The sequence below is a fragment of the Lissotriton helveticus genome, chromosome 8, assembly GCF_964261635.1.
Source record: "Lissotriton helveticus chromosome 8, aLisHel1.1, whole genome shotgun sequence".
NCBI lineage: Eukaryota > Metazoa > Chordata > Amphibia > Caudata > Salamandridae > Lissotriton > Lissotriton helveticus.
In genome coordinates, this window is record NC_136069.1 from 137,927,425 (window position 1) to 137,999,513 (window position 72,089).

Consider the following 72,089-nt stretch of genomic DNA (forward strand, 5'->3'; position numbering starts at 1 on the left):
TTTAGGGATAGTTGAAAAAGGGTTTGAATTGGTCCTTACTAGAGAAGTAGGTAACAATTAGTTACTATATGGTATTGCACAGACACAAGTTCTAGCCTCACCGCTGATCACCCATGTTAGAAATTGGGTTACTGGTTGGCAGAGGTAGGCAGCCTGTCCAATCAGAAACCACAATCCTAGTCAGAGTAAGTCAGATACACACTAAAAGATAACCTGTGCTCACCCTCTGATAGCTGGGCACAGGCAAGTCAGGCTTATTTAATGAGGCAATGTGTAAACTATTTGTGCAATACAACACAAATGTACACAATGAAATCACTGCAATAAGGATCCACACTGGCTTAGAAAAATAAACAATAATGTTATAAATAAATCAAGACCAAAATGACAAAAATCCAATAAACAGAAGTTTTGATTTGAGAATTTAAAGAACAAAAAGAGTTCTTGCTCTTGAAAGCAATAAGCGCTAACAGGGTTATCTGGTCACGCAGGACCACTGCAAAGGTAAAAGTTCAGGCCGACCGCAATAGAGCGCAGGTCTTGGACAAGAGTCACACAGGCCCAGTGAACAGAGTACCTTGATCCTGGTCGCAACAGCGAGATGCGGGGTAAAACTGAGCGATTTCTTAATGTTAAGCCTGCAGCTGAATAGATGTGTCAATTTTCTCCACACAACATGGTGGTAATGCGTAGGTTCTAAAGTGTGCTGTGCAGTGTTTCTCCACACAGTCAAGGGGATGTATTGATCTCTCCACACTCCTGCTGCACTGGTGCGCAGTTACGATACATCGGGCTTTAAAGGTGATGTGTTGGTTCCAAGAGGGATGCACCAATTCGACTCCTGCAACAGGGTTGATGTATGGGTTCTACTACACACAGACTGGAGATGCATCGATTTCACTTCCAGAGAACCAGGCACAGGAGCAGGTGTAGAGACTTTGAGAGCTCTGAATCTCAAGCAACAGGAGGCCAGCCAGCAAGTTCTTGGAGATCACTTCAGTCGCAAGGCAGAGTTCATCCCATTGATGCAGCACAGCAGTTCTTCTGACAGAGTTTAGTTGCAGGTCCAGAAGTTTCTGATTTGGAGGGGTCAGAGCCCTGGTACTTATCCCCAGTTGTGCCTTTGAAGTGCGGGTGACTTCAAAGAAGGGTATTTGAAGTGCATATAAGTCCTTTCTTCCCTGTCCTTGCTCCAGACTAGCTGTAGGGGGTAATCAGCCCTTTGTGTGGGGACAGAACACTGTCTATTCAGATTTGCGTGCTCCTCCTTCTTTTGCTGCACAGGAAGAGCCATCAGAATGCAGATGAGTGCTCAGACACACGTAACCTTTCAGGGTTTATGGCTGTCTTAGGGAATGTACAAAGTGTAGCTGTCACCAACCCCAGATGTGAACTGGGGACAGGCTGCAAGCGCACAGAGCTGTAAGAGCAGAGAAATGTACACTTTCTAAAAGTGGCACTTCTAAAATAGTAATGTTAAACCCAACTTAACCAGTAGATAGGATTTATCATTACCGTTCTAAAGATATACGACACAGCTACTCTACTTTCTAATCAGGAATTACATCTTAAAAGTGTATTAGGATTCCCCAGTGTTAACCTATGAGAGGAGTAGGTCTCACAGAAGTGAAAAGCAAATGTTGGTGTTTTTGACTACCAGCACATGCCTGCCTGCTACTTATACAGCACCCTGTCTCATGGGCTACCTAGGGCCTACCTAAGAGGTGCCGTATGTGTATAAAAGGGGAGTTTAAGGCTTGGCAAAGGGTTTTAAAAGTCAAGTCGAAATCGCAGTAAAACTGCACACACAGGCTCTGCAGTGGCAGACCTGAGATATTTACAGCTCTACTTGTATGGTTGGCACAATTAGTGCTGCAGTCCCACTAGTGGTACAAAAGGGGGTGGTGATGGATGGAGCATCTGAACCAATCAAACACTCACACCCAGTCAACAGATCTGGGCTTAATCCATCACCGTTCTTTAGCCCACTCAGCCACCCCAGTTCAGACATGGCCATATGCAAATCAGTCTGACCCTGTACCTCATGGGAACAGTCCAGCCCGAACTGCCAAGCCATGCCTTGCCTGGACCGGAAACAAGCTTCCGAGGACCGGTTTCTGGCATTACAGCCGTCTTCAGCCTAGTAGCATTTAATTTATAGGCCCTGGGTTTTTGGTATACCACTTTACAATGAACTTACAAGTAAATTACATATGCCAAACAGGTGTAAACCAACTATACTAATTATACCATGTTTAGAGAACAGAACACATGCACTTAAGCACTGGTCAGCAGTGGTAAAGTGCTCAGAGTCCTAAAGGCCACAAAAAGAATTCAGCAAAAAGAGGAGGTGGAATGCAAAAAGTCTGGGGTGACCATTCAGAGAGGGCCATTTTCCAACACATTGAACTCATCATTGTATGTCTAATGTTTACAGAAAGGTACAGGTAACCACTGAATTCCATCTGTGATCGAGATTGGGGATTCCAAATGATTTCTAATGAACTAGAAAATTACCGGTAACTGCAGGTTATAAGCTACCATTGATTACGTGTCTCTGCCCTTTATGCACACCATCAGTCACTACTGCTGGTTTAGTGAAAGGTCTGTAGATCAGCCCAGTGGGTTGGCAATGGCTTTGGCAGACTGCAGAGATGATGATTAAACTTGATTAGAGAAGTAAAAGTCATAACTAGTTTTCAGTAGGTGAACCTGCTAAAGGTCATTAATGCGGAGCAGTCTCAGGGACGGACTGAGCCAGTCCTTGGCTGCCTCCTAGATGGAATACAGTCACAGGGTCTGGCCTGCCCTCATCCTCATCTGCTGGCCAGTGTATTAGTCCAACGCTGCAGGGTGCTTGAGCAAAGACTGTGCACAAAGTGGACTTTTCCATTGGAGGATCCGACCGATATCTGAGGGCAGGAGGACTTGTGGCCTAGCTAGGGGTCTCCTCTGGGCACTACAGGGGTGAACTAGACAGAGTGGTCTGCCTGCAGAAACTTGTGGTGGGAACACCAACCTCAGTAGCAACAAGGGAGAGAGGAATAGACAATGGAGCTTTCCTTTTCCCCAAAAGTATATGTTAGAACAACGAGGACAAGACCTCAAGCAGGTACAGGTCAGGGATATTACCCTGGTGCCTGGTCAATTGGTAGTAATAACAAATTCTTGTTGTTAAGAAACCCCTCACCCACCTACCTGGTAGGTGGCATGCTTCATCATCGGGGCCCAGCTGGATCACCGAGTCTGATCCAGCTGTGCTGCAACGCCTGTCTACAGCGGAGCGGGATTTCGTGTGCAAGTGAAAAGTGCTATGTGTAGTGAGTTATGTGCTAAAAATGTCTATAGGAAATGCCCTTTTAAAAGTTTTAATGGAAGGGTCCTATGGCATGGGTAAAAACATAGATGGGATATAATTGAGGTAGAAATGTCCCTCTATATCGCAGTCAAAAAGGTGTAGGTCTACTAGTTTCAGCCTTCTACAATAGTCGTGAGGCTTTCTTCAGGACCAATGGTGTGCGGGGCCAGAAAACTTACGTGGCCACAGCACACAACACCAACCACCAGACCTGGTCCAGTGAGGCGCCCAATGGGAAAGAAAGCCCTCCTGAGATGGTACCCACACTCACCCACATGTTCTCAGGGAAATGAAGCGCTTTTAGGCTAGATCTGAGACGGTCATATTTTTGTAGATTTAAGCATTTTGTGCCCACCTACGTCCTTAGCCTTCGCAGAGTTTGAAGCGAGTGCGTGAGGCTTTCTGGCAGGCCATTCCAATTGACATGGCGTTAGTCCAGCCAGTCCATGCCCGGAGTTCTCATTAGTTCCACAGAATGTTCGGTCTGTAGTGATGCAGCTGTTGGTCATTTGCATTTCGAAGTGATTTTGGAATGTCAATAGGGTACATTTAGGAAGTGCGCCGAATTTTGTTCAATTAAATTTGTCAGTGGGCGCACACAGGAATGAAATGGAGGACAACGGTGGCTTCCAGAATGACACCCTAAGGAGGGCTGATTCAAACGACACAATCGCCACTTGTTACCTTTGGTTTGGGAGAAAGAGCTCGACATATCCTACCGCTAACGGCTCTGCCAAATCTTTTGGCCGTCATCATAATGCGACAACGTGCACAATGCCATCCCCTGCTGGTGCATTGTTAAGGTTTTATAGGATTACTTTGTTATCTGAGCTCGGGGAGGGAAAAAGGGGCGACTTTGTAATATTCCACTCGAAGACAGACAGCTTAGCCGGGCCCACATGGATCCAGTTTGTAAGGCACCTAAAGTCCACCTCCGTCAGAGTGATCTGCAATGTCCATGGCTCCTAATTGGTTAACGAAGCAGTAACGTTTCAGTGATTCCACTCACAGAGGCCAGTCTTGGAACTAAACTGCACGCATGTTGTTCTATTATTTCTCGTCTAAGTTTTGGGCGCTTGCGGGTGCTTACAAACATGGGTCTGTGGTAACCACTGCATCAACTACACAACTTTCAAATCTGCTCAGTAAACAGAAAATAATCTATAAACACGCAGATGGTCCCACGAGAATAGGAATATCACTGAACAGTAAAGAAGCGTTGATTTTTTATCTTTTTATATCCAGCATTGTTTACTGTCCATTTCTACAAATTAAGTGTACACAAATAGAATTTGAAAAAAAGTACGCAGCTAAGCAGCGAAATAATCAGAATTGATCATGCAGTTAGTATCAGAAGGCTCGATTTTTACAGACGAGCTGCCTTCTGCACTGTGGCCACTAGATGTCAACGTGTCAGTGTTTAACCCCGTTAATGTTAGCACACAGCACAGGAAGAGAGAATCAGAGGGCGGAATAGGGGTAGCCAGCTGCATCAGCTGCTAAACCTGGCTTGCCCTTTGGCATCATTGGCACTGCCCTTAGTTTCACCCTTGGTCTCAAATAGGGATGACAAATGTGTTTTAATAGTTGTGAACCTTTATGCTCTACCCCAGTGTTTCCCAGCTTTGGAACCACAGCACACATGTTAAGTTACAAACTTTCACAACCCGCCTGGCTGCAAGGGCGATAAGGCGAGCGAAACTTAGCTTATAAAGCAACCCGTAACACACACTGGTTTAAGAAGTGCTCATTTTCTGCTCAAATATCCAGACACATGCACAGGCAGATTTATAGATAAAGCTATTGTGAACAACTTAGTAGTGTCAAATCTGGTTCCAATTAATGTTTGTCTATTGTGCATCTGCCAGTATATACAGTAGGCGAAAATTAGCTTAGCTGAAGCGACCTGTAACACACATTGGTTTACGGAATGCACATTTTCTGAGTGACCAGACCTTTGCACAGTCAGATATAATGATATGATGGCGAACACCTAATAGTGTCAAGTCTGGTTCCAGTGAATGTTTGCCTGTTGTGCATCTGCCAGTAAGTACCTTGATTTGATTTGGCTGGGTTAAAATGTGTGCTTTCGTCACACTTCAGGATTGTAGCAATGAGGTTGATCTTTGGCTTTCTTCACTGCTGAGTGTGCCCAGCCCATTCACTGATACACCTACGTGCTAACCAGCTGTGACCCTTGTTGCTTAATCCAGCAAATAGACCTAGTTCACTTGGTTTATCCCCAGAATTGATTGCCCTCCACCAAAATCAATGACCTGCAGTGTTTCAGCTCACCTTCTAGTATCTTTGTAATTCATGTTTAAACATTTTTACCCAGCATAGCCAGAGAGTTGTGCATGTCCTCTCTGCCCTTTCGACATCGCCATCTATCCTTCTTGCGCTAGTGGCCATTTGGCTAAAGCTTGGTGGGTACACCCATAGGTATGGTGGCACTGGATAACAGATGTTTATTGATACCCTACTGAATGATACTCATTTAAATGACCTCAGAAGGATGGAAGGCTGGGAGAGCCCAGCAGGTATAGATCCTATGACCGTGAGGTCGAACCCAGGCCCCCGCAGTGGATGCTTTATTCCACTGAGACACCAGACCCCGCACATACATGGGAAATGATCAGCTGCCCGGAAAATCTGTGTAGGTTAACTGTTCAGGGCAAAGTCTGCTATTCAGCATTTTATACTCTACAGAAGCTCCACTGAGATTAGAATCATGGGGCCTTAGCAATGGAAGTCTGTGTTTAATTGCAATATGACCCTTATTCCACCTTAGTGTGGATAGGCTGTCCACGTTGCCTGGCTGTGGTGCAATACCTTTGCCCAAGCTACTCTCGACAAGATGCGTCAGTGATGGTAGAAGTAAGATGTATTTCCAGCCAGCCTTACTTCCCCCTCTTCCAGATATCTGTGTACAGTGCTTGTTGGTGCATCACATTACAATTGTGTATTTGTGAAGCGCATGTGCTCACGTAGGCCTGATGGTGCTGTATAAAATTAAATTTAAACTCTATAGAATTAGACTATTACAAAATGAATGTGTTTAACCTGGCGGTTCAGACCGTACTTTGCTATCTCAGTGCTCTGCTGGCAGATGCTACCCTCTGAATGGGTTTCCTGTCCTTACTGCAGAAGGAGGAAAGTGGGCCAATTGTGATTGACATTGCTATGCCAAACATAACGTGTATTCATACGCACCTTCAGCCCGAGAGTAATCCTGACACTGATTAACAGGTGTTTATTGATACCCAACTTAACGGTACTCATTTTATCGACCTCAGGAGGTTGAAAGGCTGAGTGGGCCTGCTGGGATCTGAACCTGTGACCATGAGGTCAAACACCGACCCCTACCGAGGGTGGCCTCGTACGGTAGCCACTGGACTAGTGTCTGCATTCTATACAGAGAACTAATGCTTTTGTATCCATAAAGCAGGGAATGGACACGCGTGCAGCGTCCCATCACTACCGAATAATAATTATCTGCTCTGGCAAGTTGAGAAGCAAGTAAAAGTGGGTATTGCCTGTTGTGCTGAGCTGTGTGAGGCTAATCTCGGGATGTCATGGAGTGCTCAATTCTTTGCTTTTTGCCTACACACCCCTGTGTGCCCCCAGGCAGTGCACCTCAAGCACAGTGCAGGAGGGGCTGTCTATGCAGCAGGGACCTGTGTTGCAATCTGCAGGTTCAAGCTCACATTCTCCTGATAGCTCCCACGGTCAACATGCCTGCTGCACAGCGCAGCCCCTTGCTGCTGGGTCATCCTACCCTATGAAAGCGCCCTTTGAAAGACTAGGGAAAATTCCATCACACTTTTATGTATATTTTGTAGTTTGCACATGACTCCTGATGACAAACAATAGCTTGTTGTTCTATGTTAGGCTTATAGGGCCAGATGTATCAACATTGGATTTTGCGAGTCTATAATAGCAAATTTTACCGATTCCCTATTATAGGCTCGCAAAATGCAATGTATGTAGGTTTCGCATTAAAAATTGCAATTCCTACATATTCCTTAATAGCGAATCGCAAATTGCAATTAAGGAAAATTGCTATTAAGATTCAGATTCAGATTCAGAAATCTTTATTTCGGCTACTTAGCCATAAAAGATACATACGTAAAAACGCAAAGCCGTATGGTTTTACACATACAAGTCTAAAAACAGTTAAAAACTTATCCATAGGTTACAGAATTCATTGTAAGCATCCTCAAAAATAATACATACATAAATGCATTAGAAACACAAAGCTTCATCACAGTTAACATCTAAGGACTGAAGATGTACCATAATTGGAGGGGAAATCATACACCATCATCATATAAAGCAACTATAACATTAAAAAGCCAGCAAAAGTTTAACGGCTCAAAGTAATTGACCAGTCTTCCTGCGAGCAATATACACAGAATAAAGAAATCTACTAATGCTGAAAACAATAGATTGGGAAGTGTTTGTTTTATTAATTCTATATGCCATAATACAAGATCTTATTCCTAGAAGGTTACACAAGGGTTTGATCCACCTTTTTCTTGCTTTAGTATATGCTTGGCAAAAGAACAGTATATGGACCTCATCCTCCATGTAAAAACCTGAGCACATTATACACTTCCCCTGTGTAGCGTTGGGCCCATCTGATTTTCTCTTGGACCAACGTTCCAGGTTAGAGTTTATCATAAGATTCCCATACCTGAACTTCAAAAATAAGGACTTCGCAAGGGGAGGCTCTATTTCATCTAGAAATACCTCAAAAAAGGGTTCATCTTTGAAGCCAAAAATTTTTTGGGTTAGAGACCCAATTCTATTTCCACTTACTAACTGATTAGTTATGAAGGACCAGAAGGCTCGTTTCACCATAGATTTCGCATAATGCGGTTGCCTTTCCGGACTCTCCCATAGCTGAGGCAGGCCCAGGATTGAGAACCCTTTTTTAATGTGTTTGAGCCATAAAATAGAATGTAGAGAATCTAGACCCAATATCTCCTGAAGACCTTTCCTATAATCAATCAGTTCTGGAATAGACCATATTCTTATCCAGAACATTAATGGTCTAATGATTGTATGGTTATCAGTTCTTTTGAGGTTCAAATCGAATTGGAGAGGTGTCAGAGGTGTACTAGTGGGAACCCTTACAACGGATCTCATAAATTTATTATCCAGACCATGAAAGCTATCCCTTGCCCAAGGCCCCCATATCTCAGCCCCATAAAGGGCAGCAGATTGAATTTTAAATTTAAAAAGCTCAAGCACAGGAGTCACACATTTGCTTGTACTGGTATTAAGTTTGCTAATAATTGGCTTAACATTTTGGGCATAAGACACCTTACTTTTCTCGATTTGGGCCTTCCATGTTAGGTTTGAGTCTAGCACCACCCCCAAATAGGAAAAATTATCAACTGTTTCTAGCACTTGGCCGTCCAGACTTAAGGTCCCCCTGTCCGGCCTACAGGGATTCAATGCCATACACTTAGTTTTGTTAATATTTATCTCTAATCCTTTCTTCACACAGTACATACTAAAGGAGTTCAAGAGTGCCTGGAGACCTTTCTTAGTTTGGGATATCAAGATGGTATCATCAGCGAAAAGTAACGCAGGCACCCTTTCCCCATTAAGTTGTGGTGAATCGCTTGTACAACCGTTCAAATGATCAGGGATATCATTAACAAATAATGAAAATAAGGTAGGGGCCAAAACGCATCCTTGACGGACGCCACGCTCTATGGGGATGTTACGCGTCAATTCCCCATTTGGACCCCACCTAATGTTGGCATAATTCCTAGCGTGCAGCTCGACTATTTGAGCCAGGAGGCACCCTGGCAATCCAACTTCACTTAGGGACCTCCAAAGCAAGTTGCGTGGAACGAGGTCAAATGCCGCTCTCAAATCTACAAAGGCGACATACAAGTGCCCCTTCCTAATGAGTACATATTTCCAATATATAGAACAAAATCTGAAGACCTGGTCTATGGTGCTGACCTTACCCCTGAACCCGGCTTGAAGTTTGGTGAGTATTGCTTTTTCCTCTAGCCAGTCATTTATCCGAAATAGTAAGTGCTTGGCGTAGAGTTTTTGCAAGATGTCCATCAAACTAATCGGTCTATAGTTTGATGGAACGAACCTGCTACCCTTTTTAAATATTAAAACAACTTCTGCAGCACGCCAACTATCTGGAAACTGACAATTGCTAGACAGAGCATTAAACAAGTGGTTTATATATGGAGCCCAGACTTCAATCTCATGCTTGTACAGGTCACCCGGTATCTTATCAGGACCAGGAGCTTTACTACTTTTCAGTTCAGCGATTGCCCTTTTGGTTTCACCAATTGAGAAATCAAGGCACTCAATCGGGGGTGGCGACCATGGAGTCTCGTCAAATCCACTATCGTATTGTTTATAAAGAGTTGTGAAGTGCGTCACCCAGGTCAGTTCGTCTAAAAAGACGTCCTTCACAGCTCTACCTGCATGGCACCCATTAGCGACCAGCCTCCAAAACCCAACATTGTCCTTAGATTTAGCAGCAGCCAGCATGTCCGCCCAGTTTGACTCCTCCCATTTCTTTTTTGAGATCCTTTGGATGTGCTTATATGTCTCCCTGGCAAATTTGACATCGTCTTTCATTTTGTTTTTGATAGCAAACAAGAGCTCCCTCTTGGCCGACCTACATGAATGGTCATACCATAATTTACCATGACACCCAATCCTTACATTTTGCTGCTTTTTTTTTGGCATTTTTGTCAAACATATTTTTAGCTCCTGAAAAAATATCTTGTGTAGTGCAATTAATTGATCATAGTAGTTAGGTGAAAAAGAGTATCCAACTATGGGCCCAAAGGTTATATCAAATAGTGAATATACAGTTGCAAGAGCATTTCCATGTGCGAGAACATGCGACCATTTCAATGCACGTCTGTTATTACTGACATGTACCACATCACACGGAATGAAGTTAGAAACCTCGGTGGCATATAATAGAGAGGGTTCGCTAAACATAATTACATCAATGGACAATTCCAATGGATAGTGATCACTCTCAGCCCTATTTGCCACCACGAGATCAACCATATGGTGCCAGATGCTCAGTGAAACAAATATAAAGTCCAAGTTGCTTTTAATATCGGACCTCGCAAAGGTGGGTTGTTTTGAAAGGTCAGAGGGAAGGCGACCATTACACACCCTGAGGGGACGCTGAACGGAGTGCTAGTCACTTACTTGTTTGTTGTAGGAACTTTGGGGCAGTTTTTATCCCACGGCTTGCCGCTCCCGCTTCGCGGGAGCCGCTGCGCACAGGAGTGCGTGTCTTTTCACCAGCAGCTGATTACAGAGGGCGGAGGCAGGGGTGCGAGGTAAGGCGTGGGCTGCGAGTGTGCAGGGACTCCAATACCCAGGAGTCCCTGCGAAGACCACGGACTCACCATCCGGTCCGCTCTCCCCGCCGGCCCGCCCCCTGCACACCTGAACCTGCAAAAGGCGCTCTTCCCTGCAAAACCCCTGGGACGCTGAACGGAGTGCTAGTCACTTACTTGTTTGTTGTAGGAACTTTGGGGCAGTTTTTATCCCACGGCTTGCCGCTCCCGCTTCGCGGGAGCCGCTGCGCACAGGAGTGCGTGTCTTTTCACCAGCAGCTGATTACAGAGGGCGGAGGCAGGGGTGCGAGGTAAGGCGTGGGCTGCGAGTGTGCAGGGACTCCAATACCCAGGAGTCCCTGCGAAGACCACGGACTCACCATCCGGTCCGCTCTCCCCGCCGGCCCGCCCCCTGCACACCTGAACCTGCAAAAGGCGCTCTTCCCTGCAAAACCCCTGGGACGCTGAACGGAGTGCTAGTCACTTACTTGTTTGTTGTAGGAACTTTGGGGCAGTTTTTATCCCACGGCTTGCCGCTCCCGCTTCGCGGGAGCCGCTGCGCACAGGAGTGCGTGTCTTTTCACCAGCAGCTGATTACAGAGGGCGGAGGCAGGGGTGCGAGGTAAGGCGTGGGCTGCGAGTGTGCAGGGACTCCAATACCCAGGAGTCCCTGCGAAGACCACGGACTCACCATCCGGTCCGCTCTCCCCGCCGGCCCGCCCCCTGCATAGCACGCCCACTATTTTAAGGTTCAACACTCCCGCAGCGCGGGACGCAGCCCGGGCGAAGACAGGGCAAAGACCGGGCCGTTTGAGGCCGTTCGAGGACTGAGAGGTCTGGGCTGGGCTACCCCCTTTTTTTGTTGCATTCCAGCATTATTGTCACATTTTACAGTTTTATTGTTGTGTGTATAGCTATTTATTAACTTGTACTCTGTAAGATGTGTTCTCGGGGTAGCCGGAGCAAAACTCTCATGGCGGCCAGCAACTCTAATAGATCGATAGATGATTTCCTGGTCAAAACCAATTTGGCGATTGACCAGGAGATCACCAAAATGCAGCACAAGGTCTCGTTAGAACTTGATGCTGCACGTAGGTTGTCGGCGCATATTGCTAACACCAAAAAATCCTCCTTGGGGGAAATTGCATCTGCTCGTTCCCCTGATTGCCCAGCTGCCCCACGCCCTCTGATAATAACGGCAGTCACGCATCCTGCTCCCTCCACTATTCCCTTAGATCCCCCTCTAAAGTTCCCCTCTGACCCAGTGTTACAGAACACTGCTCCTGCCCCTATATTTAATATTGCGGGTTCCTTCCCCTCCCCCAAAACAAGCCAAGTTCCCAGTCATTTTAGCGCCAAAAAAGCTGCGGCACGCAAAAAGAAATGTCTGGCAAGAACTATACACGCCAGGAAAAAAGCCAGAATAGCAAGGCTAAAGTTTTTCAACAATAGAAGGGTCATGGGTTCGCTGGGAATGAATGACGCTAACCCCAAATTGATCAACACTGTTTTTAACGGGGAAATCCCTACTGAATTACCTAGTCGGGTTGATGATGATACTCTCACCATCCCTCCTAGTCAGAATAGCATAAACACCTTGGAGGGTCGGGGGAGTGCATCTGTACACGATAGGGAGAGTGACAGTGAATTTCTTCAACTAGTATGGGGCACGTTAAAGCAGTTACTTTCCCCTCTGGAATTGAGGCTCTCTCGCATAGAAAATAACCTCCTTGAAATGGATAGGACTATAGTGACTCTAGCTAGTTTGAGCCTTAAGGAAATGGACGCTAAGCTCAAAGGCGTAACGGAATCTACTTCACAGCCTAGAGACACACAACATGTCCAACCTCACTCACAAGGAATCCTTAGCATTCCCGAGATCCTTCCTAAGCCTATTCCTAAACCCCGTACCACTGTTCTAAATATTACTCCCCCTACTCCGAGTACAGTGACCCGAAAACCTTCTCATTCCCAGAAACCAGCACAGAGGCCGAATATAGTATCTAGGGCACCGGCTAACCACCCTTCTAGGCCACCCTCGGTGCTTAACCAAACACGACAGGTTAGTCGTCACAATTTTCGCGGAGGGTTTATTGACCTCCCGCCAGAAGCAGGGTCGTACGTTATTGTTCTAGCGGGTGTTCCAGAGTTAGATCAGCAATCACAGGAAAATGATTTTTCCTTAAAAAATAAAGTCATTCACTGGCTCAATTCTAATAAACAACTACCCGATCACCAAAGAAGTAATATACTTATGGTGCGGAGAGTTCCCTGGATTGGTCATACCCATAAATCTATACCCGGTGACTGTGTGGTGGTATCTTTTGCGGACCCCCTCACAGCCCGGTGTCTATGCGCAGGGCCATCCTTTGAGCCTAACTCTACGATTGTGGTTAGGCCACTCACCTTTTTTTATCCTCCTAGGCAACAACATGTGAGGGAGGGGCCATGGTCCACTGTTAGAAACCCTGGTCGACCAACGTATAGACTGGTCGGACAAAATCAGCTCAACTGGTGGCAGGGGGCCCCCACTTCAAACAGGTATGGCTGCCTGGAGGAGGTGGATTGACTCGGGAGGTTTGGAGACCCATCTCCCCCTGAGATCGCTCCCCAGCAACAGAGTCCTTCACCGCTCAACTTATCAGATAGAATGGAGGACAGTTTGGCAACAACGATAGACGAACTAATCCAGATGCCAGTCATGACAAATCTGTCCCCACCGAGTGTATCTAGCCCACTTGGCTTTACATTGCCTTCTTCTAATTCTACGGCCCAGCACGAATCCAACGACATGGCTGTGAGCCTGCCCTGTGCAGAAGTACCACACTTAATCATAATTTCATGGAATGTGGCTGGGCTCTCTAGCAAATTAGATTGCCCAGAGTGGGGTGCTTATGTCAGTTCCAAGGATATAATACTACTACAGGAAACTTGGGTGCGAGATCCAGTAGATCTATCTGGCTTTGCTGTTTTTACTAAAATAGCCAAGTGGGAGGGAAAGGGGAGACCATCCGGGGGATTATTGATTGGGATAGCAACGGATCTCGGTTGTCAGGCCTCCGTTCGGGAGACCGCTTCTGATGATCTGTTGGCCGTCCTATTACAGTGGCCCGGCGCATTAAAGCTTTTAGTTATCAACATCTACTCTAGGCCTACTAAAATGTATAAAGAATCACCCACTATAGACGAATTGGCAAAGTTTCTCGAAGACTTCCCGTGTGATCACCCTTGTCTAGTGGGCGGGGATTTTAATTCCCACTATGAACCCCTCTCCGGACTACGGGATGGTCCTTCTCTGGACGAAGACTCCATCTGGCTGATTCCAGAGTCGGCGGCACCACCTCCAAAGGCCTGGACCCCCTTGGCCTTACAAATAAACGCCCTCACCCTTAACTTGGCACTCCGGGCATGTAATGGGCGCTGTAATTCGGACATTCCAAGTAAACCGACTTACAACAAACCCGGTAGTGAATCCCGTCTAGATTACATTATGGTCAAAACCTTCATGTGGCCAGCAATAATTGATTTTAAAGTATGCCCAAGAAGGGATAGTGACCATAACTCCCTGGAATTGACTTATTCCCTTCACTGGAACCAGGAACCGTCACAGGGAACTGGCAGTGACAAGTCAGGCCTCCTACTTGAAAATAATCGTAGGAAAGTCAAGTGGGAGACGCTAGTCATTAGTGCAAATAAAATACCGTGCCTCTATGAAAGGCTAATTCCATTTTTTGAGTGTGCCTTCGAGCTAGGTATTAAAGACCTAGATGAAGTATCTAGAGGCGAACTAGCAACAATACACAAAAATATTACAGACTCCCTTCAACATGACTTGTTCACATCCGCCGTAAAAAAGAAGGGTTTAAAGACTAAGATCTCGTGGTATAACGCCACGTGTAGAAATGCAAAGGCGCACTTGATAGCTGCTATTAGGGGACGCCTCGGCAGGGAAGAAATTAGTGACAGGAGAAAAAACTACAAGAGCCTTGTGGTGAATGCCAAGGCGGAATGGGATCATGATTACTGGGAGAACCTCACGAAAGCACTATCAACCAGAGATTCACGTAAATTCTGGCGGGTAGTAGCGAATGGCACGACTGAGCTATCCCCTGCACTTGAGCCAAATATAGCCCCTTCTGTGTGGCAGGCCCACTTTGAAGCATTGTATGAGCAGGGTGTTGGGGATCCTACCTTCGAGCCCTCTCTAATTTCTTCAACCCCCTCTGGACCTCCTTTTACAGAGAAAGAAGTGAGGCAGGCTATTAAGAGCTTACCTGCTGGAAAAGCACCTGGATTAGATGGGGTTCCGGGGGATTTGTTCAAACAAGAACCAGGGATTTGGGCACCGTACCTCACACTCATGTTCAATGCTATTCTGGGTGGAATGACGGTACCAGATACTTGGATGGGAGCAGAGGTAGTCCCAATCTTTAAAAAGGGATCCCCTCTGCTCCCATCCAACTACCGCCCCATCAGTCTGATAGATATATCCCAAAAACTCTTTGGCAGACTGATTTTAAATCGTTTGCAGGTGTGGATCCATGATATGGACATCCTGTCACCATACCAGGCAGGATTCCGGGAGGGTGTATCTACTACTGACCAAATTTTTAGGCTTCAACTCCTTTATTGGAGAACAGCGGTTATCGAGGGCGGCAGTCTATATACCATCTTTGTAGACCTCCGTGCCGCCTTCGATTTGGTTCCCAGGGCAAGGTTGTGGAGCGTCATGAAGGACCTGAATGTCCCTGAGGATATTTTGGCAATCCTGATGAGACTCCACTCCAACAATTATGCTAGAGTCAGGTGTGGCAAAGGTGGTAAGCTAACCGAAAGGTTCCCCGTTCGCAGAGGTGTAAGACAGGGTTGTGTGCTTGCACCCACCCTGTTTTGTATCTTTGTGAACGGGGTAGTTGCCCACCTCAACAGGATTGCTAACTCCGATGCCCCAAAGTTGACTGGCAACAGGGTGCCCGCAATCATGTTTGCGGACGACACCCTGCTGCTGTCTAAATCTCCGATGGGGATCCAACGTATTTTGGACGGCTTCCTTGACTTCTGCTCTGAGAGGGGTTTGGAAATAAACCCCCAAAAAACCAAATTTATGATCCTAAATCCGAGCGCCCGAAATAGAGCCCCTCCCACCCTAGGAATGATCCAGTTAGAACGGGTCCATAACATTGAATATTTGGGCATTACGATAAATGAATATTTTGCTTGGTCACCTCACCTGGCCAAAATGACCATCAAACTGGCACAGTTGGCGGGTGGCACTTTGCGCCTGGCGAATAAATCAAGCTATCGACCTCTTGCCCCCATCATCCATATATACAAGATGCAAGCGAGAGCAGGGGTTACTTATGGGGGTGAGTTGTGGGGCTATATTCAACACCCGAAGCTGCAGGTTAGTGAGAACAAATTTCTGCGACAGCTAGCCACCCTTCCCCAGAGTACCCCATTACTTCCACTCAGGTTAGATCTGGGTATCATTCCAATCACAGAGGAACTGGGACTTAAACCCCTAAAATTCTGGAGGCGGCTGTGGTCTAGTCCTGATCTTATAACTTACAGAGAGGAATTACAGGAATTCTTGGAAACAGGGAAGATAAAGAAGATCCCTTGGCTGACCTATGTCAAGGGAAGGCTCGAAGAAATTGGGCTCTCAGAACTATGGTCTGACCCTATTAATTCATGTACAAAAACCTCCAAGAAGGCACTTACTAGCGCTTATAATGACTTAATGCTCACCAAAGCCTTCAATAATTCCCCTGAGGGGTCCCTGACAAAATTATTCCTGAAAATTAAAGACACTTACACTCTCGAAAAGGTATTGGACAATATTTTCCCCGTACTAACAAGGAAATTGTTTCTCCAGTGGCGCTATGGATGTCTGCCTCTGGCCTCGTACACAGCGTCTTGGACAGTGTGTCCTACGACACCATCGTGCCCGATGTGCGCCTGCCCGATAGAGGATGACATCCACGCAATCTTCTTCTGTAGGGGCTATGACCGAAGTAGAAAATATTGGCTAGTCCCTATGCTCAGGAACCTAGGGTTTAGATCTTTTCATACTGCGTATAGAGTTTTAAAATCTGATCTTTCTCCTCATGTAGTTTTTGCATTATCAAAATTTCTAACTGCATTATGGGTCACTCGAATTCGCATGCTGAAAAGACTGGTATAATGGACTCCTCCAGCGATTTCCCCGAATGTTATTAATATTCAATGATTTTTTACCGATCACTTAATGTTTAATATGTTTTTAAAATGTTTGTCTGTGTTGTATCTTTTATGATCTGTGATCGAAATAAAGATTTTTGAAGAAGAAGTTAGGTGAAAAAGAGTATCCAACTATGGGCCCAAAGGTTATATCAAATAGTGAATATACAGTTGCAAGAGCATTTCCATGTGCGAGAACATGCGACCATTTCAATGCACGTCTGTTATTACTGACATGTACCACATCACACGGAATGAAGTTAGAAACCTCGGTGGCATATAATAGAGAGGGTTCGCTAAACATAATTACATCAATGGACAATTCCAATGGATAGTGATCACTCTCAGCCCTATTTGCCACCACGAGATCAACCATATGGTGCCAGATGCTCAGTGAAACAAATATAAAGTCCAAGTTGCTTTTAATATCGGACCTCGCAAAGGTGGGTTGTTTTGAAAGGTCAGAGGGAAGGCGACCATTACACACCCTGAGACCGTGATCTGCCGTTAACCTCACCAATTGCACAACCAAAGCCGAACATTTGACGAAATTAGTGGTCTCAAGCTGAGGAATGTTATTAGCTTGATCTTCATCCTCAAAAACATCTGCAAGCCCTAGGACGGGTTCAAAATTACAGTTTATGTCACCACCCAAGATCACTGCAACATCACCAACCACCCTTTTCAGAAAGCTCTCCAGGATTTCAAGAGTGGGAGAATCGAGTGTGCTAAGGGTCTATTATAAACATTAATTATATAGCATTCTACCCCATTCGTATTTGTAAGTTTTAGGGCCAAGATGTCCGATGAGCCTGCTTCTATTACTTCAGCCTTGATCTTCAGTGTGATTTTGACCCATGTAATGAGTCCCCCCGAAGGCCTACCCCTATTGGACTGAACAGCCCCAATGCCAAATGTTTTAAACCCTATCCTGTGAGGTGTGTCTATTGCCCATGTTTCTTGCAATAGACAAAAGTCGCTAGAATCAATATAATCAGCCCACTCTGGGTCCCTCAGATTTTTGTTTACCCCCGCAATATTCCAGGAGATCAAGAGCAGTGATGGATTTGCCCCGCTACCAGGACAAGTTGGCTTTACAGTGACCAATATTGGTGCCACTGGTGATATCACACTAGCTTGTGACGTGCCATCTACAGTGTGCAGTTCTATTCGAGGAGCCAGACCCACTACACCGTTGTCGGCTCCATCACCCAAACAACCCTCTTCATTTCCTGGGTTCATAGGGGTGGCTTCTAGAAGGCACTCCTTAGCTAGGGCATCCCCATTATTACAGTGGTCATTACCCCCCCACCCTTTGCCCATATTACCTCACTGTTGTCATATTTGGTGGTAGTATTCTCATCAAAGGGTGGGTGGTGTGTGCCATAGGAATTAGTGGTGCAGCTTAGCGAGGGCACGAGTCAATCAACTCCATCTAAGCAGCTAAACCTATTGTAGGTAGAGACTCCATTCCACACATTGCGATTATCCTGCCTACCCAATTCGGTACCACGCCTAGAATATTGATTGATCGTAGTCCAATTACCCCCATAGTTTGTGCGCCTCAGTGGGGGATAAAAGAAGGTTAGGGGTCTAGCTTCAATAGATGATGTGCCTGCATAAGTATTCCATGTACATATATGTTGGGCAGTGTGGGGTTCCTCAAATGAGACAACAATACAGTCACACGAAATTGATTTGTTTATGGGGCCAATCCAAGGCACCCTTCGTACCATAAGAATTCTACTTTTCATATGATTAGGAACAGGCTTGTTTTCGTTCAGCCAATATATCACCTTGTTTTTCAAGGACAAAAATGTTTCCTCGTGTTGATTACCTAGTTCAGGGACCCCAGTAAGTACAACTACAAAGGTCCTCGCATCGGGCGGGAGATCTATGAATCCTCCCCTTAGATTATCTCTAACATGAGGTGTATGGTAGTTGTGATTATAAGCTTTATTTACAGAGGTTCTCTGGACCGAGGACTCATTTAAAGCAGAAGCAGTGTGTACGGGAGGATGAGTATCGACAACACTCACTATTTGAGTATTCACATTTGGTACAGAACCCTTCAAGAGTGGTTTATTAGCGGGTTTTCCTTTAAATGGAACCAAGGGGGTCGCAATAGAAGTATCGGCGACACTCACAATCTGATTATTTACGTTTGGTACGTCCTTCTTCGAATGTTGTTTATTAGAGGGATTTATTTTCGGTGGTACCAAGGGGGTCACAATAGGGGCCAGTGTAGGGCTAGCAACAACATCAGAGCTTTGTAGCTCACTGCCACTTAAACTTAAACTGGACAGGGTGATGATACTTTTCTCCAACTCAAGGAGCTGGTTTTCAATACAAGTTAACCTAACTTCCAACGGCCTAAGAAGTTTCTTTAATGTCTCCCACACAATTTTCAAAAACTCTTCTTTGCCCCCCTCTAACTCTACCACAGGTGTAATGATCTTCTCGTCCCCAATAACAGGGGGCCCGTCTATTGTATCTAAATTCGACGCTTCCATTTTGTTACTATTATTAGACATTTGCATAGTTGAGAGCGTCCGATGTTGCAAGCTACTTACGCTCCCTAGTTGCATAGCCCCCCTAAAAGACACTGGCTTTTAGCCACTTTAGCCTTTTTCCTAGCGTACACTGACATGGCTTTGCGTTTTCTCTTTTGTTTTGGCTCTACCTTAGTTTCACCCTGGTTACTCTTGGTCTCTTCTTTCCCTGTGACTTTCTCGCCTTTGACATCCTCCAACAGTATATCCACTTTAGTAGAGTTTTCAAATAAATTGCTATTAACTGTTTGATGAGTTGAATCTAATATGGCATCAGCAGAAATAGCTGTTTCCTCAGAAGCGGAATGCACTTCGGCCAATATAACAATGGGTGTGCGGCCAGTAGAGCGCTCGGGAGTTTTAGCTAAGGCTATGCTACCTAAAGAAGATTTTTTACCCAGTGCAAGGTCTGAGGACAGTCTTCTAGCTGCCTCCAGCTCCAAGGACACTCTATGCTGTAGTTTAGTGATCTCAATGTCAATGTTCGTATTAGTCCTTGTGATAAAGTCATCCAGGGTCCCTGTAGCCTTTTTACCAGTTTTAGCAGCCCTGCTCCGACTTTCACGCGAATACATCGTTTGACAATATCCCAGGGCTATAGTGTACGAAGAGGACTATTACCGAGGCTATCTAGCACAACCAGACAGCCAAGAGGGGTGGCCCGGTCCGGTCTTGCCCGGTCTGTAACGGGCTAAAACGGGCCCGCCCTTGTCCCAGGCTTCTCCCAGTCGCTCCCGCGCGCTCCCGCGCAGCGGGGCTAGATGGTTGTAATTATATGATGGGTGTGAGAGGGGCGGAGCATGCAGGGAGAGCGGCCCAGGTGCTGCCAATTGGGTCTGGCGGGCGCTCCTGGGACTTGGAGTCCTGCGCCCGCACTCGCTCGCAGCCCTGCACAAGCACCCACAGTCACTGCCTCAGACAAAGGGCGCTGGATTCCAGAAGCAGGCTTCGCCGGTAGAGATGAAAGGAGCCCACACACGAAGCGGGACCCGCGAAGCGTGTTCCGCGAGCAGTAGCGTGAAAGGGCAGGGAGAGTTTCTGAAGCGCTATATCACAACGTGAGTAAAAAGCGTCCCAACAAATATCCAGGGGCAAAGGTTTTTAAGTCAAGATGGTGGGGCGGAGCATGCAGGGAGAGCGGCCCAGGTGCTGCCAATTGGGTCTGGCGGGTGCTCCTGGGACTTGGAGTCCTGCGCCCGCACTCGCTCGCAGCCCTGCACAAGCACCCATAGTCACTGCCTCAGACAAAGGGCGCTGGATTCCAGAAGCAGGCTTCGCCAGTAGAGATGAAAGGAGCCAACACACGAAGCGGGACCCGCGAAGCGGGTTCCGCGAGCAGTAGCGTGAAAGGGCAGGGAGAGTTTCTGCAGCGCTATATCATGGGAATGCCTTCCTATTCATTCCTATGGGCCTAAAGGCCCATAGGAATGCCTAGAGGCCCATAGGAATGAGTGGGAAGATATTCGCAATTTGCGAGTACCAAATAGGTACTCGCAAATTATGAATGCAATTTCAAGGGTGATAGGGGGGCCAAAAGATGATAAGATGAACAAATAACCTATAACTGTGGCCAAAGCAAGGCCTTGCAGGGCTAATATTAGGTAGAAGAGAAGGCCATCAGATAATTGGGCTTGCAGGGGCTGAATATGGTTAGAAGAACATCACACGACAAGCTCCTGTCAGCATACAATATAGATGGTTTTGGTGGTGAGAGATCCATCTGCCAGAATGACGGTTTCTACCGTTGGGGTGGAGAACAAACGCAATCAATTGTTGGCATTAATACCCCCAGCACCGAGGTCTAAGTTGTCTAGGCCCGAATATAGGACCTTACTGTGACAGAATGTCCTCCTGAAGAGGCACGTTACAGAATAAGGGTTGACCCAAAGGCGCTGGGACCTGGGTAATTCAGTGTTATATATAAAGGGGTCCCAGTGACAGAATCTTCTTAACACAGAGACAGACAGTCAACAAATTATCCAAATCAAGCTAATCACACTCTAGTCCTTGAGTGATGTTTTTATTCACATCCTCAGTTGTAAACCAATTATTTACACATTTTATAATCTACAAAACACATGACTGCCTAAAAGGAAGGCGTGGGTGAGAGGGAAAGGTATTGGTGAGGGTTGTGCTGATAAAGAGAAGGTTCAAAGAAAATCAGATGTGGTCACATAAGTACATTTGTAAATTGACATCACATGGGCCAAATTATATCACCATCAATTGCTTCTAAACATAAGTGTAATCTCCTATCCCAATTGTTTAAACCACAGTCAAAAATGATCTGTTGCATCAGGGTAGGGCAAATAAAACAGTATGTCGACAATTCGACCCCAGTGGGTGTAGGATTACAGCGGGGTCTTCATCAGGACAGGTGAAGAAGGGATCCGGGGAGTGAGGGAGGGCACCAAAGAGCCACTAATGATTGTTGTGGCACCAGATAGAAAGGAAAACACGGAGAGCTATATCCCGAGGGTTCGGGGTATTCAAAACCTCGTCGTGCGATGATATCGTTACCAATTAAAGGAAATGCCGCATCCCGTGTGATTCGCGGGTGTAGCGGCAGACAATCTCGGCTGATTCCGAGCATTAATCAAGGAAGATGGGGACGGAGACCTGCTCGCACGCGTTAGAGAGGCAGCCAGATCAGAGGATAGATGCTCATGGCCAGAAGTTCTGTGTACCACACTCTCCTGGCCCAAACCGGAGCCACTAGGATGGATTGAATCTGGTTGTTCCTGATCTTCCTTGGTACTTTGGGCAGGGGAGGAAGAGGCAGGAAGGCGTACAAGAATGCCAACCTCCAGTCTAGCCTAAGACATCTCAGAGTCAGAAATGCGTTGGGAACTACAATGTTCAAAAGATGAGACACTTCATGTGGTGGAGAATAAATTGAGCCAGAGTTCTCCCCATTGCTGGAAGACACCCTGCACCATTTGTAATATGCCAGGCAACACCAGCCAAGTTTGTCCTCCGTGGCGTTTAAAGATCCTTCAGGTGTTGTACAACAAGGGATATACCCTTCATGACTCAAACAGTTCCAGAGATGTAGGGTCTCTTAGCACAGGACCGCCACCCCACTTCATCTTGCTAGTTCCAGTACCCCAATGCGTGTTGCAGCATCACATTTCATGGCATTGTCCATGAGGACCTGCACTCATTCCCCCTTGATAGAAGGGAGGAAACCTTTTAATGCATGTGAATTGCTTACAACTACAGCAGACTGATGTGGACGTGACACTTCAGATCCCACTGCAGAGCCTTCATGTGTCACCTGGTGTGGTCCACTAGCAGGATGCAGGAGTCCACGAGGTCAAGAAGCCTCAGAGGCACTCTCACTGAGACAAGGTCAAAGGTTGAAACATCTGGCTCACAGCCCAAATATCCTGGACCCGTTGAGGTGGAGGGAAGGGCTGGAAAAGCACAGTATCTAGGATGACAGCAATGAAGGGAGCCTCTGACAAGGAGTCATTTGTGAATTCCACACATTGAGTGAGAATCCCAGAGATGTTAATAGGTTGGTTGTCACCTGGAGGTTGTTGACAACTGTTTGAGGCAAGCCCGACTTCCTTCACCAGTCATCGAGCTATGGAAGACTGGTATTTCCAATCTTTACCAAAGAAGGTGGTGTTAGTTGCACATCTTTGAATGCCTGAAGCGCAGTGGTAAGGCTGAAGGAGAACACAGAGAACTGAAAAAGCTTTGTGGTGGACCTTAAACCTCAGGTATCGCCTGTGGTTCTGCAGGACAGGAATGCTGAGGCAGATGTTGCCTCTGGTGGATGCAACTTCTGAAGCCTCGAAAGGGGTAATATTATTGGGAAAACTACTGTATGGGCAGTGTAAATCAAAGGTAGCACAGCATAGCTTTGTTCTCCTTAAAGCTTTCCAGAGCAATTTGAATCATCTTTATGTCAGATGTGATGCATCACTGCAATGGAGGTTATAACTTATCTGGCCTACAACGGGGTGGTAGTGCACTGCTGAGGGCCAACTAAATTAGTTCTGCAGTTGCAGGGGGGCGAGGAACTGAGTAGTCCATAGCAGCTGAGGGCCTGGACACTGTCGGCTAGATCCCCTACCTCAACCTTAAAAGACTTGCGAGGTCTGTTGCTGTGGAGGAAGATGTTGCCTCTGGTGGATGCAGCTTCCAAAGCCTCGAAAGTAGTGACATTGTTGAAGAAACTGATGTATGGGCAATGCAAGCCCAATGGAGCGTGCCGTAGCTTTACTCTCTGTAAAGCTCTCAAGGTTCGAGTCTGCCTTATCCCCTAAGAAACAGGTGTTATCATATGGCATGTCCATTAACAATGCCTGGGCATTGCTGGAAAAGCCCATATGTCTTATCAATGCAAGGTAGTGTCCAGTCAAGACCAAATTACATACTTTGCAGCGTCTTGGCCAAAACAGGTCGAATTGGAAGTTCAAAACTGCCCACAGTCTGCAATGGCAGGCCTGAGACATGTTTTAAAGTGCTACTTTAGTGAGCGGCGCAATATATGCTGCAAGTCCACTAGTAACATTTAATTTACAGGACTTCGGTAAGTGTAGCACCACTATACTTGGGACATACAAGAAAATTAAATGGGCCAGGCATGTTTCGGCCAACTTCACAATGTTTTATGGAGAGCACACAAGCACTTAAGCACTGGCTAGCAGTGTTAAAGTGCACAGATATCAAACACCAACAGAAAAGAATTACAGAAAACATGAGGGATGAAGACAAAATGTTTGTGGTGAACCTGCAGAGAGGGCCTATTATATCATAATAATGTGTTTTAAACCCAAGTTAGGAATGTGTATGGATAATATTAGTACATTTATATTTGTCTGGATGGACTTTTGAAATAAAGAACACTGTCAAGCCGGAAATAAAACTCCACACAGGCTAATGAATGCCCTTCTCCCATCTGTGCTGCTGCAAGAGAAAAATAATATAGATGATCTAGTTATCTAAGACACTTTAATAGCATTCCTATGTCATGTATGGACCTAAGAAACGTCAAGCTGTAGAAGCTGAATAAAGAAAGTGGTCACAGCTGGTGGCGGTCAAGCACTTTTTTGTGGAACTTCCGTCCAATCAAAGCATGTACTCCTAGTTCCCAATATCTGGGCCGAGCTACAGCCATTCACTAGTCGTGCTCACATCATTGTTTGGTGACAGCTGTGCCGTCACGGAAGACCATAAAAAGGATTGCTTTTATAAAGCATGCACAAGATAAAAAACATAACATGAATGATCCAGTGTATTTTAGAGATGCAAAATAATCTCTTATGCATTTCTATGCAATTACTCCTTAAGAAGCAGTGATATACATCATACAGCCAACATTAAGGGAAATACGTCTGCGGGCAGGGATAAAAAACACTCTGTATTTTGTGAAGAATTGGTAACAATTGGTCAAATGGACAGCTGCACTGCCAAGCAAGACCTAAAAATGACCTTTTGGAATTAATTCACACATAGATATTTTTCCACAAACAAATACCTTCACATACTAGTGTAAAAAGAAATTCCTACAAAGAATGTGATTCTGGACTGGTACCTTGATCTGCTTCCACAGAAAATCTTACCAAGTTGTTGAAATTCATAAGGGCAGGCTTGTGGGTAGTGGTAGGTGGGCACACATGCCAGCAAGCACAGGTCTTTGAAAATTATTGGCTTTACCAATGGTTTTAGCAATATGTTTCTGTATATACACCGCATATTTTAAGTAAATAAAAACCTTGAATTTGTTTAACATTTGTCAAGTCTTTTGTTCTGTGCAACGGAAATTTACTTTACTAAGTATTGGCAAAGCTAAAAAGTCCTGGTTCTTAAAGCCTGAACTATTGGTTTTTGCAATGATTGCATGTTGCATGTGTCCCGAGTCTTATTTACGTGTCCTGGTGAGTTCTGGTTGTGGGAAGATGTTCATAATGGAGTACGACTGAGACCTCTGCAGTAGAGGATGAAGGCAATGTGAGCCTTATCAGTGTTCACATTGCATGCTAATCCAATCCTTGGCCTCTCTTCAGTACGCACATATTGGTGTTCAACTATGTATAATTTGAAATTATAAATTCTAATTATTTAACATATTATAAATGTTGTTACTCATTGATAGCAACTAAGCACTCACAAAGACAATAGATCTGGCTTGGTTTTGACACCCCAGACCATGATTGTAGGTCCCAGGGTTCTAGGTACCACTGTGCCCCTCTAGGAGTGGAGGTGCGTTATTCTTTCCCTGGTGAAGTTGATCCAAAAGTTGCACAGGCCATTTGTCCCATAGCCAAACAGATCCAAATATCCTTAGCTTCTCTGGAAGTGAAGCGCAAAGGGAAAAATATAGGCAAGAATCCACATGAAGTGCATGGGGGTGGAAGTATAGAGGACGTGGGGGAAGAAAGCAACAGGAGGGCGGAAGAAGCAACAGTCAGAAGAGCAGAAACAACAATGGACGTCGGGAAGGAAGCAAGCTATGGGAGAAAGCAATGATGGGGGAGGAAAGTAAACAAGAGAGTAACAGGCAGGGCTTTAAGTGGCCGGTAGTTTTTTGAAGGGAGTCGCGAAACGGGTCCCTATATGGCTCTGTTTTGTTCCCTGTGCATGCTCATTTTGCTCACTTTTCACTAGTGGAGAAGTTATGTAGTAGGGGAAGGAAAAATCCCTTAAAGCAAGTAATTTTCTCTCTGGATTTCCATTCTCTTTTTGCAAAGCAGGAGCAGCAACATCGATGTGGTATCAGCCAGTGAGGTGAGGGTATGGTGAGAGTTCCTCATATCTCCTCTATGCCTTACAGGTCTTCAAACGGTGGGGAGCGCCCCCCTGGGGGTCAGTAGCAGTATTCCTAGGGGGGGCGCAAATGACTTCTGAAGTATTTGTAAATGAGGAAGGTCCGGAAGCACCACTTTGTGCATTTGGTGCGTTTCCAGGCAATCTTGATTTAGATACAGCAGTTTAAGTGTTTCAAACAGTATGAACTGTGATCTTGGATGCCCTGGGGTGGAGGTAAGTGACGGGTGTGGCAGGGTCCAGTATGTGGCTAAAAAGAATAATATAACGGGTTTGTTATTGTTTTCAGATAATTGCATACAAAATTCGCACATGTTAAATGGAAAATAAATCCAAGTTAAACTAATCATTTTTACTATGAAACCTAGGTTGCCTAATACGAGCAAGGCAGATAACTGTGTCATCACAACGGAGAACCGAATTATGCAGCAGGAAAAGACCAAAGTTATCCGGCAGGTTTGAATAAATTCTGTTGCAAGAAAAGGTAGATAAGAGGACTCAGCTTGGCACATTTTATGATAGTAATTAGTTATGTTTCCATTATTACATATGTGATTACTGACTGAGCAAAGATTTCACTTGATCCTGTTTACCACCGAAATACACCAACAAGGAACTGAAAGGCAACTAGTCAGCTTTTGCGCAGAGCTGTCCACTGCAAGCCAACACCTATGACTACATCTTTAATATCTTTTAATCCTTTTAATGTAATGTAATGTGTATACTTGTAAAGCGCACTGTTGCCAGCCGGCGTCCTGGCGCTGTATACCGCTGGGGAACCCGTCCTGGCTTTCCCTGTGGGATGGTCCCTGCTGGGAATCCCCAAGGTGGAGCCAGGCATCCCCGGCGTTGATGGGGCCGTAGTGGAGATTAGGCAAGCTAATGCCCAGAGTTGCCGAGTGGGAGCCCTGGTTAGAGTAGGCACGAGGCGAGAATTATCGAGTCCGCTGACCCTGGTCCACGACCCTGCCGCGTCGGGAATCGAACCCTGGTCCCGGACCGACTTCTGCTTCCGGGTCTGCCGCCTCTAACCAGTGAGCCACACCAAACTATTACTTTTGTTGAAATCCACAGATAAATAGCAAATGAGGCAAATCCATAATGATGCAGAAAGCGCTGCAGAATCACATAATTTCAGAGGTTCTACTAGAAAATCCCAAAACTGAATCCTAGTTGGCGCAGTGGTGAATAGTGGCATGCGTAAATACTTTTAAACTCCACATACCTACTGTGTGCATTGTTGAATATTGGCAGTTACATATTTTAGCTTATTTTATTTGTTGCTATTTTATCTGGTTATAGTCGATGCAAAGATGTAAAAAAAATGCGGTAAATAATACAGTCTTTAGGAAGGAAACCTGTACCTTCTAGGGCTAGCCAAACTGTGCGTCAACAATTGCACCATTATGGCACCCAATGTTACTTCTCATGATGTAGGCCATGCCCCTAATTGGATTTGCCACACCTCTTTAAGAAGTTTGCCTTGCCATTTAAAGCCATGGTAACAGGAGCATGCAGGGAAAAAGCTCACGGGAAAGAGAGTCCAAAACACAGAGCGTAGAAGAGAAGCATACTAGGGAGACAGTTGGAAAACCCATGCCCTCTTGTGAAGTGGTTAAACAAATAGAAACATGTGGAGACTGCAAACTGAACAAAGGAAGGACACAAGTAAGGCATCTATCATCCTGGTGAGGAGCACATGAGAATGACAATATGGCCATCCAATGGTAAGCAACGGGTGGACTCTAAGCCTACTGTAAACTAACAATTTGTCTTGCGACACACAGCACATGCGCTGCCTAGTAGGCACGACTTAAAAGGGTGGGGCTTGTAGTTCATAATAAAACATTTGCAGGCAGGATAGCACTTGCGAACTGTTGTACATTTACTTCTGTTAAGATTAAGAATAAGTCTGTTTAAACAGTGGGAGCGGTGCGGTAACATAATGAAACGTTAATGCAGTTGAACTGGAAAGGGTTTCTACACGTCTAAAATAAGAACAGTCGTCAGAAATGTACACAAAATAAGCTTAGAGACTTTAGAATGGACACTTTCTCTTTAAGAATGATTTGTCATTTAAGTGTGGAAACCTCAAGTTTATTCACAAGCATATTTGAGATGCTAAGAAAGAAGCAATTAGGGGATTAGTCTGCCTTTTCTCTAAAATCCACAACTGATAAGAACATTACATAGTCCCCACAACGACCTCTTTGTATGTCTCTGAATGCAAGGTAAATGCACTTCTCAAACGACCTCTCTGTCCTCAGAAAGAACGAAAGAGCAACTCTGGCCTCTTCCCTTCCTAAAAGGCAGCGAATGAGTGATTCCCCGGTATCACATTCTGAGGCCCTTTCTATTAATACAAAGGAAGCGTCCATGCAGTCATGAAGTAAATTCATGTGCAAGTGGAATGTAATCCTACAACCTCTCAAGATGAGCATTATATAGCTGCAGGACTAACTCTAAATAATGTCTAGGAAATCGAGGGTATAAAAGGCAAAACAAAACACAAAATAGAATATTTTCATTAAAAAAAATTGTGTTGTCCTCATCAGTGAAAGAGTATAATTTCAGCGCAGAGTTTTAAAGAGTATGGGGCACATGCACCAATGAATTCTTTTGCAATTCCTTAATTGTGATTATTAAGGATCGCAATTAAGGAATTGCAAAAGCCTATGCATGTAGGAATCGCTATAAAATTAGAGATTCCCAAACATTCCTTAATTGCAAATCACAATTTAGGAATGAATTGGAGATTGCATGCTCAATTTGCGAGTACCAATAGGTATTTTTTATATTGCACATGCAATTTCAAGGGTGCAAGGGTGTCAAAAGGACACCCTGTTGCACACCTGAAATTAAACTGTGCACACATGTTGCACACACACATGACTCAAGGGCATGTGTGTGTGTAAACTACAACTTTGAAAGATGCACTTTAGTGCATTTTTGAAAGTTTTTGCAAATTACCATCAAGTTCAAATTGATGGTAATTTGAGCCCCCTAATAGCAAAATCGCTACTTGCAATTTCATCATGCATTGCATTTAAGGAATCTCAATTTGCGATTCCTTAAATACAATCGCAATTTAAGAAATCGCAAGAAATTGCGATTTCTTAAATTGCACGTGCCTTTCAGTTTCATGCTTCGCAGAGGACCTTTTTGCGGGTGCAAACGGACGATTTTTGCGAATCGCACCGTTTGCTCACACAAATGAGTGATGTGGATTGACCGAGGAGAAGTTATACTATTAACTAATTCTGGGCTACTTTGGCCTGTACAATTTCTTCACTCTTTGGGACACTGGTCTAAGCAGAAAATGCTCTTACTTAAGAAGGAAATGGGGCATGGCGAATCACTTTCAAATGTGAGGTGTACTGTTGCATTCAATAATCACACAAACTCCACAAAACCTAGCTTAGTGTCATTTCCTTACATTTGCACGGAATGTAATTTTGCAAAGACCCAAACTGTATAGCTATGCTTTTGTTGCCCTCAACCTAATTCACAGAAACATGTTTGGTCGAGTTGTATGTTCAATAGGTGCGATAACTTACATTCATATGTTTAGGGGTGACATCAGGCCACATGTGAAGGATGTGTATCACACGAGGTCTGCAGTCCAAATGGCTGCACCTGGGAACTGCTTGGCAGAGGTCAGGCCAGTGCACTGGGTACCGTGTAGTTTTGATTTGACTTAACCTGAGTATTTTGGCATAACTGTTTTTTAGCACTGCAGGGACTGGTTGCTGGTTACAAGTAACAACAAGAATTTGCAGTCCAATAGATCTCACATTTGTGTGAGGTAAAGCTACTGGCGTAGTAAATGACAATGTCTTTTACCCATGTGTTTTGGTTTGGAGTAGAGTAGATGTATGTAATGTGGAATTATGTGGGTTAGATTGGAATTTATAGTTGTGGAATTGTGTGTGGTGGAATTGTGTGGAGTAGAGTGGATTTGTGGAGTGAAATTATGTATGGTGTGCAGTGGAATTATGTGGATCATTATGTGATATGGCGTGCAGTGGGATTGTGTGTCATGTGTAATTATGTGGAATGATTTTTGTGTTGTACAAACACAAATGAATCTCTCACAACACAGTCTACATACACAACTGTCCGAGCACAGGCTCATTCACAGAGCACCATGGAACTCCCCATTCTACACTTGCAGTGTGTGTTCGTGTCTCAGGTCCAAGACACTCACAAAGTTCTCACAATGCGTCTATGTCCCGACTAGTAACGTTGGCACATCAAGACATAGAACAACAGAGCTTGCATAAATAGGTTTGAAAGGAGAAGGTCAAATGGGGATTTGGATTAATAATTAGGTTTATCCCAAGTACGTTAGAAATAACATTTTAAAAAATATAAGATACTAGTGCTGATTGGTACTCATTTTACTCACCTCCAAGGGATGAAAGATTGAGAAGACCTTCAGAGGATTTGAGCCTGCGACCTACAGGTCAATAATTATACACACAGCATGGCGTTGCACACTCTTCCAACCTCGCTATGTTCACAGATCGTGTCCTTTTTCTACTGAGAACTCGCAGGTCAATGAACCTAAGGTAACGTCCGTAACCAGCAGGGTCACATATACACATTCTAGAAGGTCAACTCGGGCCCTTGATTAAAGAAACGAAGTCAAGTAGCAACAAATACATAATGAAATAACATTTCGCTGCTAAGCACCACCACTTTGACATGTACAACTCTTGCAGGGATTCTGCTCAGGAACAGAACTATGCTTGAGATCATATACAAGGGACCATACCACCGCAGTATCTGTGAGCCCAATTCTGACTCACTATAGTGCCTCACTTGCTCTCCAAACCTTACCAGAGAAAAAAGTGAGTTGGCACTCCACAACACAAAACTCTTCATACTCTGCGGGATCGCGGGGTAGAGGAAACACCCTTTTGCTCTCTCACTCAAACTCATCCAAAATATAATAAACAAGAGACACGAAGGAAGTTTAGAATATTTATTTAAACTATTGTGTCCGAAAATGCAGTATTTGTGCCACTATTAGAAAACAAATGAATGCAAAAAATATTGTTAGCATGGTCAGTAAACCATATATCATAAAAAGCCCTGTCATGTTATAAGACCGACTATTCTAAACCCCCTCTCTTCTACTGAACCTAAATGATTATATATCAAAACCCTCTGGGATTAGTGGGGACCCTGTACCTTAGCATACACAGATGGACATTCTACATCTCAGCTGATGTAGCACTCTTGTCATAGCCCCATCGCTCAGAGTGTGTTTAAACTCTTGTACACAGTTATATGACAAGGAGTGTTCTCATAAAAAGAAGCTGCATTCTTGTGTTATGTCTAGGTGATAGTGCCTGACCAGTTAAGAATAACAAGTGCCATGGTTGTTTCACTTTGTTTGTGGTGTTCTGACTAAATCCCAGAAAAAGAACAATATGCAAAAACATATGAAGGTTCCCTGCGAAAGTACAGTGTGGCACAAAAGCTGGTGTGTTTACATAGTAAACTGTGCAAAGAAAAGGTGGATTGCAACTTGTACAATTAGGTTAAAATAAGGAAAACTACAATGGGCCATGCAGGAAACTCATGACATTTCCATAAAATACTATAAGCCTGGGCCCAAAAAATAAGCTGCCAAACTTACAAGGGTTTTTGTGTGTACGAGTCACAAGTGAGTGGATCATAAAATTCAGTGGGTTCAGCACATTTTGAGGTAATTTCTACATAACATATAGGTCAAAGGTATTTGCAGTGTAAACATATGCTTGATGTATGGCTCTCATGTTACACTGCCAGCGAGACAGCTAAGTAGGTTTATGTCCTACCGCAGAGATCGGTGTGAAATGTTGAGGCTGACTAACTCGGACAGTTTTGCAAGAAATCTCATCTATAGACCAATTTATTTATTTATTTATTTATTTATGCGATTTTATATAGCGCGAACTTTACCCGAAGGTGTCAGAGCGCTTTACATAGGACCCAGTTTCAGACATAAGGACTGACGGTACAAAAAGAATTTGCACATTTTTGACTTACATAAGAACCAGTTGAAAACATACGGACTTAGGATTACATGCGTTATAAAAAGGTACAAACAGAAAAAAATTGCAAATGTACAAGAGATAAAGTCACACAAGGAGGAGATACAAATCGATAAACTCTAGGCATATACTAGTGAAATCACTATCTACTTAGGGAGGGGATACACATGGATATACTCTAAGAGTCACATAGGAATGGTAGAGAGCAGAGCGGACTCCTGCATAAACTAGTGATTAGAGTTATCTCTATATACATAGGGAAGGGGTAAGACTGGATATACTCTAAGAGTCACATAGGAATGGAAGAGAGCACAACGGTCTACTGCATATACTAGTGATTAGAGTTATCTCTATATACATAGGGAGGGATACACCTGGATATACTCTAAGAGTCACCTAGCAATGGAAGAGAGCACAACGGTCTACTGCATATACTAGTGATTAGAGTTATCTCTATATACATAGGGAGGGGATACACATGGATATACTCTAAGAGTCACATAGAAATGGAAGAGAGCACAACGGTCTACTGCATATACTAGTGATTAGAGTTATCTCTATATACATGGGGAGGGGATATGACTGGATATGCAGTCACAGCACCAAGGGAGGGACAGACAAGGGCAGGAAAGTGAGACAAACCAGAGAGGGAAGCAGATAGTAACAAGTAAGACAGCGAGGACTGTGTCAGAGGCATCAGGAGAGATAATAGAGAGGTCACTAGGACAGAGGGGGGAGGTCAGAGATCGCAAAAAGGCGGAGGAGAAAGGTAGAAGAAGAAGTGAGTCATAATAGAAAATGGCGGGGAACACAGAGGTCCAGGTCTGAAAGTCCAGGAAGAGTGCTGCCATCGCCAGCAAGTCCGGGGGGAGAAAGGCAGTCCGCAGCAACGGTTGTGTCTTTACCACCGTGTGTTTGTTATGTCCTTGCTGCAGAGAGAGAAATTCCCTTTAGGTTTGTCCCTGGAAGCACGTGGTCCGCTGCTCACCTCTGTCCCGATGCTGCTGTACACCCCAGGAGTCTCCAGAAATTCAGGATCGGCTCCGTCGGTCGTTTTCAACACTGGACGCCATTTTGGAGTCAGGCGATTGTTGCCGATCGGGGGCTATTTCGTGCTTCAATGCGGTGTTGGGGGCAGCAATTGACTCTCCAGCTCCCAGATTGCCGCCACTGGATGGGTGGCGTCACGACCATGCTCGGTGTGATCGCGGGGCTGTGGAGCGACGAGGCAGAGACCAGGACAGCCAAAATGGCGGGCCGTCACCGATCGTCGCCACCTGCCTCTGTGTGTGCCCTCCAGAACTCGTCAGGGAATGGCACTGCCGAAGTGCCGCCACTCCTCCGCTGCGGCCGCCAACAAGTGCCCCCGTGCTGCTCCTGGTGCATAGCTCGAGGCACCGGTCCGGACTCCGAGAGCCCCGGCGGGCGCCATCTTGCCACCGGGAGCATGCAGTCCAACTCTCCCCGTTCTGTTGTTGGGAGCGCACCCAGGCATGACTTCGCGGCATCTCCCAGTGCTGCATGCGCTCCGTCACCCGGCCGATGTCCAAACAGGTCGGGGCGACGATAGGAAGCGGGCAGTATGAGAGCCCGATCGCGGAGCCTCAGCAGGACACGTCTGCCTGCTGAGGCTCCTCCTCTAGACGGCCGGAGAGCGAGAAAGCATGCCTGGTTACTGGCCAACATGTAATCTTAGAGACAAGACAGGAAGGCACGTTTGGTAGTCTCTCTTTTTATTTATTTTTATTTACCGATCTATTTCGGAACAGTAAATTAAGAAACAAGTAGTAGAGGAAACACGCTTTTTTAAGCCATAACACCTTTTTTTAAAAATAGGTCTGTGTTTGCGGAGCATCGGAGGAGTGGATGGGTTGGGGGGGAAGTACAGGATGGCGACTAACATGGGGCATTGTGTAGAAGCAGATAACAAGAGACAGCAACAAAGGGGATGGGGAGTGAAGAAGCTCCCTGGATAAAGAGCAACAAGGGTGGGGGAAAGGGGCATAGATGAGGGATCACAACTTGGGTGGAGGGCGACAGAACACGGGCATTGGTGCCTCTGGATGAAGGAGAAGACAGAAGGAGCGGTGGGGAGGAAGGAGAGTAAAGCACAGGAGAGAGACAACTTGACAGCACATCGACCCTAATGAGTTAGCTGTAGCACTACACAAATTAAAAACCAATAATTTCTACTAGGATTACCCCTTACTAATAGGAGCTTGCCCAGCCGAACCGTTTTACTGGGTTTCAAAATATTACAAGCATGTAAAAACACGGACTTCATAGAAAAGATCTTCACCATGGCAAATACTAATACAGAGGCTGCAAAGCACACCTAAGCCTATCCTGAGAGCCACTTGGGCTGATGGCGGCAAGTGCACACTGTACTCAGGGCCCTTCTACCCTGCTGAAGACATTAGTGCGGATCTCACACGAGCCAGTTGTCTGGGCTTGTACCGCGCCAGTAAATTTAGTTGCCATCTTGGAGGGACAGTCACCTTCCTGTTGATGCACAGTTCAACCCTTGTGTGCCTAATAAACTAAAACACTTATATCAAATATTCTACATTATTGTTTCCAAAAAACAATAAATGTACATCCATGTATTGTAAAATAAGCTACATAAGTTGTACATCACCATAAAACTCCAACCACACATTCCAGACACATAAATTTAAAGCGACATTTTTAAAGTACCGTACATTATTTCCCCCGCCATTTCTCTTGCTTTCAGTGGTAAATTTTCTCCGTTTATTATGGCGGACGAGCAACAATTGGTTACATATGGCTAAGGGAATTTGTATTATGTTATCTTTCCTCCATCTAAGGAACTGGAAAGCCTCATGCGCTCAACAGAAACCTGGCAGAGGGTGTGGTGTAATGACTAGAGCTGCTGACTTTGGAACTGAGAGAGAGAAAGAGAGAAACTTGTTTATTTAGACCATGGTCTTTTAAACAGTACAGAACACATGCAATTGAGATCAAAAAGTAATCACAGACAAAATTCTACTACATCTTAAATAGGTAAAATTCAGTACTTGTTAAAAGAAAATTAAAAGAGGGTGACGCCCTCAGAAACACAACATACAATACGCCCTATTTTTACAGAAATCTCAGAATCACTAAAAGGATAAGAAGCACATTTTTCATTTTATACAACTTTAAAACAACTTAAAATCAGTGCCCCCCTTTCGAAATCACCCTTCCATATTCTTTTAAACCCTTCAAAAATTTACCCAATCCAATTGCAATTTCTAACGTGGGCATATCGGTAAGTAAACAGATCGCCTGGGCACGTGAAGTTATCTTATGTGATAGAAATATCGGACGTAAAAACAATTTCCTTGTATCGTGTACAAATAAGCAATCAACTAAGATATGCAGCATATCAAGTCTTAGTCCACGCCCACAGTTACAGTTACCTTCTGGGACAGTCAGTGCAGATTTTAATTTTCCATCTATCTTCCATGGGTTAACCCCAACCTGAGTCCTAAGAATTTCATATCTCAGCACTTGGTTGGGCAGAATGTCCAAGTACAGGAACCAGCCATCGTTAACCCATGACTTTTTTAACCACTGGACCGATTTTTTCTCTGACATATAATCTAGGTCCTGCGCCCTGGAGAGCGCCTGGCCTTGTTCCCTAAGGGTTTTCTTAGTAAACTCGGCTATCAGGGCGTCCTGAGAGAATTTCAAATTAAGGTGCCCAGTTACTTTCTGGAGGGTTTTGCTCACATCCTTTGTCCAGGCAAGGTTACTTATTTGGATCTCATCTCTACACCACTGTGAGACCTTTAGTGTCACTCCTGGGTCTTGGCACTTCCAGAATCTTACCAGGGCCATTTGAGATTGTACGGTCCATGAGGTTAGCCCTAGCTCCATTCTTATTGCTTGAACCATAGTACAGTTTGGTAAGGACAATAATATTTCCGGGTCCCACTCATGTTTACCACTCAAGTATAACACCTCAGCGCCATACAATACTTGGGGGGGGATCATTGCTCCAAATGCCGTTGTCATTGGTTTATGAGTCATGTCGCCATATTCTTTATTAAACCTTTTCAACCCACATGTGGATGAAAAAGCTTTGGCTCTTTGCGCCTCCAAATGGGTGCACCAATTTAGCGCACTATCAAACCAGAGGCCTAGATATCTATATTCCTTGACTGCCTCTAATTTGTCATTACCCAAAAACCAATTAAAGTTCTTCTTGCACTTTCCAAAACATAAAACCTTGGTTTTTTCCATATTTACAGTCAGAATTTTCCTATCACAATAACCGTTAAAAGCATTTAGTTTCCTTTGAAGTCCTATTTCTGTTTGATCTAGGATCACTAAGTCATCTGCGCATAATAGGCAAGGCACTTTGTGCCCGCTCATTCTAGGGCTTGCACTTCTTTCTACTTCGAGTGTCGCAGGGAGATCTGCCAGAAAGATTGAAAATAACAGGGGTGCCAGGACGCACCCCTGTCTAAGGCCATTCCCTATCAATATCTTGTGGGTTAGTGACCCATGCGAATCTCTAATAACCTGGGCCCAGTTCCCTCTATGGAGATCTTTCAAGATCATCAATAAGCCATCCGGAATTCCATATCCTGTCAAATCCTCCCAGAGTTTGTTCCGGTCCACAGAGTCAAACGCGGCCCGAAAGTCAACAAAACAACAATGCAACTTCCCATTTTGTTCTATTGACTTCCGGGCCAAAGCCAATAGGGCAAAGCAGTGGTCTATTGTAGAATGGCCTTCTTTGAAGCCGCCCTGTTCTACTGGAATAATTGCTCTCTCTTCTGCCCAAGTCTTGAGCCTACCTAATATTATGTTAGCAAATATTTTTTCTCCGATATCCAGTAGGTTGATTAATCTATTGAAGTCCCCTTTTTTATGGATCGGTCGAATTATCACACCCTTCCAATTGCTTGGAACTATCCCTGATTCTAGGATTACTAAAAACATTTGGGAGGAGAATTTAGCCCACCAAGATGTCCGTGACTTGATTATCAGGGCAGGCAGATTATCTGGCCCGGAGGCTCTTGTTAAATTTAAGGTTTTGATTGTGTTAAGTACATTTCCTTCTGAGAAGTCTGGTTTTAGGTCATCTACCAGACCTCTCCAGTCCCTTTGTACTTCCTCTTCAGTGTCTCTCCCCGGCAAGTATAGCTCTTTCAAATAATCCTCCCAGGCACCCTCTTCTACCACGCAAAACATTGATGCAGCTGAGGCTTCTGTTGCTGAGCGGACTAGACTCCAGAATAATCGTATATTCTTGGATTCTATTGCCTCCAGCAATTTCCCCCAGCAATTATCCTTATGGGCTCTTCTTGTACTATCAAGAAGCATAGTACACTCTTTCTTTAATTTTACAAGATATTCAGCTTTAGCCTTATCAAATTTTTACGCAGACTACGCTGTTCTCGCCTTAGTTCTCTTTTCTTATTTAAACAGGCTATATTGTACCAATTCCCCTTCCTAACTTGAGTGGTTTGTGTACTCTTGGTAATCTTTACGTCTATTCTAAGTTCGACCTTGATACTTTGTACCACTTGGTTTAACTTTTCAATGTACCAGGCCAGATCTAGACCAACTGTGCATCCTAGTGAGGAAAATTGAATTTTGCCTTGTCATGTGTCCCTACGTGTTCCCCATTATATGTTATATGTGCATGATCAGTATGCATATGTTCCCCCTTGACTGAATAAAGACGCAATTATAGTTGTGTCCAACGTTAGTATGCCAGTTATCCAGTCCCCGTGAAAGCAACGAGTATTAGGCCTATGTTGCCAACGTCTTTACATTGTGCACGTTAATTCATCGAGTTGTCCCCGTTTCTAGGCCTCAGAGGGCCCGGACACCAAATTCGAGTCTCCAGTCTCCTGAAACCACTCCGAGGAGCGATGCAGCCCCTCCCGCATCCCTGACCTTTCGCTTACTCTCTGCCAAGCAGCGTGGTGCCCGGCCTGGCCTGCCTGCCTGTCTGCCAAGAATATGTTATGCCTCTAGTTATCAGTTCAGCTCCCCGGCTTCACATTCCTAAGCTAACGAACCGCATAAACATCTTCAGTTATAGTCTAGTCTTCCTGTCTCCATGCAAGAGAATTTCTGAATTAGTATCCATAGAAGATTCATGGCACACGCAATACATGTAAGACATATGCATGCACCAGCCTTAGTGTCAAGTAACCTTTGCCCTGATGACATTTAGATGTACTCCAAACACAAGATATCAGATATGCTATAGGTACATGTCGTCTTGACATCCCAGACTTTAGTCTTCTCTTCTAGTGCCAGAAGTCAGAGCCCCAGCTCTCCCCAGTTACACGTCATGGCCCGTTTGCGCGCACCAGTAGGTTAAAGGTTCCAGCTGCCCAGGTAGCCCCCTCCATGTATCCACCCATTTATGACACTTCTGTGACGTTTTCATCACATGTCTCTGTGCACGCCCTCTTTGTACGCTCATATGTTCTTATCTTACGTTTGTCACTTGTTAGGCCTACTGTATTCAATGCAATTACACTGTTTTACTATATATACTGTATGATGTTAATAAGACGTGGCAGCTGCCATTTCATTCCATTGCATGCCATTCCATGGTCTTTAGGCTCGAGCCATCTGATTAAAGCCCATTCTGACTCAGATATCACGGATCCTGCCTCTTATTTATTGAGCTATCTGTTTTCATTAATGCATAGAAAAATAGTACCGGTAATTAATTATTTATTTACCACATAGAATGGCGCCCGAACAGGAACGAGCCCCTTCCCCACGCGCCGGCGATGTAACGCAGGCCCCCTGACCCTTCTACAGCCGTGACGGAACTCTACTGCGCACCTGCAGATATTTCTGCTCAAATCTCCCTCAGGCCCACGGAGGAGACGGAGACTGCGGTCCGGCATCCAGACGAGGCGGTGAGGAAGGCGGGTCGTTCCGACCAGAGCCCAAGCCGAGAGAGTAAGGTCCGAGGTATCCGGAGGCCCACCTGTAACTGAAGCCCGAAGCCCGAAGCGCATGCGTAGTGCGTAGCAGTAACCAGACGTCGTAGCGGTCCAGTCCAGTCCGAGAACTTCAAGTTTTGCTTCCCGGTGAGTACCGTTGCTGGGGGTATCTAGACGGGTGTTCATTAATTTGTGCCCGGTCCGACGGGTTTGGGTACACAGATCCGGTCCGACGTGTTCACCAGGTGGATACGGTATGACGTGTCTCTTTAGGAGACCGGTATGTTCTGTACTGTTTTAGCAGTGCATCCAGTAATTCTAGTAAGTCCGTTCTCGAGAACTTCAAGTATTATGTTTTCAATGTATCAGGTAGTATTCTGTTCGAACTGTTATTAATGTGTTCTTGATGTCGTGGTATGAATGATTGTTTTGCTAGTCATTACTGTGTTCATTGTGTATTGTGTTCAAGTTCAAGTTCGGTTCAAATATGCCGCTGTTTTCGAAATTACGTCAGATAAAAACCAGAAAAGGGTTACTCGAAGAATCAGTTCCTGTCCCTCCCAGGGACAGTCCTGGACATTTCATGTATCATAAGCATGGCTTAGATGCCATACTGTATCTAGATTTATGGGTGGACTACACCAAACATCTTGAAGAGAAATATAGATGGCCTGTTTCAGGAACATGGGATGCCGAGTGCATCATGAGAGTAGAAGAAGCATTATGGAAAAAGAAAGCCAGACAGTCCCAGAAAGATGCCATAGAGTTATGGCGTAAAGAATCCCATAAAAGGACAGAGAAAGAATTCAGAAAAGCAGAATTAAGTAGGGAATCCTCAGAAAAGCCCAAGAAAGGGAATTAATAGAAGAAGGTGAACGAGTTAGAGCAGAACAGTCAGACAGACAGAGAAATGCCCTTATTAAAGGTATGTATCCTCTTCTCTCCGAGGGTTTGCCGAAAGCGACCCCGGAAGCACTCCGTAATTTACCGCCACCATTGGTCCCGACTAAGCTACGTCATAAACCGGCTGCAGCTGAAATTTTTCTTTCTTCCTATTTAGACGACACTGTTCCCGAATATGCTAATACAGATCCTACCCCGCCAGTCCAAATTCAAGTCCAGCCCCCTGTGAATAATGTAATTCCTGTGCCTCCAGTTGTGGGTCCCGGGAATCCTGTTCATGTGCCAGTACCCCAGGGTCAACCCACATTACGTACTCCTACTGTACCAGCCACGTTACCAGCACCCGCATATTCAGTATTAATTGACGATTCCAGTTCAGGAGGAGCAGGGGGAGGTACTCCTATCACCCCGCCTCAAACAAGGCGACGGACGCTGAGAGTTGTAGCGTTACAGCGTACGCCAAAACTGGCTACGTATGACGCTCTCAGGAAGTATCTCACAGAGTGTGGACCTGATTGTAGATATGATCCAGTACCAGGCGAAGATAGTATGTTAATATATTCCATACGTTTACGTCGAGTTGCAAGCTTCTTGGTTACCATATCAAATATGGAACAACATCTAGACAGAATATATCATTTTATTCAAACAGGGGAGAATCCAGAAAGTATTCACGAAGCCATGGTACACAGGAAAGTCGAGATTCAAGGCATGATTTTGCAATTTCTGATAAATTGTTTAATAAGAGAACAAGATTATCCTGATAAAAACAAGGAAGATATGAAAGTCCTGACAAGATGGAGTGACAATATAACAGAAGGAAAACACAGAACACAAAATTTTATAGAATCCATGTACAAAAAGATTCGTAAGGAAATTATAAGTATACACCAAAAGGAGGAAGAAATGAGAGTAGCCGAGAAAGAGAATGACTCTGCAGACGAAGAGGTAGACAGCGAGAATCCCTCCAGAATAGCGTATGTAGGTAGAACGAGACCTTCAGATAGACATTCACGCCTAGATTACAAGAAAGTTTTTCCTCCTCCCGTACCAGAACAGTGTTCTCTTGAACAAGTATTCCAGGCTACCGATAAAATTCTGAAACTACGAATAGGTTACAGTGAGCTTAGTACCATGCATGAACAAGAACTAGCCCGATCAGCAGTCGGATGGGTTAGTGATTCTGCCACGTTTCCAGACGAAGTAGTGGCCCAAATGTTTCTGAAACTGCCCCCAGCCGAGCAGCGACTGGTGGGTATGTACATGATCCAGCACCTCATCACACTGTACGAGAATCAGCATTCTGATCCAGGTCCCTTATACAATGTATTGAATAAGTTACTCCTAAACAGATGGAAAGGTCTAGGTACCGATCTAATTAGTGTCATTCTAGAACAGCGCCACAAATACAGAACGTTCCTGACTCCACATTTTGTTTCTGTTTCACCTCCGTTCTACATAGACAGACAGAATCCGTTGCGAGAAGTGCATCCGGTTAAGGGAGCGGGGGGTAATCTCGAACGAGTATTTGTTTACACCCCTATCACGAAAATAGAACTACTAGAAATGAAAAAGTTAATACCCTGTCACGATAAAGATCCAGCAGGGTTCCATCGAGAGTTAAAGGACATGCTCCGTATGGGAGAATACACGTATCCTGATATCATCAAAATGTTAAAGGTCCTGTTGCCTGCGGGCATATATGAAAAACTTAAAGAAAAAGAATGGGAGGTGGGAGAGAAAAAGATAGATTGGACCGCGTTAGAGACCGAAGATAATGCACGAGTCCCAGGTACTGGTCTAGGGGATAGAGCCAAAGAATTGCCCGAACTGTTAATACAAGTCTTGCCAAGATTACTAGCCACAAAAAAGGAGGATTGGGATGCCATCTCAGCCTGTAAACAGAAACAAGACGAAGACACTAGTGATTTTTATTCCAGATTTGAGAAATGTTTCATTATTAATAGCGGTCTGAAAACAAGTAGTGAGTCGTATCCACATCTTTTTGTTACCAAACTAGTTGAGAATTCTTTACCGCAAGTTAAAAATAGAGTATTGAAAGTCGAGAGTACTTGGCAAGCTAATACCCCATCTCAAATGCTCCAGATGTTACAGTACCACCAGAACAGAATCAGGGAAGAGCAAGAACACGAAAGGAGACGTATGAAAGATACGAAAATGAAAGTACTAGTTGCACAGTCCGTTCCACAAGATAGTCAGAAGAGGGGTCCGAATCAGACTAGTCATTCTGCAGCTCCTGTTAAAGGGACATGCAATTACTGTAAGCAGCCAGGTCATTATATAAACGAATGTGCAGTTCTGAAACACAACATAGCTACAGGTAAGACGAAAGAGAGACCACGTCCTCCTAGACAAGAACATGTTCCGCAGAATTCCCAGCCACCGCAGAACGCACAACAGACAGTTACAGTACCGCAGCCTATAGCTGCCACACAACACGTTACACAACAGATGTACCAGTACGCACAGTCAGATTATCCAGAATATCAGCAGTATTCATGAAACAGCCTAGAGAGGGAGGTTGGCTTGCCTCTCATGGAGGTTCCTGTAGATCAAGAGGGTCCCTATGTACACAGTCAAGTGTTAGGGAAAGACAGAAAGTTTCTGATTGATACAGGGGCAAGTAGGACTACCATCAGTCATGACGAGGTTCCAGGGGCTCCACTCTCAGGCTCAAGAAACGTTTCCCTGGGATTTTCAGGAAAGCCTATTGTTAATGAAATATCGAAACCAGTTTCCCTAGAAGTTGGTCCATTGTCCCGAACTACGGACTTGTTACTTACGAAATCCTGTCCTGAAAATTTACTAGGTATTAAAACATTGAAAGAATTAGGAGCGGTTATATGCTGTTCCCCGGAAGGAGTGAGATTGTTTTTACGTGATTTTAAGGGTCATTATGTGTTACGAGATTTTGATCCAAGATTACTGAATGTACCACAGCATTTATGGGCGCAAGGTCCAACTGATGTAGGTTGTATGCACATTACACCATATCGCGTCACTCTGAAACAAGGTGTTGTATTACCACGAATCCGACAGTACAAATTGCCACCTGAGGCTGTAGCAGCCTTATCGAAAATTATTGACGAGCTCATTGCTCAAGGAGTAGTTGTAGAAACTGACTCCAATGTATGTAATTCTCCTATCATTCCGATTCTTAAACGTACTGATCCAAATGCACCTCCAGTATATCGATTAGTGATTGACCTTCGAGAACTTAATAAATGTATCATACCCCAGTACCCTGTGGTTCCAGATATCTCTTCCCTATTGACTGCCATTGATTCTGAAGCTACGTTCTTTACTGTTATTGATCTCAAGAACGCATTCTTTAGTGTCCCCATTCATCCAGACAGCCAGTTTCTTTTCGGATTCTGTTTAAATGGAAGAAGCTATAAATTCACACGAGCTCCTCAAGGTTTCACAGAAAGTCCTAGTATTTACAGTCAAGCACTTAAGAGACAACTAGACAGTATTCACATGCCAACTGACACTGCCCTGCTCCAGTATGTCGATGATCTATTGATCACAGCTCGTACAGAACGTGACTGCGAACGTGCATCACTGACAGTATTGTATTTTCTGGCGGAGATGGGGCATAAGGTGTCCCCTTCCAAATTGCAATTCTGTGTCCAGCACGTGGTATACCTTGGACACTTACTGTCCAAGAGGGGTAGACAGTTGACACCTGACCGTATCCAGTTAATAGCACATCTTCCACAGCCCAAGACACAGAAGGAGGTGCGAGCTTTTATCGGCCTCACTTCTTACTGCAGACAATGGATTCCTCAGTATGCATATCTAGCTAAACCACTGATACAGTTAACGACACAGGAGGCAGCCACATCGACTGTCCTCCCTTGGACCCAGGAACATACACTTGTTTTTAATGAGTTAAAGAAAGCTTTATGTAATGCACCTGTGTTAGCGACACCAAACTATAGTAAGCCTTTTACACTTTTTGTCACTGAACGTAATGGTACAGCATTATCTGTTCTAACGCAAGATCAAGCAGGACAACACAAGCCTTGTGCTTATTTTTCTAGCACATTAGATCCAGTAGCCCAGGCTCTGCCTGCGTGCCTCAAGTCAGTTGCAGCCACAGCTCTAGCTATCAGACAAAGTGATTCCATAGTGTTAGGACACTCCCTGACAGTACAAGTTCCACACTCCGTGGAAGTTCTTTTAAACCGAACACAGACTCAGCACTTGACTATAGCACGATTGACAGGATATGAACTGACACTGTTTCAGCCACACATAGAAATCAGACGCTGCAACGTTTTAAATCCTGCTACACTGTTACCCTCGATTACATCAAACCCTGCCACACATGACTGTGTGGAAGTTATTAACATCATGACAAAGCCAAGACAAGACTTGACTGACATTGCATTACCTGATCCCGACCTGACACTTTATGTGGATGGTTCATGTATGAGAACAAGTACAGGAGAACTAGTAGCCGCGTATGCAGTGACTACTGAAACTGAAGTTATAGAAACACATCGTATTGTCACCCTGTCTGCCCAAGCAGCAGAGCTCATCGCTCTGACCCAAGCCTGCATACGCGCTAAGAACCTGAAAGTAAACATATATACAGATTCACGTTATGCATTCGGAGTCGTTCACGACTTTGGAGTACTCTGGCGAGAAATAGGCTTTATGACCTCTCATGGAGCTAAGATTCAGCATGGCCCCCTCATTCAAGCTCTGTTAGAAGCAATACATTTACCGAAAGCCATTGCCATTATGAAGTGCAAAGCACATACGAAAGCCACTGATACCATTTCCCAAGGTAACGATCTAGCAGATCGAACAGCAAAGCTTACAGCTCAGACTCCAGACACTCCAGTTAACATGACAAAGACAGATGTTCCAGATCAGACTACTTGTATGACAGTTAAGGACACTACACGAGATGTACTAGACATACAGTCACATGCTACCCCAGACGAAATCAAGAAATGGTCTGAACAAGGAGGGGTCCAGACAGATCAGGGATGGTTGACGAAGGGAAAAGCCACATGGTTTCTCCCCGACTCTATGGTTCAAGTCATTATTAATACCGCACATAGTCCAGCACATTTAGGAGAGAAAGCCATGTTAGACAGCATCCAGAATATTTGGTTTAACAAGCATTTACGAGTAGCAGCCAAGCAGAAAGTACGTACCTGCATGATATGTTGTCAGTTCAATCCAGGTAAAGGTGTTCCGGTGGAACAAGGTGGATTCCATCCTCCTGACCACCCTTTTGAAGTCCTCCAGATGGATTATATTCAGATGGATCGATGCCGAGGTTTCAAGTATGTCCTCGTAGTAGTATGCGCTTTGTCCAGATGGACAGAAGCATATCCAGTCCCAGATTACACTGCCGCGACCACTGCCAGGCAGTTGGTTCGTGAGTATTTCCCGCGCTATGGTTTGCCCAGGGTCGTGTATTCAGACAACGGCCAGCCATTCTCATCCGAACTCATGAAACAAGTATCTCTTCTGTTAGGGTACCAGTGGAAGTTCCACTGCGTACGACACCCCGAGGCAGCTGGCCTCGTCGAGAGACATAATCAAACTCTGAAAATCCGCATTGCAAAGGTCTGTGCCGAAAAAGGCGTAGATTGGATGGTAGCTCTGCCAGTCGCCCTTTTCTACATGAGAATGGTCGCTCACTCCCGTTCAGGTCTCTCACCTTATGAGGTTGTTTTCGGTCGTCCCCCGAACATGTGGGGTACACCGATGCCACGTAAAATAACCGACGTTGACAGTAATATGCTGACAGATTACCTAGCTTCCTTGATGTCTGCACTACTCTCTTGTCGTTCACAGGTTGCGGCTGCCTTTCCAGACAACACTCAAGTGAAACCGCACGAGGTCATTCCAGGCGACTTCGTTCTCATAAGGAACTTTGATCGTTCAAGTCCGCTGGAGCCCCGCTGGAAAGAGCCGAAACTAGTTCTGATGACCACAAGGACCGCCGTAAAAGTGGAGGGCCGCAAGGGATGGCTCCACTCCAGTCACGTCAAGCGTTTTCATGGACTCCGTCCAAAGACTTTTTCCAAGGACTGCCCAGATACTGACTCTAAACTCCCCCTGTTGGAGAAAACTCCGCAGCAGGAGTATAAACTTAAGCTCCGGTCTAGTAAGTCAGACAGTTTAATTGTCTAAGTCCCTCTCGGGTGAAGCGGTTAGACAGGTTCCTGACATGTATGAGATAGACCCCCATAGTGAGAGAGTTAGTCGAAACTCTAAGAAAATGCGTTATTGCAAGAATCTGCGCAGCAGATGTATAATCACGTTATTGTTTATGTTATTTCTGAGTCTTATGGTTACATGCATAAGTTATGTTTTACATGTATATTTTCCTCCTATTGATTCACATGTACATTTTTCTTCTAATGATACAGTAGAGCACACTTTTAGTGAACTACCTCCTCATGAGTTATCCTATCGACTTGCTATGCGCAACAATACTTTTATCCGAATGTTACACTATTCACACCAGACTAGTAACGCCACTAATTGTTGGGTGTGTGGTCGACTCCCCCCTTTCCAGACACCGAAGGGAGTTCTGCCACTCTTTCCCTATCCGTTCTCACACAATGGTTCGTGTGGAGCATGGTTTACGATAATGTCATCCTCAGACGATAAGTCCCTTCTGAATAGAACATGTTTCCCAGACAAGGAAGGTCCTTCCCATAGAACAGGGTTAGATCTAGAAAATGAAGTATATGATCTAGGTAATTATTCCTCGAATTTCATGGTTTTGAATGTTCAGTCCGAGACTACTCCAGACTTGCCTGCTATTACAGTCCTACCAGTGAAAGGCGAATTATGTGTCAGAAAGAATGGTTCAGTACATCTAGGACACAGTGATTGTACTACTGTGGTCGAGTATAGTGACAGTGGGAAATCTAATTTCAAAGCCTCACGTCATTCGTATTTTGTATGTGGTCAGACCGCATATGTACGTCTGCCCCTAGATTGGGATGGAACATGTTACATTGCCTTCCTACTGCCACCAGTTTTCCTTGCCCCATCCGATTATCACAGAAATACACATCTAGTACACGTCAGACACAGAAGGGGGATCGAGTCCCCAATTGTCGATCAAACTGAAACTGCATTAGAACAGTATACAGACTTCAATAAAGGTTTCTTTTTCTTCATAGGTCCTGTCCAGAATAGTAAGCTAATACGTAGGCTAACCAGAACCCTTGAAGCAGTAGTGAATGAGACTACTTCCGCTCTAGGTAACTTAACCGAAGAACAATCTGCTATGAGATTTGTTGTCCTTCAAAACCGCCTTGTTCTTGACGTCATACTGGCCGATAGGGGCGGAGCTTGTAGGGTCATCGGATCTAGTTGTTGCATTTTCATTCCTAATAACGCACCGTCTGTTTATTCAGCTATAACCAGACTTCATAAAATAGCCCATCAGTTACACCAGAATCCAGGCACCTGGACATGGTCCGGTTGGCTCTGGAGTATAATATCTGCCTGGGGATGGAAAGTAGTGTCATTCCTAGGAATAGTAGTAATGATCATATTCAGTTGTTGTCTATGTTTACAATGTGGCCCTGCGATTTGCGGCTTGTGCGCTACCTCTTGTATTCCAAGTCCTAAGTCCGTTCCAAGAAGATTCGAGACGAGCAAATGATGCTATATGAACAGATTGATGGTATCATGAATATTGATGTTTCCTGAAGGAAACGTAGGGAACAAGGAGGGAATGAGGAAAATTGAATTTTGCCTTGTCATGTGTCCCTACGTGTTCCCCATTATATGTTATATGTGCATGATCGATATGCATATGTTCCCCCTTGACTGAATAAAGACGCAATTATAGTTGTGTCCAACGTTAGTATGCCAGTTATCCAGTCCCCGTGAAAGCAACGAGTATTAGGCCTATGTTGCCAACGTCTTTACATTGTGCACGTTAATTCATCGAGTTGTCCCCGTTTCTAGGCCTCAGAGGGCCCGGACACCAAATTCGAGTCTCCAGTCTCCTGAAACCACTCCGAGGAGCGATGCAGCCCCTCCCGCATCCCTGACCTTTCGCTTACTCTCTGCCAAGCAGCGTGGTGCCCGGCCTGGCCTGCCTGCCTGTCTGCCAAGAATATGTTATGCCTCTAGTTATCAGTTCAGCTCCCCGGCTTCACATTCCTAAGCTAACGAACCGCATAAACATCTTCAGTTATAGTCTAGTCTTCCTGTCTCCATGCAAGAGAATTTCTGAATTAGTATCCATAGAAGATTCATGGCACACGCAATACATGTAAGACATATGCATGCACCAGCCTTAGTGTCAAGTAACCTTTGCCCTGATGACATTTAGATTCTATCAACATGTACTCCAAACACAAGATATCAGATATGCTATAGGTACATGTCGTCTTGACATCCCAGACTTTAGTCTTCTCTTCTAGTGCCAGAAGTCAGAGCCCCAGCTCTCCCCAGTTACACGTCATGGCCCGTTTGCGCGCACCAGTAGGTTAAAGGTTCCAGCTGCCCAGGTAGCCCCCTCCATGTATCCACCCATTTATGACACTTCTGTGACGTTTTCATCACATGTCTCTGTGCACGCCCTCTTTGTATGCTCATATGTTCTTATCTTACGTTTGTCACTTGTTACGCCTACTGTATTCAATGCAATTACACTGTTTTACTATATATACTGTATGATGTTAATAAGACGTGGCAGCTGCCATTTCATTCCATTGCATGCCATTCCATGGTCTTTAGGCTCGAGCCATCTGATTAAAGCCCATTCTGACTCAGATATCACGGATCCTGCCTCTTATTTATTGAGCTATCTGTTTTCATTAATGCATAGAAAAATAGTACCGGTAATTAATTATTTATTTACCACACTAGGACGATCTTATGTTGGAGCCTGGTTAATTTCTCTATAGTTTCTTTGGTTAACCGTGTTGTGATGCGCCTGGGATAGTCCATCTGTAGTATAATTACTTTTTCAGCAGCGATTTGATGGGAATATACCAGTTCCACTTCTAGAATATTGTGGTCACTTTCTTCTATATGGTTAACCATAAAGCCCATTATTATATCAAAGATCCATGCTGGAATAAAGACATAATCTATGGGACAATTTTGTGTACCTTGTTTAAAGGTTTTTTTTGCCGGGCGATCTTGTGGGAACCTACCATTCAAACAGAAGAAACATTTACTCGCTAGGTAATTCCCCAAGCTTACATCATTCGTTGTACACAGACTTTCGGGAAACTTTGCTTGAATTATATCATAAGATTCTAAAAAGTCCTGATACATGAGATCCTGCGGCTTAGGGTTAAGTTTATGGTTAAAATCTCCTACCAACAAAATCAAATCTGAAACATACTTTTCACACAATAAATCTAAATCATTTTTAAAATTACCCATTTCAACTCCATACTCCTCCTTGGCCCCCCATTGCATATATACATTTAGAATCAGCACATTTTCTTTCTTATTACCGACTGTAATTAAAGTTATTCTACAGCAGAGCAGCCATTTACATGTTACAGTGAGCCGGGAGAAGTTTTTCACCAAATTTGTAGATAGTAAAGTCAATAAACCCCCTGCCGGGTGTCCTGATCTAGATTTTACTGCCGGTCGATAGGCTTGACAGAACCCATCCACTACAGGGGGCTCGCCACATAGCAAGGTCTCCTGGATACAGATGATCGCATTATTTTTCGCCAGATCTGTTAGCCGTTCAAGTTTTATTTGGTTTCCTGGCCCATTTATATTCCAGGAGACCATTTTTAAGCCGTGTGGCTGCCCCTTTACCTATTCCACGTCACTAAGGGGCCTAAACCTATTGGATTCCTCTAAGTACCGCTGTGAAGGACCTGGGAGGCTAGTATTAAGGCTCCAATTCTTCCAAGAGTCTTCCGGAACAGAATTATTTATTATGATATTAAGGTATCACGGGCCTTGCCCTAAGCCTCTTTCTATAAATCTTACTTGCCTTTTACCAAGTCCTGCATGGTACTTTAAGAAATCTTTTCCTTGCTGGACACTTTCTTCAGCCCCTACTTCTTCATTAGGTACTAACCAAATCCCTGCTTTTAATATCTCACTACCAGCTCTTTCAATGGCAACTTTTACCTGCTCAGAATAAACTTGTACCTTAGTAAGCTCTTTTCCATCAAAGTTTGTTTGAAAGCCCACCTGTCAGAGATCATTTGTGCCGATTCCTTTCAAGTTAGGGCAATGGGCGAACGAATTAAGAAGAAGTTCTCTATTTAAGTACGAGCGCTTCTTCATTTTTTTCCCTCCCCTTCCCATTTTTACTTGCTCAAAGTACAGCCATTGATTTCCTTTAGACTCCATACCATTTGCTTTTGACCCCTATGTGGTTGTGGTATTTTAATTTTAACCTCATAGGCTTTCTCATTATATTGCATCTCCTTGCTATTTTGTTTCTTACTGCCATTATCATTTATTACTCGATTCATTGCTGGCTTCTCTGTGCTTCCCATTCTTGTATTGCTCACTCTCTCTCTCTTACTTTTTGGAGGCTTACGATTGGACGCTTGTTCCATTAGATCTAGTGATTCCTCCATCTTGGACACTTTTTCCACTACTCTACCTTTGCTCTTTCTTTGCATGACTCTAGTTCAAGTTCAAGTTCAGGCATTTGTATAGCGCACTGCTCACCCAGAGGGTCTCAAGGCGCTTGGGGAAGGGTTCATTATTTGTCGAATAGCCAGGTTTTGAGTTCTTTTCTGAAGGAGATGTGGTTTTGAGTAAGGCGGAGGTGAATGGGGAGTAAGTTCCAGGTCCTGGCAGCAAGGAAGGAGAAGGATCTGCCACCCATGGTGGATTTTCGGATGCGCGGGACAGCGGCGAGGGCTTGATTGGACGATCTTAGTTGGCGGGTGGGTTTGTAGAAAGACAGTCGAGTGTTGAGGCATTCGGGTCCTAGATTGTAGAGGGCCTTGTGTGCGTGGGTGAGAAGGCGGAATGTAATTCTTTTGTTGATGGGAAGCCAGTGGAGGTCTTTTAGGTGTCCGGTGATGTGATCTTGGCGAGGGATGTCTAATATGAGTCTCGCTGAAGCGTTTTGGATGCGTTGGAGTTTTTTCTGTAATTTCGCTGTGATTCCGGCGTATAGTGTGTTACCATAATCCAGTCGACTCGTGACCAGTGCGTGGGTGACAGTCTTTCTTGTATCGAGGGGGATCCAACGGAAGATCTTTTTGAGAATGCGAAGTACGTTGAAGCAGGAGGATGAGACTGCGTTGACTTGTCTGGACATCGAGAGAGAGGAGTCTAGGATGAAGCCGAGGTTACGTGCATGGTCTGTGGGTGTGGGTGCTGTGCCCAGGGCGGAAGGCCACCAAGAGTCGTCCCAGGCAGAGGGGGAAGATCCTAGGATGAGCACCTCCGTTTTGTCTGAGTTGAGTTTTAGGCGGCTATGTTTCATCCATTCGGCTACTTCTTTCATGCCTTCGTGAAGATTGGTTTTGGCGGTGTTAGGGTCTTTGGTGAGGGAAAAGATAAGCTGGGTGTCGTCGGCGTAAGAGATGATGTTAAGGTTGTGTTGACGTGCGATGGAGGCGAGTGGACTCATGTAAACGTTGAAGAGGGTGGGACTGAGTGAAGATCCTTGTGGTACGCCACAGATGACTTCAGTGGCCTCAGAGTTGAATGGGGGAAGTCGGACTCTTTGAGTTCTCCCAGCGAGGAATGAGGTGATCCAGTCCAAGGCTTTTCCTTGTATGCCGATGTTGCTGAGTCGTTGTATAATGGTACTGTGGCAGACTGTGTCGAAAGCGGCAGAGAGGTCGAGTAGGATGAGGGCAACTGTTTCACCGTTGTCCAGTAGTGTTCCGATGTCGTCTGTTGCTGCGATGAGGGCGGTCTTGGTGCTGTGTTTGGCTCGAAACCCGGATTGAGATGGGTCGAGGGAGTTGTTGGATTCAAGGAAGGCGGCGAGCTGGCTGTTGACGGCTTTCTCGATGACTTTGGCCGGGAATGGGAGGAGGGATATGGGTCGGTAGTTTTTAAGTTCAGAAGGGTCTGCTGTGGGTTTCTTCAGAAGGGCGCTGAGTTCGGCGTGTTTCCAGCTTTCTGGAAAGGTGGCAGAGTTGAACGAGCAGTTGATGACATCACGGAGATGGGGTGCGATGATGGAGTCCGCTTTGTTGAAGATGTGGTGGGGGCAGGGGTCGGTTGGCGAGCCAGAGTGGATTGAGTTCATTAGGCGGATGGTGTCTTCAGTGGTGATTGGGTTCCATGCGTTGAGGTAGTTAGTTGGTGGAGTAGGATCTGAGGGGGATGGGGAGGGTTGAGCGCTGGGAGCATTGTCGAAGCTGTTGTGGATGTCGGCAATTTTGTTGTAGAAGAAGGAGGATAACGCATCGTTAGATGCTACGGTGGGGTTGGTGAATTCTTTGACGATGTTGAAAAGTTCCTTGCTGTTGTGAGTGTTGTTGTCGAGACGATCCTTGAATGCTGATTTCTTGGCGGATCGAATCAGTTGGTGGTGTTTGCGGGTGGCTGCCTTGAGGGTGGACATGTTGTCGGTGGTTGGGTTTTTTCTCCATGTTTTCTCCAGGGTGCGGCATAGCTTCTTGGATTTTTTAAGGTCAACATTGAACCAGGGAGCCTTTTTGCTGGCTGATTTGATCTGGTACATTTTCAGGGGTGCTAATTCGTCGGCACTGTGGGTGATCCATTGCTTGAGATTGGTGGCCGCTTGGTTTGGGTCTAATGAGAGGATGGGAGGGTTTTGGTTGAGTGATGTGAGGAGTTGGTCGGAGGTGATTTTGTTCCACTTTCTCCGAGGAATAGGTTGTTGGCGGTTGTGGGTCCGGGTAGTTTTGTAGCTGAAGTGAACACAGCTGTGGTCCGTCCAGTGGAGAGCTGTGGTACGAACGAAGGAGATGTGCTTGCTGGAGGTGAAGATAGGGTCGAGCGTGTGACCGGCTACATGGGTGGGGGTGTCCACGAGTTGTTTGAGTCCGAGGTTGGCCAGGTTGTCCAGAAGGGTGGAGGTGTTGCTGTCGTGTCTGTTTTCAAGGTGGTAGTTGAAGTCTCCTAAGAGAATGTAGTTCTCGGAGGCGAGGGCATGTGGGCTGACGAAGTCCGTGATGTCATCGCTGAATTGATTGCGGGTACCTGGAGGCCTGTAGAGGAGGGTGCCTCTGAGTGTGGTCCTAGGGTCGGTGTGGATCTGAAAGTGGAGGTGTTCGGCGGATGCAAGATTATCGTCGGAGCTGGTCGTGATTTTGATGGTGTTCTTATGGATGATGGCGATGCCTCCTCCTGTTTGATTGGTGCGGTCTTTACGGGTAATCTTGTAAGCGTCCGGTATGGCTATGGCGATGTCGGGTGCTGATGATGTGTTCATCCATGTTTCTGTAAGGAAGGCGATGTCCGGTGACGCAGTGACGAGTAGGTCCCAGAGTTCAGTGGCGTGTCTGTGAACCGAGCGGGTGTTCAGCAGGATGCATTTCAGGTGATTAGAGTCGAAGCTGTGTATGGAGGAAGTGGATTTGGTGGGGGTTCTGAAGCAGGAGAACTTACAGGTGTAACAGGCGAATGGGCCATGGGTGCGTCCTGGGGAGGCTTTGCAGCAGTGTGGTGTTCGTCCGGGGTAGAGGGCAAGGAGGGTTGTGGCAGAGTATGTGAGTCTAGTGAGCTGGGTACGGCGGGGACCAGGGGGTCTGGCGCTGGGCGCGGTCCAGGCGTGGACGGGCGTAGACGGGCTTACCTTTGGTGCACCTTCGGCGCGCGACCGCTGCGCGTGAACGCTGCGCGCTAAGGTGTCTGTCATATAAGGATGATGGGGAGGGGTGAGGTGGGGTCAGCTGGGAGGCGGGAGCGAGGTGGGAAGAGGGGCTGGGAGGCAGGACAGCAAAATGGTGGCAGCAAATAATCGAGCACGAGAACAACACAAGCAGGGCTATGCAGCAGTAAACAATGAAAGCTTTACAGACAGCGCTACGATCAAATGCAGTTACTAATCCAATTAAGCAAAGTGGGCAGCTAGGAGCAGTGAAGCGCTACGATGATAATCAGGTTATAATCACAATTTTAAATGCACGAGCAGAGAAGCGCTACAATTACTGATAGTCTAAAAATTCAAATCAGGAGCAGGGAAGCGCTACGAGGTCTGTGGAGCACACGCAGTGAAGTGCTACGATACCAGTGCAAGGAGCGACCGCTTCTGAGCCAGTCAGGTCGGTCACAGCGCGAGGTCAGGCGGGTCCTGCCAATACTATCCGTGGGAGGTGGGGTCAGCTGGGAGGCGGGAGCGAGGTGGGAAGAGGGGCTGGGAGGCAGGACAGCAAAATGGTGGAGTTTTTTGCAATTTTAATGTCAGATCCAGCATTGAGGTGGCCGGATTTGTAGAGGACTCCGGATTAGTCTGTGAAGACTGGTTACCGTCTTTAGTACCCTTGGAACCTAAACTGTGTTCTTCGTACACATCAAGTCCTTTCGAGTTTCCATTCAGAGCCAAGTCGTTCAGATCCAGGTCATCTTCCTCATCTTTCTCTTCTTGTCCTTGAATTTCACTATTTACTTCCTTGGAGTCGTGGAGCAAGGACAACTTTGGGCACGAGGATAGCCTGGGTGTCATTGTAGGGCCATTATGAGTAGTTAAGGACTGTAGTGATTGGTAATTAGTTTTTCAAGGTCCACCATTTGGTCATCAAAAATGACAGAGGAGCCTCCCTTCCAAGATTCTTCCCCGGATGATTCCAGATCAGGTGAGAGAGGCTTAACTGGAGAGAAAACCCTTTTGAAATGTTTTCCCAAAAAGTCTTTCAGGGGGTTAGAAACTTTGCCACCCATATGGCCTGCATTCGATTGCTCATTGGATATTTTCTCTTTTTTCTTTTGGATACGTTTAGATTTTGGTTTTGACTCGAGGTCCACCAAGCTTCCTCCTGACGAGTTTAGATCCATTGTTTTTTTTTTTTTAGAAGTCTTTGTTTTTGCCTGTCCCAAAGCACTTTTGTTCTTCCTTGGCGCCATCAAATGGACCTTTTGACTCTGAGATACGTCGGTGCTTAGTGCCGGCTGAGTCAAACCCCTCAGCCCTAGACACTGCCCTCAGGACTGGGGTAGACTATTTGCAGCAGTAAAGGGATATAATAGATAGAAGGGGCAAGAGAGCAAAGAAACACCCTTTACCCCACTTACCTCTGTTGTGCTTTTGTAACTAACCTGAACCGTGCCCAAGCCCGTTTTCTGCTTACATATATGATGCCTCTTCCTCTCCTTAGCTCTTCAGCGCCTTATTCCAGCGCTGTCCTCCGCTTTGATCCGGCCCCTCCTTTTCTTCTCCGCCCTCTCCAGGCTCGCGCTGTGAGGCTGAACAACGGCGTACGACGGAAGATTTCCAGCGTCTACTAACTGAGCGCCACTTCTTCACACACCGGCGCTGTTGCTGTTGGGGGGGGGGGGGGGGGCGTGGGGGGGGCGGGCCGCCGCAATGCCACTACACCTTGCTCCTAATCGGCATCTCTCGCAGATCTTCGCGGTCACGTGAGGGCTCCCGGGTCACGGGTCACGGTACGCCAACTACGCAGCAATCACGCAATCACGCAGCACAACACAACTTTGGAACTGGTGGATCGGGTTCGAGTAGTCAGTCGTATTGGCAATAAACAAAATAAAGTAACATAAGCACATGAATGCACAGTTCAAAATAAGATTAATGGGGGCGTGGCTACGAGCCAAGCGAAATGGCGGCGTAGTGCGGGAGCTCTGAGACCGAAGCGGCTTCCAGTGCATTTATCCGTTTAATCCAGCCGACACATTGCACCTCCGGTGGCCGGACCGGGGTGCCGACGCTGAGGGGTGTGGTCTGAACCTATTCTGGGCCGAATCGAGTGCCGCTGGCCGAAGGTGCAGAGACGGGCCCTGAGACATCCGCCGGACGCCGTCAGGCCGCAGATCAACAAGCCGACCGGAAGTGCCCTGTGGTCGGGGAGCCCTACCGGAAGTCGCCGCTGGTCAATTGCGGTCTGAGGCGATAGCTGTCCTGATCGAGACCGGAGGTGGGTCGGCCTGGGGACATCATTCATTCGCCCGACAACGCTGCTGTGGAGAGCTGCGGCCCCAGCGTTTTGAGTGCCCCGGTACCAGGAGATCCGAAGTACTGCTGTGCGGGCGGGGCGCGACTGCGGCGCCTGCCCCCACCTCTTCCCAATCACTGGTGCACAGAACGACCTGCGCGACGGCCCCCGGGGTCTGCGCTGCCGGGACTGGTGAGGCATTGGAGAAGCCCAGTATTCTTCGCGGAGCCCGGGAATCCTTAAGGGCTTGAGGCGGGCAGTGAGCCTGAGAGTCACTAAAGCCTGGGAGGCGGCTAAGGAGCGCTGGCGAGCGCTCAGAGGTGTGCAGCCCGGTGGTTGCCTCGCGCAAGTGCCTAACTCAGATCTCCCTTGCGGCGAACCAGTGTCTCTGACCAACGGCGCCATTTTACTGCCGCCATTTTGCTACTGCTTCCCCACAGCCTGGCCCGGATTGCATACGGCCACACTCTGCAACAAAAGCGCCGGCACGATTACGAGCCATAACATCAGCGCTATGGCGGGAAGAGGTCCCAGGCACGCTGCGGCGCAATCCAAGCTGGAGAAGTACGCCTTTGAGAAAAACGCTGTAAAACACCCAGAGGGTCGCACATCCACGGATAAGAGTACAGAGGGAGATGGCTCCAAAAAAGTGACGTTGGAAGATCTAATGCAGATGCTCTCCAGTGTACAGACGACGGTGGGGTCTATATCAACGGACGTTGGCCTGCTGAGGGCGGACCTCCACAAGATGACGGAACGTGTGGCGCAGGTGGAAGTAGTCACCAAATCATTGGTGGAAGACACTTCGGAATTACAACTTGCTGCAGAGCGCATGGAGGCGGTCACCAGAAAACTACAGGAACGACTGGACGATTGCTGCCCAGAAACGTACTCAGCATCAAGATCTCGGTGCCCTTGAGGACGCACTTCAGTGTGCGCTCTCTGACCAGGAGGCCCACCCTTCTCAGGCGACTGCTCAGGCAGTTCGACTGCGGAACGTTGAGTGGGTGGCATACCAAAGGGAGTTGGTACAGACCAAGATTCGAGCCTACCGTCATAGGGTCTATGAGTTGGGCGATAAGGCCGGCAAGATGCTGGCCTGGCTCGACAGAAAAGAAAAAGCGGGCAGGGTGATTGCACACCTGACGCCACCAGAGGGACCCTCGATCTCGGACCCCGGTGCCATAGTCGACCTTCTGGCTGATCACTTTGAGGCGATCTACGCCCCCCAGGCACCGTACTCGACTGACGAAGCCTATGAATATATTAAGGATCTGACGATCCCCTGCCTCTCACCTGAGGCAGCATTGGAGCTTGAGGCGGACGTCACTGTGGAGGAGATATGTGAAGCGACCAGTGCACTGGCTTCAGGCAAGGCTCTGGGCCCCAATGGCCTCCCAATAGAACTGTATAAGCACACTGCCCAGATAACGGCCTCCCATCTTCTCCGAATGTTTACGGACAGTCTGGAACTGGGGGAACTCCCTAGGGATCAACGCCTTGCCACAGTAATTCCGATCCATAAACCTGGTAAGGCACCGGAATCATGCTCTTCCTACCGCCCCATCTCCTTACTGAACGCGGAACCAAAGATCCTTGCCAAATTATTGGCACAGCGTTTGGCTCCACACCTGAACACCCTGGTACACCCGGATCAGTCCGGATTTATGCCGGATCGTAATACCTCATATAATCTACGCCGTCTTCAGGCGGTAATGGCCCGCCGGGAGTGTATACAGGAGCCGGCGGTACTTCTCTCGCTTGACGCCACTATGGCGTTTGATACGGTGGAGTGGCCCTATCTGTTTGCTGTGCTTCATCGCATGGGCTTCGGCCCCAAGTTCTGCGCGTGGGTCCGCTTGCTTTACACTAAGCCATTAGCCCAGATAGCAGCGAATGGTCACATCTCCAGAGATTTCACGCTTGGTCCTGGGACGAGGCAGGGTTGCCCTTTATCCCCCTTACTGTTTACGCTAGTTCTTGAGCCGCTGGCGATCTGGGTCAGGTGGGAGCCATCCATCAAGGGCATCAGATGGTCGCCGACATGGGAGGATCGGATATCTCTCTACGCGGACGATATCCTTTTGTATCTCACCTCCCCCAAAAAATCTATTCTAGAACTACTGAACGTCTGCGAGAAATTTGGAAGGGTCTCAGGATATAGAATTAATTGGACTAAATCAGTCTTATACGTTCTTGCTGGAACCCCACCCCTGCTTCCGGCGGACTGTCCATTACGCTATACTGACGGCCCCTTCAGGTATCTGGGAATCCAAGTTTCTTCCGACCCGGACGAATTTCACGCCCTCAATCTGGGACCCCCTCTGGAGCGGTTCAAGAGGGACGTGAAGGTGTGGCGTTCCCTACCTCTCACCCTCCTGGGCAAAGCCGCATTGTTCAAAATGATGACGTTGCCTCGCTTTCTGTACCTCCTCGAGAACACACCGTTCCTGGTCTCCCCCTCCTACTTTAAGAATATCGCGGCAGCTGTATCCACTTTACTATGGGATGGGAAACCGGCCCGGATCGCGCAATGCAAGCTGGTAAAGGACTGGTATGATGGGGGTATAGCGCGCCCCAATATTGAATTGTACTACTGGGCTGCCCACCTTAAGCAAATTAATTACTGGCTCCACGCCCCGCAAGCGGAACCCGCCTTTTTGGCGGATAGGCATGGTATTGAACCCAGGGGACTGCTGAGAAACCTGTATAGTCGTAGAGTCCCATCTGATCTGATAGGCCCGACCCGTCACACAATCCAGCTCTGGTACAGGGCACATAGACACCTTCAATGCGCACACGTAATTACACTAATGACACCCCTGTGGGACTCACACAGATTAGGGTTCATGGGTAATAGTAAGGGGTTCCAGGCATGGGACTCCATAGGTATATCCGTGGTGGGTGATCTCTGGAGAAAACGTACCATAGTAGACTTCGCTTTTCTACAAACCAAACATGATATGGCCCAATCAGAATATTACAGGTATATGCAAATAAGACACGCGCTTCTCTCTACCATCCCGACCGGAACAACATTACAGGACTCCACCCCCCTAGAGGACAGACTGCTTACGGAACATATGCCCCACAAAGCGACATCCCTCACATATCGGAAACTGGTCAACAACCTCCCTGACATGCTATCCAAGTTGCGCCTTTGTTGGGTGGGAGATATTGGTGACCTTGATGACTCAGAATGGCAGGAGGCACTCTCCTCGACAAAGGAATCGGCGATTCCGTCCAGACTCAAACTGGTCCAGTTGAAAATCGTTCACCGCACATACTATACCAGAACGGTTCTTCATAAAATAGGAAAAACCTCTCACGAATTTTGCCTCCGTGGATGCGGGGAGAGGGGGACCTTTTACCACACGATCTGGGACTGTAGATGTGTAGCCACGTACTGGGCGGCGGTTATGCGGACCATTTCCCAAACCACAAAGGTTTCCCTACTGCCCAACCCACGTCGCTGTCTGCTAAACATTTGGGAGGCAGAAGATCTAACCCATCGTCAGCTGGACTGGGCTGTGCTGGGTATGATGGTGGCGAAGCGCAATATAGCCAAACTATGGGGTTCCAACGTCCTGCCCACGCTGAGAGACTGGTGCAAAGATATGGATGACGCCATGGTGGCCGAAAAGGCGGTGTTTGTTCATCGAGGTTGCCCGGCGAAATGGGGGCAGATCTGGGGGGCATGGAATGCATTTAGGGGGGATATATGTGAGCCACCACAAGTTGACCTGGATGAGGACCTTTCAGATTGAGGATTGGGCCTGGTCTTTGTGTGCTGATGGTTGTGTCACCTAGTGTGCTGCTTTCCGCCCTTTGATGGACGGATATTGAGATGTGGGGATGGGTTGGTGGCCACACGGCTGGTTAACAATATACTGCAATGTGTGACTGTCTGTTCTCTCATCTTCAAAGGATTGATTGTGCTGCGCGTGCCGTTACGTTTCACGGAAAAGTTTTGTTATTTGGTTATTGTAAACTCATAGACCTAAGCCATATCGTATGCCTGAAAATACTCGATACATGATACACCTAGTTTCTAATCGCCGCCGGACCCCTGGGTTGTCGGCCATGCGGCTGTGTTATCCTATTGACAATGCCTGACCTTTATTTCTGCTGCGGCCGGCCCGAACGGGTTGTAGGCCTTACGCCGTGTCATGCTGGAAGTGTACAATAAAGGTCTTTAAAAAAGAAAAAAAAAGAAAAATAAGATTAATAAAGATCCCAAAAGTAAAAGTGTCTCCTTAACAAGGTGTGTGCACAACAATAACAAAAAATAAGCACTCTTAAAGCCAGCTTGCAGCACCTGACAATAATGAAAAATGGCGAGCAGGGAGAATGGGAGGGGGAGAAACAGTACCTGCATCAAAGCGGACGGCCACTAATCGAGGAGAATTCATATGTAAATGAGCGGTGCTCCTCAACTACAAACGGAAGTGATGTATCGTGTGTGTGAACCAGTTAGGAGGCAACAAATAAGAGGGACCCTGGAGTCAACCTCTGGTAAGCAGCAGGCGGGATTACAGTCCTTTTAGTAAATACAACATGTCTCGCAGACAGAACATGTGCGCTGCTAAGCTCGCCCTAAAAAGAGTTCAGTTGGTTTATTGCAGCTGACTGCACAGCATTCCATAATATCTATCTTCATATGACAAATTTCGAGGCGCTTTGCTAGTGCTGTCAGTCAAATGAAAACGGTATACAGTAGATGAGTGCAAATTGGCATACTTTTCATTGAAATTTAGTAAAATACCATCAAGTTTTCATGAAAATGCAACTTCAGGGTCAAAATCTGGTTTACCAGTATCTGATGTCACCCTTATCTGTAATTATGTCTTGCAGGATAGTGACTAGAGACTGGTTTGAGCACAGAATGTCTCAGGGTGAGACATTTCCTGCGCAAACCAAAGTTTTCACTCACATGAAATTTGGAAATTTTGCTGACATATTTAAAGTACATAACCTCCCATTTATTTGCATATTGGTACTGCAACGGTACAACAGGAGTGGGAGTCTCACTCACTCAGCAATGTGGCTGAGGCTCAGTGGAGATGAACTCTTTTGAAGCTCCACATAGTGCAATTCACTGTGTGATATAGTTGAAGGCCATAAGATAATACCTGATCTAGTGTTTGGCAGACTGAGTAGTGTCTGTCGGGATGTCAGAGGATATTAGCTTTGCCATCCTGAGGGTACTCTGCCCACCAAATTTAGTGATGACCACTGGCCTGGTGTCAGAACTCCACAGTCTTTAACTACACTCAGAATGAAGCTGTTTTACTTGCCCTGAGACATTTGAGGCATCAGAATAGTGGTAGAAAACCTAAGATGGCTGCCACAAAATCACAAGCACAAGTACATAGTAGTGTTGCCACCTTAGAGATAGGATTGGAATGTCCAGCGCCTTCAACCTTTGAGCTGCACACTTCACTGAAGAATTGATGACAGTTGGAAGCTATTCCCCTGCTCCGCAATCGTTTTAGTCAGGGTAGAGGTGTCGCTACCTCGACGTTTTAGTTTCCTCGTGTTTAAAGTGTAATTTCTCAATACATCCAATTCTAGTCAGTTTAGGAGCCAGAGTGATTAATCTCCTAAGGTCATCCTCTTTAGAGTATGTGAGACGCGTTTTTTGTCCCCTCGTGAGCCGGAGCTGAATTCAGTGCTTTTTAACAAGGCAATCTGAAAGCGAGTCGGAAAATCTTTCCACTCACGTTTATACATTAAAGGCTTCAGAGACAAAAGAACCCATTTTTGACAGCCCATGATTTACGAGCAGTTCTCTGAAAGGAGACGGTGTTTTATGAGGCAATTAGTTGACGCGAGTCAGAAAATCTTTCCGCTCCCGTAAAGGAATTAATTAGTTAATTAGGCAATTATCTAATGCGTATCAGAAACAATTTCTGCTCACGTTAGAGAATTCGTTATTTCAAAAGGTGAACATAAAACTAGTCGAGTAAATTCAAGGTAGGAAATAGTTTTAAAATGAACCAAGGAAAATATTACATCTTAGTTAAAATACACATTTCCCTCAGATCCTAGGTTAAGACATATAGTAGACTTCACACTCACCTCGTCAAGATGTATAAGAAGTTGTTGTATTCCAGTTGAAGTCATCTTCCTAGAGACGATTCCAGGCACATGAAGACCTGCAAGTACCTTAAGTGGGAAAATAAGTAATACAGTTAATTTCTAAGAATTAAAGTGCTGATGTTAAATAAGAAAAGATCAATAACAGAAGAGAAGCAACAGTCAAAACTTAATTGGGTAAATACAACGGATAAATAGACAATATAGAAATATTGTTAGAACTGATTGTGAGAAGATAATTGAGAAGAGTGTGAATATTATTTATAAAGGTTCCTTCCTGGAAAAAAGGTCTGAACTGCTGAAGGAAGAAGCCAGAGATGATACGCAAGAAGGAATTTGGCTGACTGTCTCTTCTCTCTCCCAATCCCCTTCCCCCCCAGGAATCCAAACTGATAGTTGAGAGATATTAAAAACTGGCAGGAAAGTTCTTAGAGGGGTATTGGGACCATCCTCATGCTTCTCCTGTGTAAAATACAGGTGAACTTAGTTCTGCAGTCATCTATGTACATTGACCAAAACTACCGTCCTGGCATTTCTTTTCAATGTACCACACGCTTAGATTTGATGGCCCTACATTAAACATTTGACCTTTTTTGGTTTTTTAAAAACAAACTGTTGAAACGTTTATTTCATGTCCCTCGCGTCTCGGTTCTTCCTGGCGGTGACAGAGAGGAAAAAAAACAGGCATACCATTGTCCACTAAGGTGTTTTATTGTCCTTCGTACTAAAACACACTTCGACGGACTACTCATGATCCTCCCATCACTAAATGAGGTGGACGGTACGAGGGTTTGGTGGTCAGGGTACTCGGTCTCATTTCATGTGTGAAATGGAGTATACTAACTGGTAAACTACACATGGGAGCCTTTGTCTTCATAAACATAGTGCCTCCACTTTGCCTACCATTGTTGTAGGTTCCACTTTTTTCCAGGTAGCCTGATGTGCAAGGATATCAGGACTAGAACACGAGAAGTTTGGTACTTGTAAACAAACATATAGTTTTCCTTGGTATAAAACATTTGCTTGCCTATTAAAATGTAACCAGGAAACCTAAATTAAACAGGCCTTGACTATGTGGTCTTAAGAGGCAGAAACGATAGACAAGGTGAACCAGTATTAATCCTGCTGTCTCATTTACTCTCCTCGGAGCACTAAAATGGTTAAACCTACATCGGTTAAAGTGTTAAAAGACATATATATCACACACACATTTTCAAGAGGAGTGTATTGTGTGACCAAAATAGGTGGAAGACTTCCTAAATTGTGGTTATCTCGTAACATGAAAAAGTGGGTAGCAATGTTATTCCCATACCTAAATCGGCCATTTTCATATCCATTACTGGTGACTGTATTAATTGAAATGGGGTATATTAAACCTAGAAAAGTCTGTAAGTCCAGTATGGTTTTAGGAAACAGCTGGGGACTGTAGAACAATGTATTAATCTTGAGCTTTTAATAGGGAAATATGCCAGGGCCAAATTGGGAATTTTATATTTATGCTTTGCAGATTTGAGTAGATCCTTTGATCTAGTAGATCATAATTTATTTTACGCTACGCTGATTTCTATAGGCGCACCAAGAGCAATTGTGGTGTTTCTCTCACGTCTCTATAAGAAACTATCCAGCCAAGTTCGGCCCACAAGGGGAATGTACACCAAAATTCAGTGTGAGGCGTCGTAATTGTGAGGTTTGCGTTTAGGCACCACTGCTGTTTTCACTATTTCTTAACAGGGTGCATAGCCACCCACAGTCAGTGCAGGCCGATTGCCCCAACGGCTGCTGGGCACATTAATACAAGTACTGCTCCAAGCAGACGACGCAGTACTCCTAGCCAGAATACCAGTGGGCTTTCAGAAATTGATGAATGCTTTTGGCATATACATGGTTTTAAAAAAAATGGTTATAAATATAACTAAAACATTTACCATAGTCTGTGGTCAAAGGCAGAAACCATGCAGAACCTTTTTTATTGGTAATATCTGAATAGCTTCAGTTAATTCTTTCTGCTACTTTGGTATTTAATTTGCAGGCAGTGGCTCATGGACACAGCATGTACTAAATACTAGAGGCAAAATGAGTAGAGTCTTTCAGGGTATCTTTAAGTTTGCCTCTAAATTGGGTAGCAGACCCATTAGGGAAATGGTAGCTATCTAAATCAAAGGGTGTGTCTACTGCAACGTACGGGGCTGCCTTTGGGGCCATGCTAATGGCCTCTCATTACAAACCAAGGAAAATACATTTTTAAAACAACTTTTTATGTTTGCCACCCTGTGCATCCAATACGATAGTTCATAATGAGGTAGGCTTGCAGTTTCTTGAGGACCACCTTCTGGTGAGACACTTGTTATTATGGATATCACTTTGGGCAAGTGAAGAGACCAGTTTTATTAGAAAACATTATCCCTGTCTACCTAGCACTGGATAAGGCTCTAAATATACCCTGGTTAGCATATATTAACTCTTGCCTTGGTAAATTGTTCAATTTGCCAATCTGGTCCAACCCTACTCGGTTAAAATCATTATTAATAAAGATTAGGACTAAAAATATATTTTTTCAAATCAGGCTGGTTAAACGCAAGTCAGACAATGAGATCAAATCGTCAGTTATATTTTATAAGTCCTAGGACAAGGAGGAGGGGGATAACAATTATCTGGTATGTGTAACCAATATACAGCACCGATTTGTGCTGACAAGGCTGAGGTGTGGAATTACACATCACCTTGTCGCTTTCCTCTATATGAGGCCCTGCCCTTCCTATATACATTTTTGTCCTTGTGACGAACAGAGCAAACCGAGCACTATGCATTTTTTATTGTTCTGCAAATTGTACCGGAATCCTAGGTTACTGTATCTGAAACCTATGTTTGTTGCCCAGAATATTAGATCCTTTAAAGCATCAATTAATTACTTGGTGACACTGGGTGATCCCTTTTTGTGTTACAATATTGCAACTTTTGTACTGAATGCTCGAAAATTAGAAAAGCTTATTGTAATGGTTAAAGAATTGATATATATATATATTTTTTTTTAACAAGACTTATCATTTTTGACTGTTGTCTAAATATAGTCTACCATTTGTTAATATGAATTATAGTAGACGACTGAGGGGCAGATTTACAATAACTGGCGCATCTCTGCAGATCAACAGGGATGTGCCAGTTATTTTGAGTGACATTAAGATCCCCTTGCGCCACCAAGGATGCGCTGCATTTACAATTCGATGCCAAAGGGGATGATGGACGGAGCGTTTGAGCAAATCAAACACTCAACCCCAGTCAACTGATCTGGGTTTAATCCATCATCATTATTTAGCTCACTCCACCACCCCAGTTCAGACATGCCCATATGCAAATCAGCCTGACCCTGTGCCTCATGGGAACAGTCCAGCCTGAACTGCCAAGCCATGTCTTCCCTGGACCGGAAACAAGCATCATGGGACCGGTTTCAGGTTCATAACTCTCATCAGCCAGGCTATCTTGAATCCAGTGGCAAAGTGAGCAAGGGACCCACAACTGGGCATACCCTGCCAACTTAGGGCAAACAAAGCGATACCAAAGGAGATGATGGACGGAGCTTTGGAGCAAATCAAACATTCACCCCCAGTTAACTGATCTGGGTTTAATTCATCATCATTCTTTAGCTCACTCCACCACCCCAGTTCAGACATGGCCATATGCAAATCAGTCTGACCCTGTGCCTCATGGGAACAGTCAGTGCACCGTGGTGAAAGGAGAAACAGGTGTGGGATGCATCTGTAAGCGTATAGGTGATACAGTGCTGGAGTCGTGTCGCAAGAGCGACACAACTCCAGCACTGCTCAGGGGCGGCCCATACCCATAGTGCTGCATCACTCCTTACGCCTGGTACAAGCAGACTTAAGGTTTTGAAGCTGCGGGGACGTAAAAGTGACTTGTAGATTTCACTGCGTCACTTTTACGAGGCTTCCTTGCAACGGAATGCCCACCCTGCATACATTATTCCTGACGCAGGTATAATGTAGCGCAGGGCTATACAACGTGACGCATCTCGCTAGATGCGTCATATTGTAAAACTGTCGCATGGTGGCACATTATTTACGACACCTTTGGAATTTTGGATGATAAGACTAGGGTTTTTATTGCTTGTATTGTTTATATTGGTATGAGTTTTTATCAATGTACTTTTATGGTTGTTTTTACTTCCAACCGAATTAAGTTTCTGAATCGAACTGAGTGAACTAAACAGTGGAGATGATTGGTATATGCCTACCAATTTTAGAGAGGGACCTCAACAATTTATAAGAAGAGGAGGAAACACAAAGAATTACAAGGAGAGTTGAGTAGTGATGTCACCGTTTGCCCTCCACCAAGGCTGTTAGCATGAGCGTAGCTTCTGGGGGTGTGACAGCCCCCAAATAAATGCATTCTTTACTTTGAAGTTAGGGCTGGAGACCTGAGTCGGGTCTGCTATCTCTGTTTCGTTTTTTTTTTTTGCCCTTATGAGCCAAGAATGAAAGACAAAACAGTGACTTTTAATGTAAACAGGAGCGAGAGAGACAGAGATACCTGCCTGGAGGATGAATTTCAAAATGTGAAACCAGAACACCTGGAATAATTACTGGCTTTCCAGCTAGTTCCAATCAGGGGATCCTAGGCAGATATTTTATTTCACAGAACCTCCTTTTTCTCTATAATCCTATAAGAACACGCGTTTAAATGATTGTGCTGAGGATGTGCACAGTAAAAACGCCTCATACTTTAAAAAAAACATCTTTATTAGTTTGTTATTACTGTTGCCTTGTACACATAATAACAGTAGCACTGGCAATTATGCAAAGGCGTTCCAGGCACACAACATGGCAAGTCACATAATAACTAAAAGAAAACGTGCAGGAGCACTGCACCATACCCGTGCGCCCCTCCACCCTCAGAAGGGGGAGTCAGTTGATCTCATCTAAACAATCAAATGCCACCACAAACTCCAGCTGTCCGTCCCACCCACGTTTGACAAACATGTACATGTGTTCCGTCCACCGGCACCCCCGCACCTGCCACCATACATTCACAATACGCTTGTCAGACTGTCATCCCCGAAACTATAACGCAACCACTCATACCTCCCCCGTTCAGGGTTAGGAGCTGCAGCCCCCCTGCTATGCATCAACTTGTTGCATAGCAGCCATCCACCCTTGATCACAGATGTAGTAATTTATTCAAACTCTCTAGAAAAAACGTTCCCATTGATAAATGAGGTGGCGTCTCCTGTCCCTGGTATCAGCACATAATGGTAACTACGCTGAATCCAATCAGACTACATCTTTCTAACACATATGTACAAAGGGGGCGGCAGCTGCCTAACAATACATAACTATCTGGCATTTAGTGAGTACCAAAGTCCAATTCTGAAAGCCAGCTTCCTGCTTCCTACTCTTTGTTACCACTCATGTGTTAAGTAAGAGGTATAATGAGTCCTGCAGTAAAAAAGAGTCGTCACTTCCGATATACACTGGATCACATCGCGCCAAAAGCTGGCGACCACCTGACATGCCCAAACCATGTGTAAGAAATCCGTATTCTCCAACTGACATCTAGGGCAGGCTGCCCTGGTTCCCACATACATCTTCCCTATCCTGTCCGGCGAGAGGTATGTATGGTGTACATACTTGAATTGGGTAAGACGGAAGAAAGAATTTTGTGAGACCGTCTTAATTGATCCCAGCATTCGGTCCCATGCTGGCTCCGGAAATTCAATTCAATAGCCGGTCCTACCACCACCCCTTAAGAGCCTGGATACTCTTTTTCAAGAACCCTTTTAGCAGCGTTCTATATAGACCTGAGACTACCAGCCTGGTTCCAGTCGTGGCTAACATAATTTCTAGTTGATCCACCGCAGGGGGGAGTTCACGGTCAGAAACCCAAATCTTACCCGCCACTCCATGGAGGGCTGAGTATAAAATGAATTGCCTGTGATCTAAGTTACTCCTAGAAACCAAATCCACGAAAAGCGCAATTTCCCATCTGACACTACATCTCTCCACCTTATAAGCCCAGCCTCTAACCAACTCCCGGTCTGATATATCTTTGCCAATCATCTGCAAAGAGGCGAAGAGATGCAGCCCTGCATGGTACCCCGTTCAATTTCAAACCTGCTGGATATCATCTCACATGTGCGCACCCTGGCAAAGGGACACTTGGAAAGGATCCTGATCCACCTGCGAAACTCCGGTCCCAGACCCAATTTGGTCAACATGGTCTATAGGTAGGCCCACCCTAGGGTATGTATCAAGATTCAAGATTTTATTGTATTTGATTACTTAAAATCTACAATTTACATGTTTTTTGATAAAAGAAAGGTGTTATGCTCAAAGTTCCATGAAGTACTCAATTCCATATTTACAAAAAAGAGAAAAAAAAATCTGCATAACATTATATACACCTAAATTGTGATCTAAAAAAAGCCAACTTTCAACTCAGTCTTGTTCGTGAAGAAGATGACCGTTTTAAGTTCCCCACTGGGCCGTTTTCCTGTGTATTGCCATGATGCCGTTGAATATTTCTTTGTCAGATATACTGAGCGCCTGCCCTTCTGCCTTATGCTATTTTTAGGTCGGCTTGCCTTAAAAGGTTCCTTACTTTTACTAGGAATTTTACACCTCGGCAGGCCAAAATTATTGAGGATCCTTCCAGCCAGCGTATTACTGCTTGCCTGCAGGTGCGTATATTTAATTCATTAAAAATTGGTTTTAAAAGTCCCCTCCTTGTATCGTTAACTGCTGGGCAAGCACACAATAGGTGTGTTAAAGTTTCGTTACAGAAACCACATAGTCGACAATATGTATCTTGGTGATTACTTTGCCACGACGGTTGCAGATCTTTCGAATCATGCCCGCCCAGGCGGTATTTTGTGAAGCTCTTTTTTAGCTCGATGCTGAAGTGTGTTAATAGATATACTTGGGGCTTTAATGATGTGTACGAGTTAATCATGGTCCACCCATGTCTGCGTTTTGAAGTTGTAATTTTGTCTTCTAAAAGAGATTTCTTCTTTGATGTTTTGTTTACCAGTCTACCAAATACTGCCTTGTCCCACTGGCTGTCCCATATTGTTTGTATTTCTAGTTCTGATATGGATTTCCGCAGATAGGCTCCCCATGAATTCGGCGCGTCTTGATCCATCTGGATTTTGATTTCTTTCCAGCAAATGTTGTTTAGAGATCCTGGCTCAGATGCGCGGAATTTGTGACATAGTTTCACGAAGCCGCTCATGCTCCGGAATTTCTGGTTGTGCAAGCCTAACTCCAACCGCACCTGAGCTAAAGTGGCAGATTTTTGTAAATTGAAGACCGCTTTATAGACCCTTGTCTGTAGGTCATTTAGGAGCTCCGCCTCTTTGCCGCTATACAACCAGGGCGTATGACAATGTAGGTATATTTTGCGACGCCATCACTTTTAAGAGGTGTGCGTAACTCGGGCATCCTATTTTGCTGTTCAGTAGTCTATACGCGAATATTAGAGATTGTGCTTTTGCCTTTAAATCATTTTTGTGTTCATTGTGTGTTGGGCCTCGTCCTATTTTTAGACCAAGGTATTTATAGGGTGCTTGTTCTTCAATTTGGGTCCCTTTTATATACCATTTAAACCTTTTTTTGGGGGGTCAATAAGACGTACAACCTTTGTTTTGTCATTGTTTATTTCCAAACTGTCTTGATCCAAGTAGGTGACCAGGTTGTTAATTGCTCTTTGTAGCCCAATGGGGCTTTGGCTTAGTACCACAATATCGTCAGTGTACTGTAGGAATGGTATTGGCTCCTCGGCTATACTAGGCGGGTGGCAGTTGGATGATTGCATGTGGTTGCTGATGTCTGCCATAGATAAATTGAATAGGCTTGGGGCGAGTACGCAGCTTTGTTTTAGCCCTTGCTCTGTGCAGATGCTGCTGGTGGTGTTTAGTCCATTGCCTAATCTCACTCTGGCCCATGTTCCGCTGTGCAAGGATATTATTGCTTCCAGTAATTTGCTCGGCAGCCCCCATGCCCTTAGTTTTTCCCAGAGGCGCCTTCTATTAACTTTGTCGAAAGCGGCTTACAAATCGACAAAGCATGCAAATAACTGCGTTTTCCTTTTTCTTGCCTTTTCGTTTAAAAGTACCCATACCCTGTCTAAAGCCAGTTTGAAACTTTGGGATTATGTTTGTATCGTCCATCCAATCCTGAAGGTGGAATAATAGGCATGAAGCGTATAATTTAGCCTCGACATCTATCAGTGATATGAGTCTGTAGTTATCTGGCTTATTATGCTCTCCTTGTTTGAATATAGGGTGGATAATATTCGCCTTCCAGCTTTTGGGGACGTTGTTCTCTATGTAAATCTGGTTGAACAATGGCGCAAGATAGTCGGCCAAAAAGTCTGGTGCATGTTTGAATAGTGCGTTGGGCAGTCCGTTGGGCCCTGCTGCCCCCTCTGTTTTCAACCTTTTTATTATTCCTTTCAATTTGTTTTCATCGGTCAGAGAGTGCTGGTCATAGTTATTTTCTGCTGAACCGGTGTGGTCTTCTACTTACGGTTTTCGGTCCTTTATTGGTTTTGACAATGTGTACTTGTTGTGTACATACTCCATCCAAGTTTTTTAATCAATCCCCGCTTCTTGTTGTAATTTGGTTCCCCCATTCATTTTGTTAATGATTCCCCAGAATTCTCTGCTGTTTGGCAAGGTGCTTGCCCATAGTAACTGAACCCAAATTTTTTCTTTGTATTCAGATTTAGCTTCCTTTAACATTTTTTTATAATTCTTCTGTAGCTTCTTCCATTCGCTTTTGTCTTCCTTCTTGCCTGTTTTAATCGCCATTGTTTGGATTCGAGCCTCTTTTGCCATCTTTCTCTTTTCGTCTCTTCAGGCAAAATTAAACCATGGATTCTTTCTACTGTCTATTCTTTTTGTGTTTCTATTAGTGGCCGGAAAACTTCGACTAAGGAAGAGACATAGATCTTCCCAGATTGTTATGCGGTTTTCTTCTATCTGCAGCCCTGTTTGTGTCAAGTGTTCTTTTAGGGAATCCATTATATTTACTAGGTTGTTTCCTTGCCATTTTAGTTTCCTCAAGTTAAACTTTTCAGATTTTGACTTAGTGTAATTATTGTTTCTTCCATGGCTAGCTTTATCTATAGCTTTGTGATTTGCGGGTGATGATCACTTTCTATACGCGTTAGGATTTGGAATGATTCTATTCTTGTGACTAAATTGGAGCTAGTGATGGTGAAATCAATTGTTGATCGTCTTTTTCCATCAGAGTACGTTATTGCTGCCGGCTTATCCCCTGCGGTATTTCCATTTAGGATTGGTAGTCCGTATCTTTCCAACCCTTGCGTTATCATTTTGTTCCCCCAGTTCACTTGCCTCTTTATTTTATTTTGATTTAGCAGTTTACTATTAAAATCACCTGAAATGATCAAACTGCAGAATTCGTGCGTCTTTTGTAATGTAATAATCAAATTTTTTAATGTTGCAAATTTCTCCTTCTGGTTTTGTTTTTCGGGGTGAATGTATACTTTGACCAAGATTAGTTGCCAATCTCTTCTATTTGGGATTTGCTTTCCTGTACCTTTTGTAACTTGGAGCCAGTTTGTACCAACATCTATCTCTTCTGTTCGCCAAATGTGTTTTTGTGATATGTATGTTGATAAGTCCCCCCTCGGGTGATCGAACCTTGCATATTTTACTGCTAAAGTGTGATGTTGGATGTAACCAGGTATTGCTATTGGGTTCAGCATCCATATTTCTTGGAGGAGTATTATATCTTGTTGTTCGAGGAAGGACAGGGTGTTGTG